This window comes from Schistocerca cancellata, chromosome 6 (genome assembly GCF_023864275.1).
Source record: "Schistocerca cancellata isolate TAMUIC-IGC-003103 chromosome 6, iqSchCanc2.1, whole genome shotgun sequence".
NCBI lineage: Eukaryota > Metazoa > Arthropoda > Insecta > Orthoptera > Acrididae > Schistocerca > Schistocerca cancellata.
Genome location: NC_064631.1, coordinates 616,121,057 through 616,193,145, shown reverse-complemented (window position 1 = coordinate 616,193,145; position 72,089 = coordinate 616,121,057).

Sequence of the window (72,089 nt, the reverse complement as noted above, 5' to 3'; positions counted from 1 at the left end):
GACTGTGGACCCAGACTTCACTAGATTTCTTACAGGGATAGTTTCTACGAAATTGTAAACGTTTGTCAGATTTAGCATCTTACAGATTAAGCTTCCAGGTCAACTATGTGAAGTATTAAGACAAAAAAATGTTAGTTTATAGATCACAGGTGTGTCGAACTTACCTATTTATTTGAAACTTCTTTGTATAGATTGCCTTCTTATAATGTGAATCATCAAAGGTCGAAGGACATAGTTTTAGTTACCGATGTTTATAATTACAAATGGTAAAGTTATTTTGTTGTAAAATCTAAATTTTAACTTATTGTGGACATGTGTTGTAACCCGAGATTCATTCGGTCTGAGAACACAAGCCGTTGCCCTAACCTCTATATATTAAAGAAAATATCGTAATTAATTCACAGACCCATCATGGCGCAGCCCAAACCACTAAGGGTAAAAACTTGAAATTTGGAGTGGATATTGATCTTACACCGTAGCCATCGTTTAAGTAGAGATTTTTCGAAATTTCATCTTTAAATGGATGAAATAGGGGTTGAAAAGTTTTTAGGAAATATATCGCTATTAACGCATATTAGAAGCTAGAATTACAAAAACTGGTATTTGGTTTCTCGGTAAGATATAAAAAGAATACATGACTCATCATCTCTTGAAATTTGACCACTAGGGGGTGAAATAGGGAATAAAAATTTTATGAAAATATTCCGTTGTATCAAAACATTCTTAAAGCTATGTCTATGAAAATTGTATTTGAGTTCTCTAGTGGAAGTAAGGAAATGTGTTAGTGGATGAAAGTTTCTATGGGAACTCGGAAAGCAGGATCAATAAAATTCTCCGAACCACTTTTTGCTCATAAGTGCATTCTGAAAATACCATACTTTTTTGTCCTTAGCGTGAAAAGTTTAGAGCGTATTGCAGTTTGTGAACTAAATCAAACAAAAGCTATTTATGCGACCACGACAAATCGGCTCTGTCAGGATTGCTTAGAAAGAGCAAGAGATGTTTCTCGGTGGAACTAATGTACGTTTATAACATTATTTTTCTTGTAATTACTATGCAAACTAATCATTACTGATGACAAAATAGATACCACGTTCAATAGCGACTGCTTGTGCAGGAATATCAGGAATATCCGTTTGAAATGACACAATTCAGCACCGTGTATGAGACTGGCGCTTATTACTTGTCACACTATAGAATCACTTATCCGATATTTCCTTCCTTTTTTGTTTTTAGTCACTGTAAGAAATGAAACAGCGGGCGCTAAGCCAGTTTAAAATAAAAATGTTTATGGCGATTAATAAAGCCACAGAGTTGTGTCTTTCCGTATATCTAAAACAAGTGACACGACAGTTTTTAAAAAATATCTGTGCTTCGTAAAAACGTGAATCTGCGAGCGACTGGTTATTCTTTCTCATGTTTATCAGCCTAAGATAATGAGAAGAGCAAAACCCATTTAGCTGCCGCACTGTTTCAAACAAGACGTAGGATACCCGTCTTGGTAAAAATTAAATTTCGTTACTTATTTGGGTTCCGCTATTTTCTTTCACTTTCTTTCCTTCTCGCTGTCTTCTTTCTTTATTTCTATTTTTCCTTTTCCTCCTTTTCCTTCCTTTTCCGTTTTCAAAATACAAGCGTCTCTTAATATTAATTTTCCTCTCCGTTAATAATCTTGCATGGTAAGCTCCGTTCTACCCTGTGGAAACTAATTGTAATATAACTTGCAGTGGCCGTGTCGGCTACAGGTAAATAAATGACTGAATGAAACCATTACCGCTCCACGCAGTAAGTTATTTTATTTGTGCTATGGGTCAATTTCAGTCGTTCTGTCTTTTTCGAGCGTATGTTTGCTAAACATTCGGCTGCACGTCATTGATTCACCATAACAAATTTACATGCTAGCCAAAATGTGGAAACCACAGGAAACCAGAAATAACTTCTCGACTGCTTGTGAGTTCATGTTTTGACGCGTTTGTAGAGACGTTGCATATGGTGCTTCAGTGACATGCAAACGTATTCTCGAAACCCACCTAACGGCGGAAACTGGCGATTAATACGAATAATTCACTCAATACATCTAGGCTGTGGAACCTCGTAAGAAAGAAGCAAGTGACTCGATTTGGTTAGAGCGGCATAAAAACCTTACAGCGAGAGAAATGTTTCCTAATTTACTTGTAGGCCTAAAATTCAGATAATTAGCACTAAAATTCAAATGTACAATAGGGGATAAATATTATGTATACCGAGCGCGGTGGCGCAGTGGTACACTGCGATCGCGTATTCCTGAGGACGACGGTTCGAACCTGTGTCTGGCCATCCTGATTTAAGTTTTCAGTGATTTCCGTAAATCGCTTCAGGCAAATGCTGGAATGATTCCTTTCAAAGGGCGCAGCCCACTTCCTTCCCCATACTTTCCTAATCTAAGGGGACCGACGAACTCACTGTTTGGTCTCCTCCCCCGAAGAACCAATCAACCTTACAATTTATGTGGGTGTTCGTAGTATTAGTCACTTTGAGACAAATGAGCAGCAACTGCGGGCTGATTATTATCTGTGTAGATATATTAAAAAATTATCCGTCGCAGTTTGTTGCTTCCTAGAAAACAACCAACGCAGAAATTGGCGTTATTCGTACTTAACCAAGTTGCGTATATTCAGCAGCAAGGTGCATCACTTTATCTTTGCTTCACTATTACGTAACTTTTAGTGATACGTTAATCGTCATCATTATTTTTTCCTGATAACAAATCTGCTCATCAGCATCTCTTATACCTGGCGGCATAGTCTGTTCGCATGAGCTACACCCTGAGTTCTTCCCTTAGATATCTTGCGCTCACAAGTGTTTCTGGCCCGTCAGTCTCAGGCGAAGCAGTTTCGGCAACCTCGCACTACCTGCGGAAATAAATGAACAAATAACCAAATACTAACGTAGCACTTATTAATTTTTACAAAAATGTTTAGCCCCCTGGAACGGAAACTGCTGAAAAGATACGGTCATGCTAGCTGTTTCTGCCCTACACAAGTACTGAATATACTGTCTCACACAGTAACAAAAACGAACAGGGAACGGATTTTTCAATTCAGTGACCTGCTAACTAAACAGACGGATAACATAATGTTTTATGTATTTACCAATGACTGTCTCTCAATGCAACAGCCACACAAAAATGAATTATGAGGCCAATCCGCCTTATTCTCGTTTCCGCCAATTCCCATCTCTGCTCTCTCTCTGTCTCTCTGTCTCTCTATCTCTCTCTCTCTCTCTCTCTCTCATCTCCCTCTCTCCTCCCTTCTCTCTTCCTACCTCACCTACTACATTGTACCTGCTCATAATCTTTCCATTTTCATAGATTAAGTAATAATATTGGGTGAATACACATTCAACTCTAGAAATTACGTACTTATCAACATTAGTACCAATATGCGACCAATAACTCGACTCATGCAGTGTACTAATAAACATAGCATACCTCGTGCTTTGCCTACAAAAATCTAAAAAGGAAAATTAACTGCCACTTCTCTGAGTAGTTTCGTTTTATTTTATTTCATATGTCTATGTAAACGAAAATAGTATGAAACATCTCACTTTAATGCAGCCTTAAACCAGAAACTAAACTGTATCCTTTGAGTCATCTAGTACAATTAGAAACAAGTCAGTTGTTTTATATGTATATAAAGAAGTTCTTCACCAACGCAGAAGATGAATATTTTGTGGCCAGTGGAGATAACCGATAATAATATTTTATTTGTTCGTTAATTTCGTCTGAGTAAAACTAAGAACTGTGTCGTTCATTTACCACTGTGTGACAAACAGGAGCAGATATAACGCCCAGAAATGTCTGCTACGAAACGTTTTGGAATACAGGAAATAAGGTATTGTGACTGAAGGTTGTCTACTAGAGGTAAAGAAATGCCCAATCTTCACACGTTAATGGCGACACTTTATGCAAAACTCGAAATATGTCTGGTGCGGATATCATAACAGTTAAGCTGTTACATCCAGTATCCATCCCTAACCCCATAAATATGGTAGGCATATATAATAATAAATAAACTTCTTACCAGATTAAACTTTGTTTTGAACTGTGACTTAAATAAGGACTAGCAGTCGTGGATGGAAAGATATAGAGGGTAAATGGCCTAACAACATGCTTGCTGTTGTTTCCAGAACAAAAGCGTTCTTGTGGCGGTATCTGTGCTGTTTTCAGAGAACCTTGTAGAGTAAAAACGTACCTGGTAAATATGGAGGAGCGTTGCCTCAAAATTTGAAGAGATAACGAGAAGTACCCATAAAAATGAAGCTATGAAGCCGGGACTTGGGTCATTCCTGGATAGCTCAACCGGTTGGGGCACAGCCCACAAAAGGCAAGATTCCGGGTTCGAGTCTCGAACTAAAAACATTTTAGTCGGCCAGGAAGTTTCTCGTATTCCAGAATATTACAGCAAAATGGAGTTTTATAGCCTGCAAGCCTGCAAACCACTCAACAGTGAAGGTGAAACTATGTGCTACGTTGGAGTACGAGACTCCCCGCACGTTACCGTATTGCACATACAAAGAAAAACTTGTACACCAAACAAAACAACTTTTTTTTACACCAAACAAAACAACTTTTTTTTCTCCCGCCGGACTCACGCAGAGCGTGTGGAGAGCCTGCTGACCATGTGCCAGTAAGTTCCATCTTCAGGTGAGCGATAGTTTTACGCTGCAAGATGAACCACCGGAAATGTAGGTAAGTCAATATATCATCACACAGTTTCCGAATGAGGCATTCTGTTTTGTTATTTGAAAAAGGCTGAGCATTTTGGCACAGTATGTTTGGATTGAGTTACAGGATCAAGTAGCTGCGATATCCTATGACATTGCTGGGAATGTTGATGCCAATTCTTATTGGTTGTCATCGGTGAAACCGGTGATGTAGTGTTGCTTAAGTAATGGCCGCTAGCACCTAAGATCTGGCACTGCTTTCTGTTGCCTGCATCGCTGTGTTTACGGAAAGTTTCAACTGTTACGAAATGTAGGGATAATCTCAAACGTGTTGTGCGGTTTGTAATTAACTCTTTGAGCAAAGTCTCTCTCTCTCTCTCTCTCTCTCTCTCTCTCTCTCTCTCAAACACACACATGAGCGCGTGCAGTTATAGTACTTCACATTCATAAAGTCTTGTGTAAAGTAGGTGTTGTCAAGCCGATATGTTTCAGTATGTTTCTTGAAGTTAATTCTGTTACACGTTCGATGCTTCACATCACTGGGACAGTGGTCAAAGATTTTCATGTCTGACTGCCGCAATCCTCTCCGTGCCACAATATGGTTAATTGTGGGTGGGACTGACGGATGACATCGAAAAAGTACAAAGAAGGGCAGCTCGTTTTGTATTATCGCGAAATAGGGGAGATAGTGTCACAGACATGATACGTGAAGTGGAGCGGCAATCATTAAAACAAAGGCGTTTTTCTTTGCGACGGGATCTTCTCATGAAATTTCAATCACCAGTTTTCTCCTCCGATTGCAAAAACATTCTGTTGGCACCCACCTACATAGGGAGAAATGATCATCACGATAAAATAAGAGAAATCAGGGCACGCACAGAAAAATTTAAGTGTTCGTTTTTCCCTTGTGCCGTTCGAGAGTGGAGCGGTAGAGAGACAGCTTGATGGTGGCTCATTGAACCCTCTGCCAGGCACTTTATTGTGAATTGCAGAGTAATCACGTAGATGTAGATGTAAATTGTGTAATTCATTTCTCCTTCTAGTAGCATATTTATGAATATTGACGTTGTTTCGAACAGTTATTGATTTTTAACGAATTTCGTAAGGGAATAAATGTATTTTATGGTTGTTGACATTTGTTTAAAGACCCGCCTACGAAAAGTTCTGTTGAAAAGAACAGTGCCGGCGTTCGCTTTAATCTATTTAGGGAAACCGTGGGAAATATAAATCTGGATGGCTAAACAGGAATTTGAAACCCACGCGTCCCCAATGCGAATCCAGCGCCTCACCCACTGCAGCACCTCGGTTGGTATGTGTAGGATTCAGGGTAAAGGAGACTCTTTAAGGAAAAAACGACAGCTTAGACCGAAGAGCGAAGTAAGAGATTGCTGTGGCTGTTCTTAACAAAAAGATTCCCACTAGTGACTTTAGACAACTACCGATAAAATAAACCGCAGTTTATGTTAGACCTAAACATTGTAAATGGTTGACACATCGAGAAGGATTTATTCTACCGTTTTACAAGTGTTCATAAGTTCCATGTTTCATAGTCTTTCACTGTTGAGGACATTGTGTCAGGGCGTTGACTACTAACCGAAATTGCTAAAACTCGACAGAGCTCCAGGGCCCGATGGAATCCCTAGGAGATTCTGTACAGCTTTTGGGGGCGAGTTAGCTTACGTTTTGCCCACAGTACAATCTAGATCCCATGTACAAAAAAACTTTGTCCAGTATTTGAAAGAAAGCACAGGTGACACGCATCTACAAGAAGGACAGCAGAAGAGATCCACAAAAATATCGTCCAGTGTCCAGGACTTCCACCTGTAGCAGAACATTAGAATATACTCTGAGCTTATACGTAATGGCGTATCTCTAACAGAATGACCTACCCCATGAAGAGTAGCATAGATTCCGAAAACATCGATCGTGTGAAACTGTGCTAGCACTTTTTTCACATGACATTCTGAAAGTCACGTATCAAGGCAGTCAGAAGTCAGGTAGATGCAGTAATCTTTGATTTTCGAAAACCATTTCACTCAATACCGTACCAAAATATAATAACGAGAGAAGTATATATAAAAGGACGCAGTGTGTTATCTTGTGCGGAGAATCGTCGACAGATGCGGAAATAACTTCAGATACGTCCCGGCGAAGTAGGATGGGACTCTCGTTGTTCATGTTGAACGTTAATGACCTGGCAAACACCATTAATATTACCCTCAGGCTTTTTCCAGATGATGCAGTTATCTATAATGAAGCCTCAAAAATATTCGCTCAGATCTTGATAGGATTTCAAAGTGGTGCAAAGACTGGTAACTTGTTTCAAGTGGTCATAAATTTAATTTGTACGCATCACAGAACGAAAAAAATGTTATGACTAAAATGCTGATGAGTCGTAATTGGAGTCAATCATCTACGTCCGCACCTACATGACAACACTGCAATTCACAGTTAAGTGCCTGGCAGAGGGTTCGTCGAACCACCTTAAAGCTATTTCTCTGTCGTTTTCCCGCGAATAGCGCGCGGGAAAAACGAGCACTTAAATCTATCAATGCGACCTCTCATTTCTTTTACTTTACTGCGATGATCATTGCTCCCTATATTGGAGGGCAATAAAAAATATTTTCGCGTTCGGAGGAGAAAACTGGTGACTGGAAACATTTCGTCGCAACGAAAAACCCCTATGTTTTATCGACTGCCATTCCAGCTCGCATATCATATCATAGAAACTTTCTCCCTGTTTCGCGGTAATACAAAGCGAGCTGTCCTTCTTTGAATTTTTACGATAAGCTCCGTCAATCCTAGCTGCTAACAATCCCGTACCAAGCAGCTGTACTCCAGAAGAGGCTGGAAAAGCTGAGTGCAGGACTCTTTGGTAGACCTGTTGCATATTTTAAGTGTTCTGTCGATAAAAAGCAGTCTTTGGTTCACTTTCCTCACGACATTATCCTTGTGATCGTTCCAATTTAGGTTATTCATAATTGTTATACCTAAGTATTTAGTTGAATTGACAGCCTTTACATTTGTGTAATTAGTCGTGTAATCGAAATTTAACTGAGTCCTTTTTGTACTCATGTAGATGATTCCACACCTTTCATTATATATAGTCAATTGCCACTTTTCGCACTAACAGGAGACTGCCTGTAACACTTCCAAGAGGAATGCCAGATATCTCTTCTGTTTTCTCGATGACTTTCCGTTAGTTTCTACGAACTGTGCCTTGTTTGACAGTAAATCACGAATCCGATCCGTAGGAACACAGCTTGATTAAAAATCGTCTTTGAGAGTGTCAATGGGCTTTTGGAAATCTAGAAATAGGGAATCAATCTGAGATTCCCCTTCGATAAGACTCATTACTTGGTGTGAATGAAAGTTAGTTGTGTTTAACAAGAACGAGCTTTGCAGAATCCGTGATGACTATTAGTCAATAGTTCGTTTTCTTCAAGTTAATTCATAATTAAAGAACCCTCAACATCGCAGCGCTTCAGCAATCGTTGGTTAATACATTAGAAAACTAGAAACCCGCCTCAATTGCGAAAAAAGCACCTAGTGTTAACCTAGGTTTCGGCGTAAATAACTACACCTTCTTCAGAACAATAAAACCCACAAGTGCCTAAGAAGACCTTTGTCAATTATTGAAGAAGGTGTAGTTATCTACGCCGAAACCTAGGTTAACACTAGTGTTTTTTTCGCAATCGAGGCGGGTTTCTAGTTTTTTAATTAATTCATAATATTCGAACACAATATATGTTCCAAAATCTTACCGCAGATGGGTGTCAGTGATACGAGTCTTCAATTGAGTGGCTTACACCTGCTTTCTTTCTTGAGTATTGTTGTGACCTGTGCAGCTGTCCAGTCTTTAGGTACGGATTGTTCGTCGAGTGACCGGTTGTATATGATTACTGAGTGAGTAATTTGGACAGGAGCACTTTCCTTTATTGATTTAAGCTGCCTCGCTACAGCGAGGATATCTACGTCCAAGTTACTCATATTGGCAGCTGTCATTGTTTCTAATTGTGGAATGTGTACTTCGTCTTCTTTGGCGAAGAAATTTTGGAAAACAGTTTCTAGTAACTCCGCTTTAGAGACGCCGTCATTATTAACATTGCTATCGCAAAGCGTCGGTATTGATTGTGTCTTGCCAGTGTTGTGTACTTTATATAAGATGAAGATCTCGTTGGGTTTCCTGCCAGATTTCGAGACAGAATTTCATGGCGGAAGCTATTGAAAGCATCTAGCAATGAAGTCCACGTTAAATTTCGAGCTTCAATAGAAATCACCCATCGTGGACATTTTGATTCTTTTAGACTTGGCATGTTCGTATGTTTCTTGTGCTACAGTGTACTGACCTGTTTTGTGTGCTGGCCGGGGTGGCCGAGCGGCTCTAGGCGCTATAGTCTGGAACCGCGCGACCGCTACGGTCGCAGGTTCGAATCCTGCCTCGGGCATGGATGTGTGTGATGTCCTTAGGTTAGTTAGGTTTAATTAGTTCTAAGTTCTAGGGGACTGATGACCTTAGAAGTTAAGTCCCATAGTGCTCAGAGCCATTTGAACCATTTTTTGTTTTGTGTACGTTGGGGGATCAGTATCATCTCCTATTAATTTATTTGGTATATATAGGGTGTTTCCGTTAAAGCGTGCAAAAATTTAACAGGACGTAGAGGTTGCTCCGCAGAACCATTTGAGATAGGGAACCTGGGGTCGGAGAAGCCAGCTTAAACAGCTAACAGGATTAAAATCACATTACAGTGTACTTTTTTACATGCATTAGTTATGGTTAACTGCAAATACCACCACTGACACAATGGACGTACCGTTTGTACTATATTTCACAAAATGTGCTGAAACTGACGGCAATCAATCTCAATGCATGACACCGACGAACAAGATTCTGATGCACCCTGACAAATATCCTTGGTGTGTTTCGAATCTCACCACAGGCAGCTACAATTCTGGCAACTAATCTCATCTTAGTAACCACTGAAGTCCCATACACAAGTGACTTTAGACACCACACTTATTAGGTGGTAGCCTTTAAATCGGCCGCGGTCCGTTAGTATACGTCGGACCCGCATGTCGCCACTATCAGTGATTGCAGACCGAGCACCGCCACACGGCAGGTCTAGAGAGACTTCCTAGCACTCGCCCCAGTTGTACAACCGACTTTGCTAGCGATGGTTCACTGACAAAATACGCTCTCATTTGCCGAGACGATAGTTAGCATAGCCTTCAGCTACGTCATTTGCTACGACCTAGCAAGGCGCCATTACCAGTTACTATTGATATTGAATCATGTACAGTCAAGAGGGACGCTCATCATTAATTGATTAAAGTTAAGTATTTCACCAGCTACGTCCGTTTCTCTAAATTCTAATTTTCTTGTCCTGTTCCAGACCTCACGCCAGCCTGCGTGAGCTAAAACGCGTGCCTTTCGGCTTCCTCTAGTCACACGGTGTTGGCTCTCCTGCCAACCCACAACAGATAATAATGAAGGGGATTCAGGTCAGGTGGCCTCTCAGGCCATGGAGCAGGACCGCTCCTGTCAGTCCAGCGACCAGGAAATACAGCAATGAGACGACTGCGGACATCCAGACTGAAGTAAAGCGGCGCACCTTCATGTACAGGGCGTCCAGAAAAGGGCTCCCTCATTTCAAAATTAAATATCTCGAAAACAAAGATCGAGAGAGGAATGCAGTAAACGGTATGTTTATTGTGAAACCTGTAAGAAGTTTATACAGCAGTTTGAATTAATAGTTACAAAAGCTGCCAACAGATGGCGCTGTACGCTGTACAGCTCATATCAGCATACATAAGTGAAATAATCGTATGAAAACAATCTTTGCAAACAATCACATCACAATGTTTTCAAAATGTTCACCATTGTCACTACAGAGGTGGTGCAAACGAAGAATGAAATTCACCATCACATTTCGTAGTGTCTCAACAGAAATGGATGCACATGCCACAGAGATCGCCGATTAAAGCTCGTCTAGCGTGGCGGGATGCTTCGGGTAGACCATGTCTTTCACTGTGCCCCACAAAAAAAAGTCACAGGGAGTCAGATCCGGCGAATATGGAGCCCAATCCATGCCTGCACCAGTAAATTTGGGATATTCCAAAGCAATGACTCGATTTCCGAAGTATTCCTCAAGAAAGCGAAACACTTGTTCGGTCCGATGTGGTCGAGCTCCATCTTGCATAAACCATTCAGTACCTGGTCGATCCTCTAACGCTTGCTGTGTGGCGACAAATTGTTCCAAAATTGCAACGTAACGTGCACCAGTGACCGTTTCTCGAATGAAAAAAGGGCCAATAATGCCTCTACTGCATACTGCAGCCCACATAGTAACTTCAGGAGAATACAGGGGTTTCGCTTCACACCAATATGGCTTTTCGGAACCCCAAAATCGCCAGTTCTGCTTATGCACGTATCCATTCAGGTCGAAGTGTGCTTCATCTGTAAACCAGATGCAGCCAACATCAAATCCTTCACTATTAATCATTGTGAGCATCTGATTAGCAAAGGCAACCCTTTGTAGCACATCTCGTACGGGTATGGCCTGGTGCGTTTGAATTTTGAACGGAAACATGTGTAGGCTCTTTCTCAGTATTTTCTGCGTGCTGCAACGCTTCAAACCAGTCTCAGATGCAATTCTACGGACGGATGACATTGGATTTCGCTGAATAATTCCAGAAACTGTGGCGATATTTTCAGGCGTAACTGAGGTTTGCTTGCGGCCAACATGCCCCACTACTGTAGATCATCAGTTACGCTGCCTGTTCGTTGAAATTTTGCGAAGAGCGTACGAATGGTTTTCGCATCGGGTCCTTATGGAACATTAAATCGTGGTTGAAAACTTCACCTTGTTGCCGTAGGACTCTCTTCTAACCTGTGGTACTCTAGCACCAGAAAAACGCGTTGCTCAATGGAGTACATGGTTTTAATTCCTTCCTTTGGTACGCTAACCACCTTTCACGTTTCAATAGTGGAACTGATCGCTCTGGGCTTCGGATCACTATTTATATTAGGCATTACGTATGGCGAGTACAGCGCCATCTGTTAACAGCTTTTGCAACTATTATTTCAAACTGCTGTATAAACTTCTTACAGCTTTCACAATAAACATATCGTTTACTGCATTCCTTTATCGATCTTTGTTTTCGAGATATTTAATTTTGAAATCAGGGAGTCCTTTTCTGGACACCCTGTACTTTTCACTTCGTCTCACGAACAGCCAAGGGTATGTTCTCCAACAACTCAGGTAGAACTCTTTGCACAAACTTCAAGTGCAGGTGGCCGTTCAGATGGCCAGGTAGAAGACATGACCCAATGAGATTGTCACCTAGAATGCCGGCCTAGATATTCACAAGAAAACGTATTTGATGAGACTCTACTACAGCGCGAGGGTATCCCTCATTCCACATATGGCTGTTTCTGCTGTTCGAAATACCATCACGATTAAATGAGACCTTGTCAGTAAACAGCACGATGTGGAGGAAATCTGGCAGATGAATCTATTGTTGGAGCAACCACTGACACAATGCGACCCTTTTTTGCAAAGTCAGTCGCAAGCAATGGACGGACTCTTTGTGGGTTATGTGGGTGTAATTGTTATTCGTGGAGTACTCGACACACGCTATGTGTGCAGCGCAGTGTAATGGGGTCCGCTGCAACACATTCCAACATCATCTTTTCAAAACCTGGTGTGCGAGTGGTCCTCATGTTGCCGGGTCCCTCGTTTCTTCTTTCCAATGGACCAGTCTCCCGCATTCGCTTGATCGAGAGAAATATTCACTCTTCGTCACGGATGATGCCTGTTAGGAAATCGTTCCCCGTACAGCCTTTCGGCAGCGAGAGCACTGCAACGTACTTCCCCCTACACAAGGTGCATGTCAGTGAGTTCTGCGTAACTGCACCGGTACAGTTCCATCCTATTGTGCTTTACGTCTCTGAATACCACTGAGTAATGAATGAATATATCGTTGATTTATAGTATGTTTTGTCATGGGACAATGTCAGTACGATACAACAGAGCCACCTTATGGACAAGTAAAGTAAACAAAGCCTGCATCATGACTTCCGAGTAATCAAACTCGCCTTCTTGTTTCATTGCAGGAAATAAAGAATGTACATGTAAATGAACAGCACGGTACGTGTAAACTTGTACACATTTTATTTGTAAATAACCCGGAAAACAGCAATGCTAGACAAAGCGGTAGACTTCCATATCTTCTTAAGCTGGCTTCTCCGACATCAGGTTTCCTACCTCAAATTGTTCAGAGGAGCATTCTCTGTGTCTTGTTACATTTTTTCGCGCCATTACAGAAACGCCCTGTATATCTCAGTCGCCGTCGATACTATTTATTCGAATTTAAGCCACATCCGAACTAAGCTTACACAGTTTGGAACGAATGGAGACTGTCTATAAGCAACGCACCAAGCGAATTTTTATGCGCTTTTTTAAACAGACATGATTTGCGTATATTTGTGGTGGATTTGAATGTTACGGTATTCACTTTCGCTACAGTGACCTTGTGCCCACTAATCCCTGTATCCGTCATGATTGTCCCTATTTTTTCAGGCTTATTTGTTGCTAAAAGGCCAAACGTGTTTTCACAGCCATTTACACTTCGAGTGGGTTCCTGAACTAATTGTCCAACTGTCCCCGTTGATATTTATCAACGCCTGTAAGCAGCTAAAGGTCTAGATTTCATTATAATTCCATTCTTCGAGAGCTGCAAGATCACAAATGATATCTGTACAGATACCAGCTTCATATATTTACACTTCAAGAGGGTTCCTCAACTAATTGTCCAAAATAATTTTCGGAGAAAGCATTCAGTACGATTTCGGACGACGTTTCATGCCAACGCCGACTTTAAACATCTATTTTCACCAGCATTTCGGGGATATAAGAACGTAGGCTTCCGCGGCCGGTGCCATAGTCATTAAAATTCTTCTGGGTATTATACCGCGTCATTGCAAAAACTAACAACAATAATAAACAAAAACCGACGTTTCGGCCGAATTGTAACGGCCTTCCTCAGGGCACGACTGCTTTTGCAGGGTGATAGGTGCTTCTATTTACTATTATGCCGCGTCATTGCAAAAACTAACAACAATAATAAACAAAAACCGATGTTTCGGCCGAATTGTAACGGCCTTCCTCAGGGCACGACTGCTTTTGCAGGGTGATAGGTGCTTCTATTTACTATTATGCCGCGTCATTGCAAAAACTAACAACAATAATAAACAAAAACCGACGTTTCGGCCGAATTGTAACGGCCTTCCTCAGGGCACGACTGCTTTTGCAGGGTGATAGGTGCTTCTATTTACTGCAGACTATCGATGTATGAAGTCACTGTTGTAAAACGTTTAATTGGCACTCTGACATGATTGGCTAGTCATGAAGTAAGGGAAGATGGAAGGAAAGAGGCTATTCCTGGATGTCCATGTCGTCAACGATTGGTAGCTGTCCGCCAATCAGCGTTCGGCTTCTTTCTGCGCCGGCTGGTGTGGCCGAGAGGTTCTAGGCGCTACAGTCTGGAACCGGGGGACCGCTACGGTCGCAGGTTCGAATCCTGCCTCGGCCATCGATGTGTGTGATGTCCTTAGGTTAGTTAGGTTTAAGTAGTTCTAAGTTCTGGGGGACTGATGACCTCAGAAGTTAAGTCCCATAGTGCTCAGAGCCACTTGAACGACTAGCCACTTCTGGTCTGCAAGTTTTCCTCCTGGTGTGCGCGGAGGTGGACTGACAGTTGCTCTACAGCTGTTTGTGCAGATACGTCTGCGTCCCGTGCAGCTTCTGCCCCGCGACCGCTCGCGGCCCGTTGGACTGGGATGGCCGGCAGCCAGGACGCCGGGGGTTTGTATACATCTTCTCTGTTGATGTTGTCAGGCTGCTTAATAATTTCGATCGCCTCCCGTATTTTGCGTTCTCACATCCACGATTCTTTCGCCAGTACTCGGGCTTCCTGGACCCTGATAGGTTGTCCACAATCACGGTGGTTTTCCGCTATCGTCGATTTATTATGTTGTTGTAATCGTACATAGCGTTCGTGTTCTGCTACTCGTAAGCTGACGGGTCTCCCTGTTTCTCCTATGTAGGCAGCTCCGCACTCACACCGTATTTCGTAAACAGCTGCAGTGTTAAGATTGTTGACTACATCCTTGGTGGAACGTATCATTTCGTGGATCCTGTGACTGTTCGAAAAATCGGTTTGAAACCTCGTCGGCGGAGGACGTTGCCTAGCCGTTCACTGACGCCTTTTACATATGGTAAGTGTACCAGTGGAAGCTTCTCTTCTTTGCCTTCTTCTCGTGTTCTGCTCCCTTTGGTTTTAGCTACCTTTCTTATGATGTTGTCATCATATCCGTTGGCACGAAACGTGTGTTGTAGCTCCTTTAATTCTTCTTTGATGTTATTTTCATCGCTTATCCGGTAGGCTCGGGCAGTTAACGCATGCAGAACAGAATACTTTTGAGCTGGGTGGTGGTGGCTCTCCGCGTGCAGGTACCGATTAGTGTGCGTTGGTTTCCGGTACACTTTGTGTCCCAGTTTACCTTCGGCAGCTCTGTATACTTCCACATCCAGAAATGGCAAGGTACCATTGTTTTCAGTCTCATGTGTGAACTTTATATTTTAGTGCAGGCTATATAAGGGCTGGAGGAAGTTTCCCAATTCCTCTTCCCCGTGAGGCCAGATAACGAATGTGTCGTCAACATATCGTAGCCAACAACTCGGACGGAACGGAGCAGAAGCTAGGCCCGTTTGCTCAAAGGCTTCCATGAAGATGTCCGCATGGCGATAGTTTCCCTTCATCTACCTGCTCCAATATCACTGTTGGCCACCTGCACATTGCGAATTCCATTATCTGATTATTTGTGATATGAGTTCAAAACTGATGCCTCTTTCCTGGGCGAAATTTAAATGAAATTCGACTTTTGAGGAGCGACTTCCAATGGATAAGTGAAGGGTATCAAAGAAAACGTGGAAGGAGGGTAAATCGGCTTGGATTTGGAAAGGTTTATTGCATACAATAAAAAATATGAACATTTCAAATTAATTAATATGTGTAAATAAGTTAACCGGAGCCAGTGGTAAGACGAATTTCATAATATTACTGATTTACTAGGCATTACTAAACGACTTGGCTGCGTATAATTCGGCTCAGAGCGCATTTGGGGTGTGTGGCATTGCAGTGTATTGTTAACCGGTTATGCACATTAATCAGCGTGTGGAAAACTTAACAAACAGAATGAAAGGCCTAATTTAATCTGCGCGGGGAAACAGCTTTAGGATTAACACATATAACTCAGCAAATGTGGGGGTGTTTCTAATACTACAACTGAAATTCAACTCAGTATCAAATGAACTTTTTTTGTGAGACAAGTTGACGAGATGCAAAAACATTAACATGCAATTAGACTCAGCTGCTGGTGCCTGCTTCATTGTACACGAGTAAGAGAATTAACACAAAATATCTAACGTTATAGGTCGTGGACAGTAAATAGTTGGCGAAATGAGGATAGCGGAATGATTAGGAACACACGCACTTCGACATTCACACTAGGACAATGTAGATAGGGTAAAAGAACGAGAAGAATAGAAGCCTACACCATAAGCACTCACAGTAGGCAAACAGGACTTGCTCCCTCAGCCAGATGCGTCAATAGTGGAATATATAAAATTCACAGATTAAAACTATGTAGACACAGCGTCAGATAGAATTTAGATTAGAATAGTGACTGAAACGGGCCACACAGGAACCACGTAGCAGAAGAGGTTGGCACGCAGAAGGAAGCGAAAATTCGACAGTTACAAAAACGGTAGAAGTACCGTTAATTATTGAGCGCTCCTCGTATGCTGCACTAATTTCACTTCTTCCAACTTCATGCACAATGTTCTAACCCAACAACTAATATCGTATACGCTATTAGACAAGATCCTATCCTCACCCCGAACCCGAGATTAGTAAATGCGAACTAATTCATACATGAGTATTTTGGAAGATATTCCTTAAAAATCAGTCCTCCTAACTGTTTGAAGTACTCCTCCTGTTGGATTATCTGACAAATCTTATCCTGCAATGTTTCTTTTGCTAATGGACACAGCAGTTTTAGCACGTCAGTATTACCTGCATTATATATTTTGCTCACTTCCAAAAGACATCTTAATATATTTTTCAAATGCGGAGGCGGCTCTAACGCCATAGGTCCCATTTTTTGTAATACTGGCCCAAATGGATTCGGAAGGTTTGCAAACTGATATGAAGGAAAACAATTCAACGTTTTCATCTCTTCTTCCTTTCAGGACCGCAAATTGATTTCCTCTACTTCACCATTTACTTCCAATAGTCTAGCCACTTCAGTAACAACCACTCACTTTATACCCACTTTCAGAAAATATTGTAATCTAGTCATTTAGTTTATATTTTAGAACTTTGAAAAAATATTAATCGTTTTTGATCAGTCCTTTCACGACATTCCAAAAATGTCTTAAATTTTTAAGTTAAGCTGAACCCAAAAACTTAAATCAAAGTAGTAGATGTCACTTTCCCCACTGAATGCTATTTTCAGGTTCGAGACCTTACTTACGCACTGAAAAGTATGTTGTGCGTAAAAGTCAACAAAAACGAAAGAAATTTTCCTTTTTAAAATGTTTATCTGGTGGTCATCAAGCACCTCCAGCTTGGTAAGCCCGTTATTGAAAATGCACTGATGTTGCTAAGAGTGTGGTAAAATATACTTTCAGATCCTGGATCCTACATACACATCGGTACTTCCTTATGTTTATGCTTATCCATTACGGATATTTTAGAACCGTGACTGCATACTGAATGTAAATAAGTTATACAAAACTGCAACCAGTCACTTTTTTGAATAGTTATGTTTTATTCCATGAACTGGTTTTCGAACCTATAAGAACTGGACATCAGAATGGAGGCAGACAGATGGACACTAACCGAAGAAAGCCGCCTATTCTGTCGCAGTAAGTAAAAAACTAAATTTACGTCCATATCGACAGACAAGCTATAGCCATGGCGATACATTAAAGTGTGTTCCATCTTTTTGTCATAGAGCCAGCACCCAGCATTATGCTACCAATAATGATGCAACTTCCTGAAACCATCTGAAGATGAAACTGAAAACATTCGAAAACCGGTTCATGGAATAAAAAATAATTATTCAAAAAAGTGACTGGTTGCAATTTTGTATACCTTATTTACTTCCTTATGTTGTTAATATAAGTTAACAACAGTTAGCAGATTTTGTAATTTTTTTCAATTTTTAAGATGGGCATAGAGTGCTTCCCTTTGGTAATGCGCGTAATGGAAAAGGCTTTGGTATTGCTAGGATTAATAGTAAACATCTTCGCAATCCCCAACGCCTGTTCCACAGCGTCTATTACAGAGTTTGCATAGTATCTCCGAAGCGCTTCCCAGTTTATTAAACGAGCCTGTGACGAAACGAATCACTCACTATTCTTTGGACCTTTTACGCGTAATGCTAGTTGGTAGGGGTCCCAGACTGACGAGCGATTATCGTGAATCGATCAAACCAGTATGATGCAAGGCACTTCTTTAGTGGATGAATTACATTTCTTTTTGCAACTGACAGTTTTTTCGTCCCAGTAGGAACGACGAGTTGGGTTTTCTAGGAAGTACAGATCCAACCACGAAGCTATTCCCGAATGCCGTAAAATCGTATTTTGCTCACTAAGCGACAGCGCAAAACTGTATCAGACCAGCTCCGTAAGTTAAGAAACAAGAAATCAACCTGGGTGCCGGTGTGGACGAACGGTGTTGGGTTGCATGAGACTCTTGTTTGCGGTGTCCATGTTGACTGTGACCGAGGTTTCCGCTCTCCAAAATAGCCAGACTCTTCCTTATTTCTGTCCTTTGACACTGGAAACTGTGAAAACCGCATGTGTCTGGGGACTGTAGTCGTAAACTCTTAACAACACGCACATCAAATTTATTAAACAGTATAACAACTCAAAGTGCTTACGTAAGAAGGAACAAACAAGGAAACAGACCTGAGTTTATGAAATGATCCTAGAGTCATAGTACAATACGCTATGAAATACTTGATCCAGTGGAATTAATCACTTTATAATAAAGTCTCATAATAAAAAAGCAGTCACCTAAGACAATAGCATAAAGTATCAGTATCTAGACCCAGTGGGATCAGAAACTTTACAGTAAGTGGCGCGAATTAAAATCCCGATATAACAACACGGCAACAGGAGAACACAAGGAAACCGAACAAAGGGTCTTAGTCCACTATTTACTCATGCAATGCACCCAACCAAGGCTGACTCCTTAATGTAAGACTAGACAGACAACGCAGATGGACTGCTACAATCCACATAATGGCGTAAACGTATACAGTTGAAAGTACCCGATATTCTTAGTAAATATGGGCTCTAAAATGCATACCTTAAGAGCTAAGAGCAATTCTTCGTATTCGAGGCTCAAAATGGCTCTGAGCACTATGGGACTCAACTTCTAAGGTCATCAGTCTTCGTATTCGATACTGTGAACCACATCTTTTCTACTGCAAGCTCCTCGCTACTCATATTCTGGGAGGATATAGTATGTCCCAAAACAAGACAAAGTGGCCAGTAAATATGGGCTCTGAACTGCGTACTTTAAAAGCAATGAGCGCTTTTTTCATTAGAACAGATGTGTTTCACAGCAGTGAAGATGAACAAGTGCTCAGAATTCTTACGATATGCCGTTATAAGGTCCATGTATACGGAAATATATTTGTTTCTACGTACTTGCTTCTGTGTACTTACAATTGTATGCGTTTACGACGTTAATTATGACACACACTGCAAAATTCTCCTCTACAGATTCCAAGCGAAACAGAGGCCTCTTAGTGTCTCACGAACGTAATCTCTTTGTAACTTAAGTAGGGCCCAACCGTTTGCATGACAATATAGCACTAGAGTCTCTTCTAAGAGTCCTGGCAGTAAACATCTTACAGCAAGAACTTCCTCCCAGCTGCTCCGTCTCCCCAGGATGCGCGAGGGCCAAATCCGTATGTTCCTCCTGCTGGAACGGTGTCCGCTGTGGACGAAAAGCCAGATTCTCCCTCGGCAGTCAAACCATCCAGATGTCTCGCTGCTCCGCCAAGCTTTCTGCTTCATCTCCAGGCTCCAATTTGGTAGAAGGGTCAGCTTTCGCTGGCCAGTTTCAACGGCCTCCTGGTTTTCATGACGGCTGCAGCCATCGAGTTTTCCATCAACACAGGGCAACTGTTATCAGACAATTCCCGGGTCAGCCACGCCAGAAACTTCAGTAGGCTCTGCCGGCGCACCGTGCCAAGCACTGTGCCGAACCAGAAGTCTCCCTCGCAGCTGCCGATGGGAGTCCAACGTTGGCTCCAAGTAGATCTGGTCGTCAACCTGGAAACCACTCTCACTTCACGCTGTATGTCGCCTCACCGCGGCGCTGCACTCGCAGAAAGTCACACCCCGTAGCTCGACTGGGGCGCATGAGCGACGCTTGACGAACAGCTGCATTGAACTGTGCTGGGAATTGCTAATTCAAGGCACAGTAATATCTAATACCAGATTTCATTGAGAAAAATCTTTGTTCGCATTTATCACTATACTCTTGCCTCGGCAAGACAAGACCATATCAGGACAATTCTTTTCCTTCCACTAGAGTGTCGTTCGCAGTTTCGATGTTGAGCAAGTCGCTATTATCTATTCAACTACCCTTCATCATCATCGCTTTTGTTTTGTTTACCCTCAAGCAGCCCATTTGTTTATTCACGTCTTATAAATCTTCTTTACATCCGGTGCGAATGGCTATGTTACCTATGAACATCAGCACTGTTGTCAGTTTCCACTGCTACCAGATGACTCATCGGATGTTTTCTTCCACTTTCTATATATTGCTTTCTCGACGCCAAGCTAAACGAGAAGTGATAAGTAGCAAAAAAAAAAAAAAAAAAAAAAGTCCAACGATTTTTTAAAAGTCAGCCACCTTCCTCTCCTAATGCCCTGGGCCTTTCCCTGGCAGAGAGAAGAACCAGAGAAATCGCATTCACCAGTGCAAGGTCACATTTTTATGCGATTTACCTTTTCACAAAGTTTCACCTCAGCCACTACTGAGCGGCTGCCGAAATAAGAAAAATAAAATTTCGTTGTGTAAAGATTCCTCTTCTGTTTAGAATAATAACTCGGTCCGAGACCTTTTGACTGTCCAAGGTTATTTATAGTGCAAACGAAAGTTGAGGCGTTTTGTGTACTTAAAAATGGAAATCTCCTTGTGCTAAAAAAGAAAGTGCAGATGAGATGATTCAGCGGTCAGAAAGAAGCGACTATGACTCTACGTTAAACCAACGAAAAGAAAGAGAAGAAAATCAAATTCTCTGGACCAGAGTCGAACCCACAGGAATTCATATAGGAGATAAGGTGAGTTTCAGACAGCGTTGAAACACTCTATGATACTTGCAGTGCAGCTTATCTCAGATTTTCTAGTCTTCTACATCGGTTCCTGCGAGAGTCACGATACAATGAATTGTGTGCCCCATCTTCGATACAGGTTGTAAGTGGGCTGCTTCTGAGTTGGCAGCACTGTGTAGCACTTTGCATTGGATCTGTGACTGCGCTTTCTTTGTAAGAGACTCTGTGGCAGGTTGGACTCGTTGCTGGAAGTTAATCGCCAATAGTGTTGAGCAGTTGGAAGTTAGTCGCCAGCAGTGATGGAAGTACTGTTGGGCAGTTGGAGGTGAACAGCCAGCAGTGATGGATGTTAGATGTGAGAAGTTAGCAATGATGGAGGGTAGAGGTCTGAAGTGTTAGCGTAGGCTAACGATCTGGAAGTACCAGACATGGAGACTGAAAATTATTCATGATTATATATCTTTGTATTGGATGTCAATGACGACTTATATTCGTTTTTGAACTGGATGTCACATTATTAAGGTAAAAAATACATTATTTGGTTTGCAACAAAATCTTTCCATTGCTAACAACATGCTATTAGTAGTTAGTGGCTTTAGTATTTAGAATCTTTTATTTAGCTGGCAGTATTGACGCTCGCTGTATTGCAGTAGTTCACGTAATGAAGATTTTTGTGAGGTAAGTGCTTAATGAAATGCATAGGTTATTGACAGGATTGCTTCTTATTCAGGGCCATTTTTTTGTATTAATTATTTGAAGGTCGATTGTAATTTTTTTTGGGCAATCAGATTGCGTAGCGCCAGAATATTGTGGGTCAGTGTTGACATGACAAAGAAAAGTAAAGAGAAAGTAGGCTCAGTACGTTCAGTTTTACTCAGCTGTTTCATAATCAAATAACGTAGAAGTTTCATCTTCTAGGTCATTCAGAAATTTAAGTACAGACACACACATTTAAATAAAGAAGTTTCAAGGTGAATGGGATCAGTGGGGCAATGAACAGTCTTTTAAGCTTATGTGTGTCTGCAGCACTATTAGAATGATGGAGGCACGCCTACTTTAGTACTATTGTTTGGTTCAGCTGCCTGGTAATTACCACAAAGTAGGATGAGTGAGTCATCGGTCTTTCGATGTACCACTTTTCTGATAAACTGGAGGAACTTGTTTGAAGACTGACCCCCCTTAGTTGGTGGCGAAAGTTGAATATACATCTCAGGCTCTTCGCTGATCATCATTGCTGTAGTTCTTCCATAATTATTTGCAACGATAATTCGCTGCAGTGGGAATCCATGTTCTATTTATGTTACACAATCCTCACAGTAGCTTAAAAATAGTACGAGTAAAGTTCAATTTACATTACTGGAATACCTGACTCGGAATCTCCTCCTTGCGTCAGAATTACACTCAAGTACGGATTTCACTACGCTAACAATCAAACAGTGAGCCTCGCCAGTGGCTTTAAGCTGTGAAGAGTCCTGTTCTCCTAACTTCTCCTCAACTCGCAAGTAAATCAACAAATTTATAAATGATCATGTTAAGTGTTTGTGCAAAATAAACACCTTAGTCCGGTTAAGTAGGCGCCAGAGTGTCGCAGTGTCGCACCGACATCCTGAACTCGTAAATGTTCAAATGTGTGTGAAATCTTATGGGACTTAACTGCTAAGGTCATCAGTCCCTAAGCTTACACACTACTTAACCTAAATTATCCTAAGGACAAACACACACACCCATGCCCGAGGGAGGACTCGAACCACCGCCGGGATCAGCCGCACAGTCCATGACTGCAGCGCCTTAGAGCGCACGGCTAATCGCGCGCGGCGATTCGTAAATGGCCAGCGCCGTCCACGCCGGACACGTCACATAGCTTACTTAACCACAGGCAAAGATATGTTAGTCTGTAGCTTAACGTAAAATTCAGGACGATGCCCTGCGGTCTGCTGGTCGCTCACCTGACCTTCCAAGGTACCAGGCGGGTAAACATGGAAAGCGGCGGACGCCGCCCGTATTTACAGTGCGGTGTGGTCCCTGGTTTTGCAACTCCCAGGGCGAGCCGGATGTGCCTTCCGAGAGATTACTAATTGCGGGCCTCCTGAGGCTGCACGTCAGCCGTGCGTCCCTTCATGCAGAGCCATAGAAGCATGTCCCAGGCGTCCTCGCTCCCAACTGTCTGTCCCAGAGGCAAAAGAACTCTGTCATTACATGTTGCAAATTTATTTAACTGTTGATGAATGACAGCCAGCCACAAATATTTTTTAAACGTTGTATTTTAGTGCGATAACCGGTATCGGGCTACCATGCCCATCTTCAGATGGCTAATATTTTCAGTTACATAGCTATTTTGACCAAGACCAAGTTGTCTGCTCCTACACTACACAACAATATATATGAATATTTAGTGCCACATTATAAGTTGTTTCATTAGAAAAAAAGGTGCTGAAGTGGTTGCATTTGTGTACATATAACGTGAAACAGATGTTTTCACTTCGTAAGTTCCAGTAGGTGGCGATTAGTCTTGTTATGGTCCATGTGATGTTCCAGGTCGATGTATATGTTGAATTGCGAGCAGCACACATATTGTAAATAAATCATTGTAGCACACGTCATAATACTCTTAACGTCGGCGTTGAGCGTCACACATGTGCTATACACTTCATGTTTTTGATTACAATGCAAAGATTATCATTAAGCAAAGATATAATGATATAATTCAGTTCTTACAGAAAAGGATGTCCACAGAGCAGAGACGATGTGTGCGATCTGCGAAATGCAATATGTTAACAACAGAAAAATATCCGCACTCTGAGAGTAAATGACTTATTAAAAGACAAAAGGAGAAATTGTTTTCAGTACGTCATCTTTTTTTTTCAATGTAACTGCCAGCGGAAATTTTGACGACCTGCTTTTAAGCCAACTGATTGCATGCAATGAATCACACATTTATGTACAGACATTTATTTATTGAGACATTATTTAACATTTCAGATTATAAGTTAGTTGCAAGAAATACAAAATTATAACGTTGGAGGTTGGGATGGGAGCAACACGCTGCAATTTCAAAGTCAGTACAGTTTAGAGTGTTAGGGGTCTAACCCTTGTTTAGCTTCTGTTTACAGCCAAAGAAAATTATTAAGAAAATCATTATTGACTAGCTCCAGCTGCTCATTTGGCATGCTTTGTGGTGAGCTGATGGAGTGAATTTGTCTTTCTAGTTCCTCTAACATTATTGCCCCGGTGGAGACTTTGAAAACCTTATTGAAACTATTCGCACACTTGTAAATTTCAATGGTTTCCTTGAAAATATGGGCGCTGTACTTCATCTCCACTGCAAGAATCTGCACGTACGACTGTACTGCATACCGTGTACACGTGGAAAAGTCTGTGTTTGAATGACGGAACGTTCCATCAATAGCAGTCTCATCTCACATACGAGGTGCGACAACAAAGTAATGAGACTGATTTGAAGAAAAAAATGTTGCTTACCGTTTTAGTCACGTTTAGCGTTGTCTCCTTTAAAGTAGTTCCCTTCTGATTGCACACACTTTTTCCAGCGCTTCTGCCACTGATGGTAACATTTCTGGAATTCATCTTCTGTAATATCCTCCAAGACCCTCGTCACAGCTTTTTCGGCATCTTGTGTTGTTTGAAAATGGTGTCCCTTAACCGCCGTTTTGACTCTTGGAAATAGAAAAAAGTCGCACAGAGCGATATCTGGTGAATAAGGTGGCTGCGGTAGTACTGAAATTAGTTTTGAGGTTAAAAATTGCTGTACTGACAGACCAGTATGGGATGGCGCATTATCATGATGCAGAATCCAACTATCAGCAATGTTGGCGCGGACACGAAGAACTCTTTTACGAAGTCTTTCTAAAATTTCTTTGTAGTAATATTGGTTAACTGTTTGTCCAGGAGGCACCCACTCTTTATGAACAATTTCCTTGTAACCAAAGAAGCACATAAGCATTCATTTCACTTTTGACTTTGACATTCGAGGTTTTTTTTTTTTTGTCTGGGTGATGCCTTTGAGCACCACTGCGAACTTTGGTGTTTTGTCTCTGGATCTTACTGAAAAAAAAAAAAACAACTTTCATCACCAGTGATAACAGGGCTCAACAATTCTGGATTTATTTCCGTTTGCTCTAACAGATTGGCTGCCACATTTTTCCGTGTTTCTCGCTGTTGTGGTGTGAGATTTTTGGGGACCATTTTTGCACAAATCTTTCTCATACCAAGATCTTCAGTTATTTTAAGATGAACCATTTCTCGATTGATGTTCAGTTCTTCTGTAATAATTTTAACGGATAATCTTCGATCAGATCGTACGAGTTCACGCATTCTCTCCAAGTTGACATCTGTCCGTGAGGCTGATGGTCGTCCACTGTGGTCTTCATCTTCAACATTCGTTCTATCTTCACTAAACATTTTATACCAACGAAAAACTTGAGCTCTTGACATAACCTCCTCTCCAAAAGCCTTCTGAAGCTTACTGTAAGTCGTCGTCGCGTTTTCACCCAATTTAACGCAAAAAATGGCATACCATTGCGCAATATTATGCGGTTCCATTTCCGTGACGAGAGACACAAACGAGTGTTAACTTATTACAGCACAACTCACGACTGAGCAGTTGCATCGATGTGCCACTTGGACTAGAAGCAGCTTATAGACCAAGGTCAAAGATATTGTGCCTACACAAGCCTGCAGGGTTGTTACATCTTGCAGAGAAAATCAGTCTCATTACTTTATTGTCGCACCTCTTAAACGGAATTGCGGGGTGTGACAGATACAGAAACCATAATGGTGGAACATGCACTGTGGGAGGCCTACCAAGTAATAAACTTCGCCGACACGCAGGTTCTCGCTGTGCAGAAGAACTACCATGCTGGTTTATTCATGGAAGCCATGCGAAATTTACAAGGGCGATAATAGTTTCAAATAGAATTTTTTTTAAAAAATAGATGGAGCCTGTATTATTCACAATAGTGAACGACCGCTGCATGTAATATGGGGAAAGCCACAGCTACACTGAGCTGACAGAAGTCGTTTGACACCTCCTAATCTCGTGTCGGACCTCCTTTTGCCCTGCATAGTGCAGCAACTCGGCGTGTCGTGGACTCAACAGGTCGTTGAAGTCCGCCACACAGCTACTGAACGGTGCTGCCTCAGTACCTGTCCATAACAGCGGAAGTGACGCCTGTTGCAAATTTTGTGCGCGAACTGAGTTCTCGACTGTGTCCCATAAATGATCGATGGAACTCACATCGGGCAACCCGGATGACCAAATCATTCTCCCGAATTGTCCAGAATTTTCTTCAAACCAATAGCGAACAGTTATCGCCCGGTGACAAGACGTATTTTCATGGGAACATGAAATCCAAGAATGGGTGCAAATGGTCTCCAGGTAGCCGAACACAACAATTTCCAGTCAATGATCGGTTCAGTTGGACCAGAGGTCCCAGTCCACTCTATGTAAACACAGCCCACACCACTATCGAGCCACCACCAGGTTGTACAGTGCCTTGATGGCAACTCGGGTCCATGGCTTCAGGGCGTCTACGCCATACTCGATCCCTGTCAGCAGCCCTTACCAACTGAAATCGGGACTCATCTGACCAGGCCACGGTTTCCAGTGGTGGTGCAACCGAGGAGGTCACAAGCCCAGGAGAGTCGCTGTAGGCGATGTCGTGCTTTTAGCAGACATTCTCGCGTCAGTCGACTGCACACACTCACGCCAAATTTCGACGCTCTGTCGTAACGGATATGTTCGTCGTACGTCCCATATCGATTCCTGCGGTTATTGCATGCACACTGTTGCTGGTCTCTTAGCACTGTAACTCTGTGCAGACGACGCTGTTCTCGGTGGTTAAGTAAGTGCCGTCGGCCATTCTGTTGTCCGTGGTGAGAAGTACTGGCATCCTCGCCACATTCTTCACACAGTGGATCTCGTATTACTGAATTCCCATGCATCTAGTTCCAACGACCACTCCGCATTCAAACTCTGTTAATTCCCGTCGTTCGAGCATAAGCATGTCGAAACCTTTTTCATCTGAATTACTTGAGTACAAATGACAATTTCGAAAATTCACTGCCCTTTTATACCTTGTGCATGCGATACTACCGTCATTTATACAGGGTGGTCAGAAATTCCCGTTACAAACTTCTAGGACATGTAGAGGGTAGTGAGTACAGAATATTATGAATAGGAACCCATGTCCGGAATCATATCGTTTCCGTTCTACGACAGTTTCAATTCAGATGTGTACCTCGTCAACGTCTGCTTAGGGCAAGAGAAACGTCGGACTTCCCTGTCCTGGTATGCAACAGGATAGACACGATGACGTGTACTAAGTCAAACGATCCCCAGGTGTCACTTACTGTCAGCTTTGCTGTGAGACCGAGTCAATACCTGTGCATCACCGATAGAGGAAACACGGTGCAGCACACGTTTGCGGAATACACAGACATGCTCCTTGTGTATGGCGAAGCTGGAGGTATGAGAAGAGCTGCTACTCGACTGTATCACGAACGTTTACCACACCGTCACACTCCATCGCACAAACTTTTTGCTCAAGTTATGCAACGGCTATTAGAAACGGGTACCTTCATCGAGAGAAGGTAGGACTGTGGTGCTCCACGGCGACGCCGCACTCCCGAATTTGAAGAAGGTGTACTGCGTTCCACTGAAGACAGCCCATCAACGAGTTCGCTAACAATTGCGCGTGCAATGGCTGTTAGTCAGAGTGCCGTCTCGGACGTCCTGCATGAGCAACTATTACATCCGTACCACTTACAAAGGGTACACGTTACGGGTCCAGCAGACTTTCCACGACGCGTCGCCTTCTGCACATGGTTCCTGCACCGTTGTATCGACCCGCCCCTGTTTCCACGTCGAGTTCTCTTCACAGATGAATGTAGGTTCACAAGGGATTGTGTTCTGAATGCTCGAAATAGCCATGTCTGAGCGGACGAAAACCCTCATGCCACGCATGTTCAGGTATTTCAAGACAGGTTTGGAATTAACGTGTGGGCAGGGTCATGTGATTGGAACATACTTCCTTCCATCCAAGCTCACGGATCCCGCATACTTAGTCTTCCTACGACACGTAATGGACTCGTTCTTGGAAGCTGTGCCTTTGAATGTCCGTCAGAAAATGTTGTTTCAGCATGATGGAGCACCACCTCACTTTTCACTGGCTGTCCGGAGACATCTCAACAGACGGTATGGTGAAAGATGGATAGGCCGTGGTGGTCCAACCACGTGGCCGCCACGATCGCCGGATTTAACCCCTACGGACTACTTCTTGTGGGGTCGTATGAAGAGCCTAATTTATGAGATACCTGTAGAGTCAGAGGAAGATCTGACGGCACGAGTTCTGGCCGCTGCACAAGACACTGAAGAGACACCAGGTGGGATGGAGAGAGTGTACCAGAACAAGCTTCGGAGGTACAATGTGTGTAACAACGTTGGTGGTCGCCACATCGAGCCGCTGTTGTAATGCATCGGTACGTTGCGGCTGGTGCCGTAGATGCTGGGATCTTGTTGTTGTCGACTTGTGTAAACCATAAGGTGTAAGTTGTTATGCAAATGCGTAAGTAATAACGGAACGAGTCAGTATTCTTTTCAAATGGATTGCAACAATTGTACTGGGTCACGCCTAAGTACATTCCTCACGTGGGTGTAGATGAGACAATCATCTGCGTTCAAACTGTCGTAGAACGAAAACGGTACGTTTCCGGACATGGGTTCCTATCCAAAATGTTATGTACTCACTACCCTCTACATGTCCTAGAAGTTTTTAACGGGAATTTCTGACCACCCGGTGTGTGTGCATATGGCTATCCCATAACTTTTTTCGCCTCTGTGCGTAACGACGGGAGGAAGGCCTTGGACATTGATGCACAATGTAGATATTCTCTTGGGTTCGACTTCAGCCGGCCACCAGCACTGGAGGGTGAATCCGTGACAACGCGATGTAATATTTCTGGCTTATTCAGCCATCATATTAGGCTCCAGGAAGCTATTCCCAGGGCAGTGGAGATGCAAGAAGTATATAGATGGCGAAATGTGGTGTGAGGTATCTGTGACAGATGTTAGATTCGGTACCATTCCCGTGAGAAAGACCGCCTGCATGATGCTGCTGCTCTGTGATTGGCTGCTGTGTTCGGCGGTAGGGCGCCAAAACGTTAAACTTTAGTTGCTATTATTAATTAAACCTGTCATCCAAATTACTTCATTTTTTTAAATAAACATCTCTCAACAGCCAGCTATCAATCAGTCATTTCAAAATAATTAAAATCAAAGTATTACTAAAACAAAAGACTGACGATATCACTGCCGATGCACTTCGGTGGCCTTCGGGGCCCGCCTTGCTGGTTTGGCGCGCGAAGTGTCTCGGGCAGTCCGGCTCTTCAGTTCTGACCGTTCCAGTAGACAGACAAGTTGTCTGTTACAGCAGTGTTTGTTTCATGCAACTTTATTTACTACAGTTCCGACCGTCGCTGTAGCAGGATGTATTCCATGTTATTTTAGGGAGATATAATGACTGTGGAAAGATATGTTCAATACGTTGTGATCAAGAATAGTTTCTCGTGTCTATATCAATAAAAACGCGAGTGGCATCCCAAATGAGTTATAGTTTATTCGTAGCAGCAGTTCCTTACGAAGTTAATTTCAGCCTCAAGAAAAAGAATCCACGAACTGCGTGCTGTTTTATGCGCTAGGGACATCATCATCATGAAGACAGCAGGTTAGTAAAGTGTACAAGAACTTCTCTATTCCACACAGGGCAGTGGAAACAACTAGGCACTTCACGTGTACTGCATGCACAGTACAAATGTGCTCAGTGACACATCATCTGCAGTAATGCAGAGGAGGTAAAGAAGGATGAAAGTATTAACACTATCTCACTTTAATTCCTTTTTTTTTCCTTGCCGTAGCGAGTCACTCATGCTGGAGAAACGTCAGAAAACAACACTAAAGCCGTCGGCACACGGACCGTGCTGTCGAACGTTAACGCTGAGCGTGCCAAGTTCAACGTGCTGCTGAACGCTCAGGAACGATGCGACTTGTGCATACGGTACATGGGCCCCTACGTGGTATACGCGATCGCAACGCACTCCAGCGGCAGTTGAGGGATGTTTCTACTTCGTAAATCACACTGTTTACTCAATGAGCGTGCGTAAAATTCCCACGTTAGCTCTATTAAAACGCATATTTCCTCCATCGTCCACGAAAAGGAAAGTACCATGTCCAATCAATAAGGACACAGACTTATAGAAGTTCCATTACAAACAGTGAGGTACAAATTTGGAATACTTCTCCTCATAAGATAAATATTAATTCATCATTCCCACATTTTAGTAAAATCCCAAAATTAGTCTTACTTGATCACTATTCCTACCCAGTAGCAGAATCTTTGCAGCATGTGAATTACGAAGCGTAAGAGAAAAAGGGGCAAAATATATTTATACAAGTAGCGCAAGCTATCCTGTACATTAAGCCAATCGAACAAAGTCACGCCTCAATAAAAAGTGAACTTATATTTACATAACATCAAATATTATAGCATATACTTATATTAAACTAATAATTAAGTATCAGAACCCACTAAAACGCGAATGTTAGGAAAAAAAGGAAGTGTTTAGACGCGAACCACCGCCCCAACAAAACCTCATGAGTAGACAGAGACGCTGCTCATTACGCTAAACCAACACGTATTTCCTACATAATAAAATTGTATTACGCCTTGCTAAAAACGTTAATTGTAGATAATTATGTTACTAATTGAAATTTAATTGTAGCAAATTGTACCAAGAACAATGCGTTTTTGGTGGATCTTCAGCGTGTCGCTGCCTTCAAGTAGCCTACTCTGATAAAACGCAAGTTACTATGATTCTTTTGCCACGGATACGATGTTTCTCATTATTTTATTGGTACGATTCACACAACTAACAACGGTTTTCCAGTGATTTTCAATTTGCTGGTGCTCAGAAACGGCATATATACATATAGGCTTGAAATGAATGCCAATATGGCGTCTCACAACTTTGTACTGAAGGGAGACGGCGTGCGTGTGACGTAGGTGGCGTTGTGCCATCTCATTGGTCAACGCTCAGACGCACGCTCAGAATATCTGACATGCCAGATATTGCTCTGCACGTTCGGAAAGACTCCCGAACGTGCTATTCCACGCTATGACGTCAGAAACTCGGCACGATCAACGCTCAACGTTCGGATGCACGGTCCGTGTACCGACGGCTTAAGCGACCGTCGGTCGAGGATCGCGAGACGGGCACCAACAGACAAGAAACGAAAAAGTGGTCGCGAAAGCCTCAGCAATTTTAAAGTAGAATTTTCCTGGCAAAAATGAGAATTGACGCGACTCCCAACTCATACTGTGGACGGAGGGGGACAGCGGAAGGGGGAGGGGGGCGGGGGGAGAGCTAAGCGACCTTTCGGCGGCTCTGAAATAAATGTATTCGGCAGAGCGCGAAATTTAACGGAGCTTAAAAAAAAGTTTCCCGTGGGCGCGGGGCGGCGTTAGTGGCGCCAGTGTGGGGGCGCAGGTGGCGTGCCCCGGCGCCCCGGGCCGCTTAATTGCCTCATTTGCGTGGGCGGCGGCCAGCCGGCGGTGCGGCTCTTCACACGCAGCGCTGCGGCGCGCCCGAGTTGCGCGCGGTCGCCGCTTCAGCAGCCTCGGCCCGCATCTCCCCGCCGAGTTGGCCCGACGCGCCGCGTTATTTCAACACCATTAATCTCTCTGGCCGCGCTGTGTAGCGGGCTTTATCATCGCTGGAGGCTCCGCCGTGCTCGCCGTTATTGATTGCCGGGGAGATCACCGCCGGAGCAATTGCTACTTCTTCGGGCTGGCGCGGAGCCTTCGTTCCTCGTGTAACTGCCTTCCCCAGTGTTAGGGATCTTGTTTTGCCGGGAGACGCTACCGGTCCATTAAATGGCTCTTGCTATACGATACGCATTTCGTAGAAGGAACATGAAGCGTAAACGTTAATTTGTGCAGAGATTAGCATCATTAAACTAAACGATGTATAATTTACAGAATTCTGACGTTTAATCACACCTATTACGTACAAACTAAAGTCTTCGTACACTTCGGTGGGGCACGATTCTTACCACTCCACCAAATAGTAAAATATCCCTAATTATTTCCCTGTATATGCAAATGCAAAAGTTAAAGTGTTGAATAAAGTCGGAACTACGAGGGGCGTTCAATAAGTAGTGAAACATCTTTTCTTTCTCAGCCCGTTTCGGTTGAAAAAAATGCGGGGTTTGCTGCGGGACAGAGTGTAATATTCACGCTTCAGCCCCTATAGTTTCATGAAGTTCGACAGGTGGTGGCGCTATGTTCAGCCTTCAAACTGGCAGCCTGAAACGGAAGTACAAGGTGAGCATAAAGTCTTGCCCTGATTATAATAATAACCGTTTGACATAAGTTACACTTGATGCCGCTACATACCATAGTGTTACTACACTTCTGGCCATTAAAATTGCTACACCACGTAGAGGACGTGTTACAGACGCGAAATTTAACCGACAGAAAGAAGATGCTGTGATATGGCAATGATTAGCTTTTCAGAGCATTCACACAAGGTTGGCGTCGGTGACGACACCTACAACGTCCTGACATGAGGAAAGTTTCCAATCGATTTCTCATACACAAACAGCAGTTGACCGGCGTTGCCTGGTGAAACGTTGTAGTGATGCCTCGTGTAAGGAGGAGAAATGCATACCATCACGTTTCCGACTTCGATAAAGCTCAGAGTGTAGCCTATCGCGATTGCGGTTTATCGTATCGCGACATTGCTGCTCGCGTTGGTCGAGATCCAATGACTGTGAGCAGAATATGGAATCGGTGGGTTCAGGAGGGTAATACGGAACGCCGTGCTGGATCCCAACGGCCTTGTATCACTAGCAGTCGAGATGACAGGCATCTTATCCGCATGGCTGTAACGGATCGTGCAGCCACGACTTGATCCCTGAGTCAACAGAGGGGGACGTTTGCAAGACAACAACAATCTGCACGAACAGTTCGACGCCGTTTGCAGCAGCATGGACTATCAGCTCGGAGATCATGGCTGCGGTTACCCTTGACGCTGTGTCACAGGTAGGTGCACCTACGATGGTGGACTCAACGACGAACCTGGGTGCACGAATGGCAAAAGTCATTTTTTCGGATGAATCCAGGTTCTGTTTACAGAAGCATCGTGGTGGCATCCATGTTTGGCGACATCGCGGTGGACGCACATTGGAAGCGTGTATTCGTCATCGCCATACTGGCGTATCACCCGGCGTGATGGTATGGGGTACCAATGGTTACACGTCTCGGTCACTTATTGTTCGCATTGACGGCACTTTAAACAGTGGACGTTACATTTCAGATGTGTTACGACCCGTGGCTCTACCCTTCTTTCGATCCCTGCGAAACCCTACATTTCAGCAGGATAATGCACGACCGCATGTTGCAGGTCCTGTACGGGCCTTTCTGGATACAGAAAATGTTCGACTGCTCCCCCGGCCAGCACATTCTCCAGATCTCTCACCAATTGAAAACGTCTGGTCAATGCTGGCCGAGCAACTGGCTCGTCACAATACGCCATTCACTACTCTTGATGAACTGTGGTATCGTGTTGATGGGCAGCTGTACCTTACACACCATCCGAGCTCTGTTTGACTCAGTGCCCAGGCGTATCAAGGCCGTTATTACGGCCAGAGGTGATTGTTCTGGGTACTGATTTCTCAGGATCTATGCACCCAAATTGCGTGAAAATGTAATCACATGTCAGTTCTAGTATAATATATTTGTCCAATGAATAACCGTTTATCATCTGCATTTCTTCTTGGTGTAGCAATTTTAATGGCCAGCAGTGTAGTTTTTTTAAGACCACTTACGTTACTAAACTTCAATATGCACTCGCTTGGTAGCTCGGAGAATGTCGAGGCGGTATTCCAGTTCGCGCCAGGTGTTTCGTAACGTGTTTTGCCACAGTACCCACAGCAGCTTGTATCCTAGCCTTCAAAAAATTGTTCAAATGTGTGTGAAATCTTATGAGACTTAACTGCTAAGGTCATCAGCCCCTAAGATTACATACTACTTAACCTAAGTATCCTAAGGACAAACACACAAACCCATGCCCGAGGGAGAACTCGAACCTCCGCCGGGATCAGCCGCCTAGCCTTCAGTTCGTCGACGTCAACAATTGGTATGGCGAATGCTCTGTCCTTGATATAGCCCCAGAAAAAAATTCAAGGGGCGTAATGTACGGAGAGCGGGGTGGTCATGGTGTTGGACCGTTCCTTCCAAACCACCGATCCGGACATTACTCCCCTCTCCAGACATTACACCCCTTGACTTTTTTTTCTGGGGCTATATCAAGGACAGAGTCATCGTCACACCAGTTGCTGACGTCGACGAACTGAAGGCTAGGATACAAGCTGCTGTGGGTACTCTGACAGAACACATGTTACGAAACACCTGGCATGAACTGGAATACCACCTCGACATTCTCCGAGCTACCGAGGGAGCACAGATTTTCCACCAAAAGAAACTCAGTGACAGCCCTCTGCTTGGAACGCACCTCATGTACATCTACATGGCTACTCAGAAAATCACACATAAGTGCCGAACATCGTCACAGGCGATGAAACATTGCCTCAGCAATTCGAACCGGAAACAAAACGGCAATCCATGTACTGGCGCCACACCACTACTCCTCCGAAGAAAAAGTTCAAAGCAGCACCCTTCGCCGGTAAAGTCATGGCGACGGTCAAAAGTGTTTGAAAGGGTTATGTACAACAGACTTTATAAACATTTAGTACAGAAAAATATTCTCATTCGCAATCAGTTTGGATTTCGTAAAGGATTGTCAACTGATCAAGCTATATTCACTTTTACAGATGATATATTCGAATCTGTAAATCAAAAGTTATTACCACTTGGAATATTCTGGGATCTGGCTAAAGCTTTTGATTGTGTTAAGCATGATATCCTTATACAAAAGTTAAAATATTATGGGATAACAGGAGTAGCAGGCTCATGGTTCTCATCGTATCTTTTTAATAGAAATCTGTCTGTATCAGGCTTACCACATAACAATAGTCACTAAGAATATGAAACTATCAGACAAGGGGTGCCCCAGGGCTCTATTTTAGGTCCCTTGTTGTTCCTATTATATATTACTCACCTTCCATATGCAGTGTCACAAAATGCAAACTTTATCTTATTTGCAGATGATACAAGTATTGGTACAAAAAACAGTACCCGTGATCTCACTGAGCAATCAGCTAATGTAATATTTGTATCAATGGGTGGTTCACAGCAAATGGATTGCTACTGATTTTTGACAAGACCCACTACATACAGTTTAGTACCTCACAAAGAATACCTGACCCTATAAGTATAATGTATTCAAACAATGAAATTAAAGCTGTAGACACTGTCAAATTTTTAGGGCTACAAATTTACCACACATAAACTGGAAAACTCACACTCTAGACTTAATGATACGCCTTAGTTCAGCTACATTTTCAGTACGCATGATAGCAGAAATAGGTGATTTAAAAATGAAGAAGTTAGTTTATTCGGCCTACTTCCATTCACTAATGACTTATGGAATCATGTTTTAGGGAAACTCCTTTCACAAAGAGAACATTTTCAAAATTCAGAAACGAGTCATTAGAATTATATCTGGTGTCAGTCCTAGATCATCATGCAGAGATCTCTTTAAGAAACTTGGTATTCTAACTACGATTTCTCAGTACGTATACCCATTGATGTCCTTAGTCATTTCCAACATGTCTCTTTTTACACAAAATAGAGCGAAACATAATTGTAATACCAGTACCAAAAACAATCTGTATAAGGACTATAAAAACTTAACATTAGTACAAAAAGGAGTCAAATACATGGGTACTCATATATTCAATAACTTACCAGATCATATCAAAGGTCTTGTAAATGATAAAGGTCGGTTTCAGAGTGAATTAAAGAACTTCCTGTTGGCCAACTCCTTCTACTCCATCGATGAATGTCTTCACAAGGCTTATCGCTCATAATAATTGTACAGTATCCATGTATCTGAGAAAAGAAAAAGGAACCTCTGACTCTTTCCATATCCCATTCTCCTCTCCAAGGGATCCTTGGAAAACGATAAATGTAATGTAATGTAATGGGACTATGAAGGGGCTATTCTTTTGATGTCCTTCCTCAAGGTGTAACGATCAACTCTGAAGTGTATTGTACTACCCTCAGGAAATTGAAACAGCAACTTTCTCGTGTCGTCGCCAAAAAATGCAAACGAAGTTCTCCTTCTCCGTCACAACGCAAGATGTCACACAAGTTTTTGCACCCGAGAAGAGCTCACAGATCTTCATTGAACTGTTCTTCCTGATCCATTCTACGGCTCGAATCTCGCACTTTCCGAGTTTCATCTGCTGCCACAATGAAGGACGCACTCCACGAGAGGCAGTGCGTGGATGATGGGGTGGTACCAAAATGTCGGCTGTGACGCCCACCAGTAGACTTGTATCATGCGGGCAGACAGGCCTTTACAGTAAGATTGAACAAGGCTATCGCACTGAACGGAGAGTATGTTGAAAAATAGGGTTTAGCAGCCAAAAGACTGGGGAACAGTATAGTGAACTGGAATCTTGATAAAATCAACCTGCTTTCAGAAAAAAATGTGTTGCATTACTTATTGAATGCCAGTCGCATTAAGTAGCGAGTTATTTTATTAATTTTTTGCACACGTGAAATAAAGTTACTGCGTCCTTTCATTTTATTTCGTTTCTGGTCAATCATTTGCAGCTATACTTTAAATTTTCTGGAGTTGCCGCAGAGCTTTTTTGAAGAAGCCTATTAGTAATCTCTACGAGGGTTCTGCAACTTTGTTCAGAAGCTGCAAGCTAAAAGAATGCATTAATGGATTTTGATAGATCACCCGGAAGTCGTCCGTGCGCTAGTATGGCATTTCGGATGGAAAGTGGATGATAGACTTCTAGCTGTCGTAGACAATAAAAAGTTTGTAAACATCAAAATATTTCCCAAAGGAAATGTGCCCGTGGCTGGAGGTTCCAATTATGCATCCATATTTAGCGATCCGCCCGATCTACAGATTGCGAAAAGGATGTCATGGCCATCAGTTAGTGCCATCTTCAATTAAAAAACCGATATATCTTTTGCGTATTATGAAAATTATAGCCGGCCGCTGTGGCCGAGCGGTTCTAGGCGCTTCAGTCTGGAACCACGCGACCTCTACTGTCGCAGGCTCGAATCCTGCCTCGCACATGGATGTGTGAAAATTTGAAAATTATATTTCCGAATGAGCAGTACACTTTTTCCATATATGTGCGTCATAATTGCTTTGATAAATGACTCGCTGCACTTACTTCAACGCAACATGAAGTGGAAATTTCTGTAATTCTTAGAATTCCACACAGGATTGAGTGATAAAGTAGTCTAAAATAGCAGTCGGGACAATCCGTCTCGTTTTTGTTAAGCACAGCGATAGCCGCACCCCAAGCGGCCAGTAAGCGACACATCTGAATACAATATTGCTGAGTGCGAATATTAACGTTTATATTGACTTTTAACATAGTTTTTACTGTATGGAGTGTATCAAGTGCCATAAAAATCAACAATAACTAAAAAATGACGCCACATTTATTATTATATACTTTCCTAAGGATCCTGATGGCTAAGAAACGGTGCATTACAGGACCGTTTATTTATCTTCTCCTGTAACATACAGACATTTACTGTCATAATGTCGTCTTCATTTAATAACAAAAAATTGCTAATAAACAACAGAAGACCTGACCTCCGATAAATGCATCATTTATAACCAACAAAGTAGAGCTTTGTCGCTAAGCTTTCAGTAAAATCAGATACTGTGGACCGTAGAAAATCTATATGGAATGTAATACCTCCATTATTTAACGTATCAAATAAGCCTCCACAACTGTACTTTAAAGAAAAACCACACAGACGTGATAACAGAACCTCAAAAGCAATAGAACTGTTTTCAAACATAGAAGAAATCAGTTCCATTATTGACGCGAAATCTAAGTCACAAACGTCAAGAATCTTCAACATATTCGCTTATGAAGCGAACATTTTCAAAAATATTTATGTATTAGAAATTCGAGTGAAGTGTAAGAAAGGGCAAATCATTAAACTCCATTGGAATTTTTTAAGTGCCATTGAATGTGCCTATGATAATAACAACAGACAACAAAAATGTATGCTTCTCATTCATGACATGTGTGATTATATTCTCTTGCTTTCAGCACAATAATCTGCAAATATATACATGTTGTTGTTATTGTTGTGGTCTTCAGTCCTGAGACTGGTTTGATGCAGCTCCCCATGCTACTCTATCCTGAGCAAGCTCCTTCATCTCCCAGTACCTACTGCAGGGTACATCCTTCTGAATCTGCTTAGGGTATTCATCTCTTGGTCTCCCTCTACGATTTTTACCTTCCACACTGCCCTCCAATACTAAATTTGTGATCCCTTGATGCCTCAGAACATGTCCTACCAACCGATCCCATCTTCTAGTCAAGTTGTGCCACAAACTTCTCTTCTCCCCAATCCTATTCAATACCTCATTAGCTATATGATCTACCCATCCAATCTTCAACATTCTTTTGTAGCACCACATTTCGAAAACTTCTATTCTCTTCTTGTCCAAACTAGTTATCGTCCATCTTACACTTCCGTACATGGCTACACTCCATACAAATACTTTCAGAAATGACTTCCTGACACTTAAATCTATACTAGATGTTAACAGATTTCTCTTCTTCAGAAACGCTTTCCTTGCCATTGCCAGTCTACATTTTACATCCTCTCTACTTCGACCATCATCAGTTATTTTGCTCCCCAAATAGAAAAATCCTTTACTACTTTAAGTATCTCATTCCCTAATCTAATTCCCTCAGTATCACCAAACTTAATTCGACTACATTCCATGATCGTCGTTTTGCTTTTGTTGATGTTCATCTTATATCCTCCTTTCAAGACACTGTCCATTCCGTTCAGCTGCTCTTCCAAGTCCTTTGCTGTCTCTGACAGAATTACAATGTCATCTGCGAACCTCAAAGTTTTTATTTCTTCTCCATGGATTTTAATGCCTACTCCTAATTTTTCTTTTGTTTCCTTCACTGCTTGCTCAATATACAGATTGAATAACATCGGGGAGAGGCTACAACCCTGTCTCCCTACCTTCCAAACCACTGCTTCCCTTTCATGTCCCTCGACTCTTATCACTGCCATCTGGTTTCTGTACAAATAGTAAATCGCCTTTCGCTCCCTGTATTTTACCCCTGCCACCTTCAGAATTTGAAAGAGATTATTCCAGTCAACATTGTCAAAAGCTTTCTCTAAGTCTACGAATGCTAGAAACGTAGGTTTTCCTTTCCTTAATCTATTTTCTAAGGTAAGTCGTAGGGTCAGTATTGCCTCATGTGTTCCAGTATTTCTACAGAATCCAAACTCATCTTCCCCAAGGTCGGCTTCTACCAGTTTTTCCATTCGTCTGTAAAGAGTTCGCGTTAGTATTTTGCAGCTGCGACTTATTAAAATGATTGTTCGGTAATTTTCACATCTGTCAGCACCTGCTTTCTTTGGGATTGGAATTATTATATTCTTCTTGAACTCTGAGGGTATTTGGCCTCTCTCATACATCTTGCTCACCAGATGGTAGAGTTTTGTCATGTCTGGCTCTCCCAAGGCTGTCAGTAGTTCTAATGGAATGTTGTCTACTCCAAGGGCCTTGTTTCGACTCAGCTCTTACAGTGCTCTGTCAAACTCTTCACCCAGTATCGTATTTCCCATTTGATCTTCATCTACATCCTCTTCCATTTCCATAATATTGTCCTCAAGTACATCGCCCTTGTATAGACCCTCTATATCCTCCTTCCACCTTTCTGCTTTCCCTTCTTTGCTTAGAACTGGGTTTCCATCTGAGCTCTTGATGTTCATACAAGTTGTTCTCTTTTCTCCAAAGGTCTCTTTAATTTTCCTGTAGGCTGTATCTATCTTAGCCCTAATGAGATAAACCTCTACATCCTTACATTTATCCTCTAGCCATCCCTGCTTAGCCATTTTGCACTTCCTGTCGATCTCATTTTTGAGACGTTTGTATTCCTTTTTGCCTGCTTCATTTACTGCATTTTTATATTTTCTCCTTTCATCAATTAAATTCAATATTTCTTCTGTTACCCAAGGATTTCTACTAGCCCTCGTCTTTTTACCTATTTGATCCTCTGCTGACTTCACTACTTCATCTCTCAAAGCTACTCATCCTTCTTCTACTGTATTTGTTTCCCCCATTCCTGTCAATTGTTCCCTTATGCTCTCACTGAAACTCTGTACAACCTCTGGTTTAGTCAGTCTAGCCATGTCCCATCTCCTTAATTTCCCACCTTTTTGCAGTTTCTTCAGTCTTAATCTACAGTTCATAACCAATAGATTGTGGTCACAGTCCACATCTGCCCCTGGAAGTGTCTTACAATTTAAAACCTGGTTCCTAAATCATTGTCTTACCATTATATAATCTATCTGAAACCGTCCAGTATCTCCAGGCCTCTTCCATGTATACAACCCTCTTTCATTATTCTTGAAACAAGTGTTAGCTATGATTAAGCTATGCTCTGTGCAAAATTCTACCAGGCGGCTTCCTCCTTCGTTTCTTACCCCCATTCCATATTCACCTACAACGTTTCCTTCTCTTCCTTTTCCTACTGTCGAATTCCAGTCTCTCATGACTATTAAATTTTCAACTCCCTTCACTATCTGAATAATTTCTTTTATCTCATAACACATTTCATGAATCTTTTCGTCATTTGCGGAGCTAGTGGACATATAAACTTGTAATACTGTGGTAGGCGTGTCTTCGTATCTACCTTGGCAACAATAATGCGTTTACTATGCTGTTTGTATTAGCTTACCCGCACTCCTATTTTCTTTATTTATTATTAAACCTACTCCTGCATTACTTTTATTTGATTTGTATTCACCTGACCAGATGTCTTGTTCCTCCTGCCAACGAATCTCTCTAATACCTACTATATCTAACTTTAACCTATCCATATCCCTTTTTAAATTTTCAAACCTATCTACCCGATTAAAGGATCTGACATTCCACGCTCCGATCCATAGAGCGCCAGTTTTCTTTCTCCCGATAACGTCGTCCTCCTGAGTAGTCCCCGCCCGGAGATCAGAATGGCGGACTACGGTTTTATGCGCAAGGAAACGGTTGTTTGTGGGATCTGAAGCTCGCGACTTGATCGACATGTTGATTTCTGTCGGCTTCGGGTTAATTCTGTTCGAACACAACCATTTTGTTTCGACACAGAGGACGACCAGTACTTTCGCCTTTGCAAATGCAGCCCTTCTGTTCAAACTGGGCATACGACGCATTACTGGAAACTCTACCTTGTGGCTCCTGACGAAAATGTGCGAAAAGCTTGTTGAACAGCAGTTCCAATCTCTCTTTTTATTAACGGAGGAAAACGCCAGCTCGTCAGTTCCGCTTTTGTTGCCATTTTCTACACTAGCACTATCTGGCGGTGGCAGCCTTCAACAAAAGAAATGCGTCCTAACGTAAAACAAACTTGTACGGATACTCTGTTAACAGGTTAAGGTTTGAAGCAGAGAAGTTATACTTTTTCGTTTGGATGAATTTTTGAAAGTGCAAAGTTCTTTTACACTCACTCTATATGTTCAATGAAGTTATCGTTATGGCAGACAAACAAATAGCTTTGCAATCGATGGTACGATCAACTTTTTTATTAGTTTTGACTTTTGATAGTAATTTGACAGATTACCATGATGTATTACACCTTTTGTTCACTATCCTTGACGTAATAGTTAACTAAGTAAATTGGATAGGAATCATATTGGAGAATGGCTGCCTTCTCATGGAACACCTGAACTAATAATGGTATTTGATCACCTAGAATCTCCAAATAGTAGTCGTTAGTGCTCGTATGGAAATTTAACTGCAACCTTTACTATGAGAGATCCATATTCAGTACAGTCTTGCTCAAAAGTATTCGAATGACCTGAATTGCATTTCGCCTGATTCCCATGTAACCCGCATAACTCAGCTAGCAGGTCCTCTAATCGCTCCTCGGTACAGTCCTTTGACTATTGAAAATGGTTCCAACAAGTCACCACTAGGAAACACTGCTCTGTATCGCAATAATTCAAGATGTAAAGTAATACCACGATACTACAGATGTCAGGGAACACATTATCACGGATAAGACTGTCCTTAAGGCATGGAAACTCACATTTATTACAATAAATGACATACCTGGAATGTTACCTCTCTCATTATTACGTCAGATAGGTAATGCATGTAGTAAGTTCGTGATATCATTGATTTCCTCTTTAAAGTAACATACCGTGCTTATTATTTAATGCAAAATTACATTAAAAATTTAAATTACTCACGATCAGCTAGTTCAGAATATGTATGAACTTCAAATGACACGACGAACCTTCTCGTTCTCATATGGATTCAAACCCAGCTCATGCAGACTAAGCAAAGATTTCAGGACTGACGGAAACTGTCATTCCTGACTAGGCTACAGAGAGTGATATACCTCGATTTTAGACAGTATCAGTTAGCAAATATCAACTTTAAATCACATAACGTAAACATTTTTAATGGACGCGACTTCCTACCCAGCACCTATTGTCCCTGTTCACTATCTACGAGAAATGTTAAATATTGCTTCTTCACAAGTCACTTACTTGAAATGCCGTGAGGTAAAGCTTTGTGTTGGACAGCGATTCGAACCCAGAACCTAATCCGATCGACATCGAAGCTCAATCAACTGTGACATATCGGGTTATCTCGGCAGTAGCTAGATGTTTTAGCTGAAATGACGAGACGAAATATTAACTTTTTCCTTCCCAAGACTCCAACCCGGCACCTATCGCTATTATATTCTAGAGAAAACGAACGTTAAATATGGGTTTGTTACACCAGCAGCGACATGTGAGCATTTTTGAACTAGAAATGATATGACGAAGACTTCAGTACTGACTGGGAATCGAACCCCATTCATATCGTTGTTGACTACACGTAGAGACGTCAGCTACCGAATTTTTCTCCACCAGCAGCTCGGAATAACATCCTTGAACTTACAATGATCTCGCAAATAGTTCATTGTCTCACTGGGAGTCAAAAACTTCAGATATCGTTAGTGTCGACAATGAATGAAAATACACAAAAAATCTAAATTATTGTCCACCAGCAGGTAGGTGTTCTCAGGCTAGAGCTTGATAATACATAATGAAAACTTTAGTGCTGGGCCAGTATTCGAACCCATTCACACGCAATATGTTGATGTTGAGGAATCTGCAGTTTTGAGCAAACAACAAATTATAATCAAGCTGTATTGTCACGAAGGGATCAAATTGCAGTTGCTTTCCTAGTTCAGAACCAGTTTTATAGATATACATAAGCTCAAATAAAATATGGAATAAGTGTCCTGTGACGCAACATAGCGTTTGTTTCGTCACTAGAAATAAATAACTAGTATAAGAAAGGTTACTGGTGATCCAGTTTCTACATGTCGCCACTACTGACTTTGTTGTGGTTAAAACTAACGTCTACTTGGTAGACAAGAAATATCATTTTTAATGTGAATTTCAGACCACAACGCCATTTTACCTTCGTCACTTGGCATAGCTAGAAGAGAATAGAATCTGTCTCTCCCTATCAAAAACCATCAGGAGAAGTTGGAATCGAACCCACATCATAAGTATATGAACCTATCATCAATCCAACAGACCACCAAATCCTCTTCTCTGTGACTTATTTTTCTATCATAACGCCGTTGCGCCACACTGGATGAGAATTCTGACACACAGGCTCCCTGTAGCAGTTTGCAGCATGTTCAGTACAATCGTTTTCTTGGTTGACTGAATCGCCATGAACTAGCTTCCTCGGCTACCCAGTGCATACATGCGGCTCTCTTTTGTAATCACAGAAATAAAATCACGTAACTTCCACCTACACAGAACTGCCAACAGTGTAGAATGCAGAAATTTAAATAGGAAGTGTTCCTTTCCACTTGAGTTCCTCTATTGCAGTATCTGTTTGTGAAAACGTCATGCAGTGCATCCAGCCAGATGCATTATCTCTCAGCACTGTGGAATGCGGTAGTTCTGGAGGAATTGTTGTTGGCTTCTGGATCTGTTGCAGCTACACGACAGTTATTAGTGGAACGGTAAGCGTCGCGCACAGTAGTTAACACCAAGCGAGTTCGAGTATATTAACTGCCACATTTTTTTAAAACGCTCTTCTGCTGTCAGCTGATGTTATCAATGTAATGGAACTTTGAACATAATTCCCTTCACTTCTCAACCCAAAACAGTCGCATGTGGAAAAAGGGCTAACTTCTGTGACATTTTGTTCTTTTCAGGTTTAATAGATGGCCAGGCAGCAAATGCATCTCAAAACTTTTGTATTATGTATGGGGAGAATGCATCGTGCCAAAATAGGTCAGAAAAGTATTTTCTACATTATCTGTCGTGTGGTAGTGGCATTTTATTCTTCTTCTAACCTTCTTTGACAGCTTTAACTCAGAACAAGTTTTCTACATGCATGTAAGTGCATTGTCAGACTGTTATAGATAACATCAGTGAATTCGCCTATATCGTTGATAATTAATTTCTCTCTCATGTTAACAATTGTTTTAACAACACTAAAAGATACCTTTCGAAAATTGTGTACTGTATTATAAGAAATGAAATAAAACTACGCACGACAACTTCACAACGAAAGTCTGTTTTAATAAAACTGAGTATCTGTACACAAGCGTGCCTCTGTCAGCACGAATTAGTAAAATACTAATCACTTAGATTTCGATTGGGTATGTGTTTAATTGGCATGCTGTGGCATACTCAAGAGGTATGCAAGCGTGGCATTTCATAAATAAAGCTATGTATTCCTAGAAACCCAAAATTTGCTTGTCAGCAGCGGAAACAGGCGTTACCTGTTATGTAGCATTGTAAGGTTTCATCATCGCACTATGAGCCAAAAGTATTTTCCTGCAATTTCCCTATCGATGTTTGATCTGATTGCTTTCAGCTCTTTCACAGAAGGGATAGAAACGTTGCAGTCAGTAACTGTTGAACCGCAAACCAGAACAGACGCTTTATGCAGGTCAGCACGTGACCACAGAGTTAGTAAAGAGGTATGTTTCTTGGCTTCCTCTTACGAGGACAATAGTGGCTAGAACTCATAAACCGCTATTTAAAGGACAAGATTAGTTGCGATTTCCACGTGCAACGACTTCCCTGGGCTGAAAACCATAAATTTACAATTTTTTTTTACACCACATGCGATAATAAGTCAGATTATGCAATGGAAATAACAGTAAAAATCAGGTGAACTTTGAGGCTTAACTCCGTACCCACCAGGAAGTAACTCGTCGATCACACAGTTGTCAACACATACCTTGCCTTGTTGCTAAATCTCAGTTACAGTATCAGCAGGAAGAAGATGAACCAATGTGATCCTACAGCGGGCTGGGAAGTGACCACAGGTAGTGTCCCAAAGAATTGCTGCCATGCCCTGGAATATGTAATGTGTATGAGTCGCATTTCTGTAACAAGGTTTAGGGACTGACTGCAAACTAAGCATCATAAATCATCAACTCTCATAGTTGTTTTTATATTTCTTTCATAAGTGCACTCAAAATTAAGAAACACATTCACTGACGTTTTCGTGCCTCACCGATAGTCGATCACAACAGACAAATAAAAATAAAAAAAGAGTGTGTGTGTGTGAGAGAGATAGAGAGAGATGAGGGAGAGAGAGAGAGAGAGATAAAAATAAAAAAATTAGAGAGAGAGAGAGTGAGTAAAAAATTGCTGTAAATAAATGGAATCATGTAAAGAAATCTTTCATGAATGTGACATGTTCCACATGATTATGAAATGTCGTATCGATTATCTGTGGAACAAGTATTAATCTAATCAAATCATATTGCTGACTAGCCATGAAGAGTCACAAATTACAGAAATTTTCGCCAATATCAGTAACGAAATCTAAACTTGAAAATAAAAGACGACAGTATTTTTAGTAAACTGGGACTCCTATCAAGATCCTTTCGTCCCTGTTAACTATCCACGAAAGATGTCTGATATACCTCCATTCAGAAGTAGCAAAGTGTGCATGCATTTAAAGATGAAGTGCATGATGTGAAGTTCTGTGACGGAGATACGAAACCAACAAACACATAATCGGATTGTTTACTAAGTAAAATCAGATGTTACGTATCGGTTCTTCTTACCAGCTGCTAGGTGTTTGAATCTAAAATAAGGATACAAATTTTTGTGCCTGAGCGACAAACGAACCCCACACCTATCGTCGTTCTTTGCCATCCACGAATATAGCTTAAGTATCAATTGCTTACTCACCAACAGTAAGATGTGTGCGCGTTTGACCAGAAATAAGGACACATATTGCGGTTGTTGGCAACACATAAAATACATTAAAAATGAACATTAATTTTCACTAGCAGGCCAGTGTGAACGTGATAGGGCTTGAAATGAAATTATGAATATTTTTGTACTGAATCAGGATTCGGACCCACATACTTACCCATGAGGGAGACGTAGAGAAGATTGCATCTTCTGAAAAGGAACTAAATGATTGAACTATACTGTTCCGAGAGATTCAGGCTCTCGAAAGAGTGGATACGAATTCGAATCACAGTCCAGCACCAAATTATTCAACGTCTTTTGTTGAATCAAGTTTCTAATGTAAGTAAGTTTACTGCCGACGGTATTTCTGTTTACCATGATTTCCGCCTATGTCATTTCCCAACGTAAACTGGCTGTGCCCAATTGGTAATGAAGGAGTGTGATGTTTCATGCGGGTTTTGGATTATAACGTCTTTCTCTTAAGATTACCAGAGGTAAAGTAAATCTGTTCATGGCTCTTAAAAGTAAATGCCTGTGCCCACCCATTGCACCTGTGATAGTTCGTTCCACCAGACCATTGTGGCTACATTTCCCAGTCCCAGGAGTGTGCTGTAACGGATGATGTGCTTAGCTTACAAAATTAGTCACGGTGGAAAAAATGCGAGTCTATTAAATGGTTAAGTAGAAGCTAGCCTCTGACGCGGAGATTATGTTGTTCTCATGTCAGCAGGATGTAAAGACTCTTCTAGGCATCATACACTCCGCTGCTCGACTCGCTGCGGCTCACTTCATTACCGTCGCTCGCGCACGCCAACGCCACTAGCCCAACACCATGTCGGGACGCGGAAAGGGAGGCAAAGTCAAGGGCAAGTCAAATTCCCGCTCAAGCAGGGCTGGGCTCCAGTTCCCGGTCGGCAGAATCCACCGCCTCCTGCGCAAGGGAAACTACGCCGAGCGCGTCGGCGCCCGGGCGCCCGTCTACCTCGCCGTCTACTTCGCGGCTGAGGTGCTCCAGCTGGCCGGAAACGCGGCCCGCGACAACAAGAAGACGCGCATCATCCCGCGCCACCTGTAACTCGCCATCCGCAACGACGAGGAGTTCAACAAGCTCTTGTCGGGCGTCGCCATCGCACAGGGTGGTGTCCTGCCCAACAAGGATAAAAAGAAATAATCAGACTCATGGGTGTGGAGCTACTTCATCATTAGAAGACTAAAAAAGAGGGAAACAATACGAAAGCGCTGAATACGCTCGTTAGTATACATTATTTGTATAGATCTGAAGATGAAAAAGCACAGATATGCGCAGTGCCCGCATCTGCACTTTATTTTCTGTCTTAATGGGCATAATTTTTCGTTTCCTCTTTTCTGAATTTTCAAATGAATTGATTATTACGTGGCACAGAATATTTAGTTAACTGTGTTTCTTATAGCTTCCATTCGCACTAACATTTTTCTACATTCTCGTGCAACTCATGAAATTTTATTTGTATGATCACAAGACTGCACATAGATGCAGTTGATTTCGAGGTGCAAAGTGTTTGTTATCTTACTTTTCGTGACAGGTGGACAAAGCTGATTTCCAAAAACTTTTTATTGTACTGAAATAATCATTTGTCACAAAGCAACAAGGTAAGTGTTTTATTCATATATATTTTGTGGGAAAGTGTAATCATGATGGAAGACTATACATCTGAATATTTGACACAACTGATAGGAGAAAACGCTGCATATTAACCAAATCCCGCACCTCCTCTCTGTATCCTCCTATGACATGAGCACAGGATTCTCCTTACATTCTCCTGAGAATTGGCAGCATCGTCACAAACATTTGGCAACACTGTGACAGTGAAATCACTTCCGCGTATGGTACTGAATTGACTTGCTAAAGTCACTTGATATTCCCTTTCCATTTGAATGACTCGTGCTATATAATCCTCAAGTAAACTAAGACAATGAGACAGAAAATTCAAATTTTTGTCTAAAGAAGAGCTATTCTTCACGTAAGTGACAACTTTTTATTATCTTTCACAATGCATTATGAGGCTGACCGACCAATACCATGACGAGAGTGGCTTGCTGGCAGCAGTGTGTCCGTATCCCCGTGGTACCGCCTGTGTCTCGTTTCACAACGGCTCAATGAGGAATCAGTTCTAACGGTGGTAGGGGCCAGCATGCGCGACCTTTTTTTCTGATTTATTTTATGGATCGGCGAATTTCCAGAAAAAGTTCTGTAACGAAATCGAAAGAAAACCTTTAGACATCAACTCCTCTTGGTAGATCGACTCAGTAAGTTGTGTTACTGGTCATAGATCACAGCTTTCTGACCGCCAAGCTGCTTCACAATACCAGCGTCTCTGAAGAAATTCGAGTCAGCTGTCAACGATACGAATTTCAGTATTGTTCTTCACCTAAGACTCAAATGCCAGGGTGATAAGCATGAAGGAATTGAGCCTTTTGATTACTATAGGGCTTCTATGCTAAATTACCACAACAGCAATCAGGAATTCTTTGCAGACATTTGCTAACACTGGCTCTATCAATTTACTTTTTCTTTGGGTAGCTTCAAATATGGGGAATTTTGTTGCCTTAAATACAACTGAATATTTTAAATATCACTTTAACAGCTTTCACTTCTCTATTAATTAATGGATGGACCTCAAAACAAGCAATTTGCCTGAGTAGCTATAGAGCAGGTTCGGAAAGGTATTGACACAATGTTTTGCAACCATTTACCATAGGGAATCAATGAAAGAAACCAAACACATTACACTGCATTTACTCTCTCTGCCTTGACTAACACATACGAATCTATGACAATAATAAATTATTTGAAGAATCTCCTGTGAAAGGAAAAACAACAGGATGTGACACTGGATCAGAAACAATGATATTAATTCTGTGCCACACAGATGTATTGCATACTAGTTTAATAAAATACCTGTCAAATAAAATCAGTTTTGTCCATCTGTGCTACAGATTGAGAAACATAATTAGTAAGCAGATTTTATGGGTCACCGCTCACCAACATGAAAGCATTTTACACGGTCGAGAGTGAGGAGTGAAGCAGACGTCAGCAGAAGGCGAGGCAGCGCAGGGCCTCAGCCACTGCTGGTAGGCAGCAGACAGGTCACAGAGAACTCAGACGCATGCAGTGTACAGAGTCAGATGGTCGGCCAAGAAATCTCTTGCTAAAATATTGTTGAATCCGAATGTTATTACCAATGTGACAGAAAGCGAAATATCTTTTAAATTCACTTGAATTACAGTCATAGCTTCAGCACGGAGTGGAAAGGGGCGGTAAAAATTTTGGCGACGTTTGCCTTCGGTTGCCAGACATCGTATTAACTAGTTTCGCGTTTTACCTCAGAACTATGGTCATTGTCAAGAGTGATGTACTCAGACTACAGTCAAGACTTCCTCCAGGAAGTGCTGCAGTCTACAATGTTGCCAGATCGAGCATATTGCCGCGCATAAAATTCTGAGGGGAGCACGACTGTATTGTCCACCTTACGTGAACGACTCGGCGGTTAATTTTCTTTTGTCTAAAGCTCTATCTACAACACATATTGCACGCTAAAGGCCCAGAAGAATTTAAAAAAATTAGTTTATGAGAGCAATGTTAACTATAGCATTCGAAATATTCATAGTATTGTATACATGTGTGTAAACGCCTTCCAAGGAAGACAAGGATACGTAGTCTAGTTTCAGTATTATAAATACGCCTCAGTTCGTGGATGAACTCAGACATAGGTTGATAATCATTTTGAATATTTGGCAGTACTGTACCCATTGGTGTTTAACTCCTTTTCAACCAATGATTCCCACAGCTACAGGAACACTACTTGTGATTCCTCTCAGACAAAATACTTATGCAGTGCTATCAGACGAAAAGATCAACCTGACACAAACTGTGGGATGTTTGTTTTGCAACCTTCATACCTATTTGAGATATCTGTGATCATTGCTGCATAAGACGTTTAAGAGGAAACTAGATTCCTTCAACTTCGACAATGTATAAAGAAATCGTTTTAATGGCACTAAATCGAGGTTTGTGAATCGTTTACTGGCCGTACTCCGCTGCATTTCTCTGGATGGAAGCCAGAAAGCTTATTGACAAATTTCGCATAAGGAAAAGGGGGCGAAATGTCTCCCACTGGAAGGTCATGTTGTTTTATTTAAATGATTACAAAATCATGTAAAAAAACTGTGAGGTTGTCAGTATAAGCACATTACTGTTGTCAGTATGATGTTGCACTGCCCTGAGCTGTAATGATAAAGGGCCCGTTTAGATCAGGCATATTGTGTACAGAAGTAGAAGAGACAACACAACTAAATTCCACAATCCGTAAGCATTGCATACAGACAGAAATTACTGTTATAGTGTACTTAAGGAGCCCAGTGAGTGAATTGCGTATTTTCCAGTGAGAAAGATGTGACGGTATGTCACATAAATGGATATCCAGGGAAAAAGAAAAAAAGGTTTTTGCTTGTGTCACGTGTGAATTATAAATTATTTCAAGACTGCGCACGGGTGCGAAATGTATAAGAAAAATTAAAAAAGTTAAATAATTCCACCAAAAATCATTAACAGCACTGTGATATAAAAAAAAGAACATTTTTTTATCTATGTAATGAAAATGAACATGAACGGAGACTGTGGCTTTATTGAAAACTCTCTCTCCTATTTTGTTTCATCTGGCGGTAGGCCGCCATTGTAGTGCTGTCTCATAATTAACGTATGTTTTATCTGTATTTTTGAAAAATATAATAGAAATTGTTATTAGATAGTGTGTATTATTGCGTTAGTTGTCAACTCTCATGGTCCCAACAATTAATTCTCATTAACCATGTGTTTACAGAACTTCATAGTGCGGGGAGCTCTTCTTCCGTAGGAGCATTTGGTCGGCCATTACTCTGACGATTCATGTTATTAAAAGTAAATGCGAGACACTTCCCAATTTTGATCTTTCATTAATTTCAAAGTTAAAGAGAGTAGCGATGGATTTCGTTTACCAAAATTCACAGCAATTAATGAGTTCAATACGTTTCATTTTGGCCGCCTAACGGCAGATGAGATTCTCTCGAGTTTTGCCTTGCTAATAATTAACAAGAAATATTGAAAATCATTCCATTCAATAAGCTCCGCAACATCTTCGTTAATCTTTGTAACATTTGGTATGTAAGTAACCAGTAGCCCATGAGACCCGTATTAATAGTTACAGTTTGCGTACGAATACGCATATTTTCTTTTCTAAACGGCAGCGCTCACGCAAACTACTTATTAGAAGGCAGTGAGTAGCTCGTTGTGTTTAAAACATATTATATTGTACGTACTTTGGGGCAGCCAATGTCCGTACGAGTGTTATCGTGGTATAAGTTAATTAAAAGTCTCGTGCTAGCCCACAATATTTAAAGACACCATCAACCAAAATCATAAAATATAATTATAAAAATAAAAATATATAATTATCCCATGATAAGTGGTCCCACACATACATATAAAGGTTGAAAAGTATTTAAACCGATAAACTCTGGGAGGTTGCAGGGGACATCAAAACAAATATTTTTCCCTAGTGCAATTTTTTCCTATAATGAGTATTTGAGCCGGTAGAGGAAGATTTCTCTGGCGGCAAATTAATTAAACCAACGAACACTTTTCTAATTTTTCACTACCAAGAGACAACACATTAACTCAACCCAATTTCTACTACAGTATAGTTTCAAAAATGCCTCCATTGACACATAAAGAAAGGTTACACGGTCGCATCATGTTCTGTCTGACATGGGCAAAAACCCCAGGAGTATCCTGAATTGCTGCTGCTGCTAGTATCCAGGCAACCAGATCCTCTTCTGATGCAACAGGAGTTGCGTAAACAAGGTTGCTCATCTCTCCCCACACAAAAATGTCCAGAGGGTACATATCTGGGGATCGAGCGGGCCATGGTACAGGACCACCTCTGCCAATCCACGTTTCTGGGAACCGTCGGTAGAGGAATCGACGCACACGACAACTGAAATGTGCCGACGTCCTGTCACGTTGGAACCACATGCGTTGTCTTGTAGGGAGCGGGACTTCTTCCAGCAATTCTGGCAATGCTCTGGTGAGAAAATTGTAATAGTGACTGCCATTTAATGGCCTAGGTAGCAGATACGGCCCTGTTAAACAGCCCCCAACAAGACCGACCCACACATTAACGAAGAACCGCACTTGACGAGCGCTAGTAACTGTGGCATGTGGGTTATCCTCACTCCAAACATGCGAATTGTACTTGTTGAAGGCTCCATCAGGCCCGAACGTTGCTTTATCGGTAAACAACACAGAGGATGGAATTGTAGGAAGCATTTCACACCGTTCCAGGTACCACTGCGAAAACTGTGCTCTGGGTGGATAAGCAACTGGTTCCAGGTTGTGGACACGCTGTAAGTGAAATGTACCTAACAACTGATCTCGAAGCCCTGTTCTTATATTCGTCTGATTCGTCCCCATTTTATGTGTAATTGCACGAGTGCTGATTGAAGGATCCCGCTCCAAATGCTGCAAGACAGCTTCCTCAAATTGCAGCGTTCTTACCGTGCGACGGCGTCCCTGTCCAGGTAACCTGCAAAATGACCCGGTATCATGCAGACGTTGGTACACAGCAGCAAAGGTCGTACAATGCGGGATACGGCGATTAGGATACTGTTGTTGATAAACCCTCTGTGCAGCTCGTCCGTTGTGGTGCGCTACGTAGTACGCACCAACCATATCAGTGTACTCACTCCAGGTGTATCGCTGTATTAGTAAACAGAGACAATGCACTAAGACAATGCACTACTACACTGGTGGACAGCAGTTGACTACAACTCAAAAGCGTAATACGCCCTCTAACAACTGAAGATCGTAATACCACCTCTAACAACTGAAGAGCGTAATAAGAGCTCCCCCGGTTTAAATAATCCTCATAGGAGAAAATGACATTAGGTAAAAGTATTTGTTACGATGTCCCCTACAACCTCCCAGAGTTTGTCGGTTTAAATACTTTTCACCCTCTATACAGTTATATCGTGTCGTAACTGCCGTCTGCTTTTCATCTGCTGTGCAGCAAGCTACGTAAATTCAAGTATTAACTGTGTTTTTCTTACTTGTCACTTCTATTTTCCGTATGTTTTTACCTTTAGGAAGCTTTAATTTTTGAGTACTAGATCCATAGATTTCGTGTTTGTTTTGAATACAGTCAGAGAAAGTCCCTTTAGTCAGCCATAGTGCCAATAGTGCTAGTGATTGTTTTGAAAACAGTCCAGAGTCAGGTAGTGCTATTTTCATTGTTTTCTACAAGAAAGGTCTAGTAACCACAGTTTAGTCAACTATCAGCCACCTTTAGTGAATTAGCAGTCTAGCTAAAAGTTGATTAACTCTCTATAGTAAATTGATTTCTTAGGATGGATAGGATGTGTGACTGCTGTGTACGGACGCAGGAGGAACTGGCCACTGTTTGCGAACAGCTGAACGTGCTGATGGCCGCGGTCAGCCGTCTTCAGGCTGCTGCCTCCGAGTGTAGTGGCAGTGGGGTGTCTGGTGCGCCGCATGGTACACCCCCGGTGTCACAAGCTTCACCCACTGTCCCTGCTGTCGAGACATCTTCGCGGGTACCGGGCGCGGTTGGGCCACCCTCTCCCCAAGGGGAGTGGCGGGTTCAGCGGCGTTCGCGGCGCACGAGGCGAAGGGTCAATGTGGAGGCTGGCCGTGTGGCATCGCCCGCTCTGCCTGTGAGTGGACATGTGGCCGCTCGTTCAGCAAGGTCCGAGCAGGCACACGGGGGGAGGGGTTTATTAGTGATTGGGAGCTCCAACGTTAGGCGGGTGATGGAGCCCCTTAGGGAAATAGCGGAAAGGTCGGGGAGGAAGGCCAGTGTTCACTCTGTCTGCTTGCCGGGGGGTCTCATCCGAGATGTGGAGGGGGCCCTGCCGGCGGCGATAGACAACACTGCGTGCTCCCGACTGCAAATTGTTGCTCATGTCGGCACCAATGACTCCTGCCGTCTGGGTTCAGAGGTCATCCCCAGTTCGTACAGGCGGTTGACGGAGTTGGTGAAGGCGGAAAGCCTCGCTCGCGAGGCGGAATCTGAGCTAACTATTTGTAGTATTGTTCCCACAACCGATCGCGGTCCTCTGGTTTGGAGCCGAGTGGAAAGCTTAAACCAGAGGCTCAGACGATTCTGCGGAGATCTGGGGTGAAAATTTCTCGACCTCCGCTATCGGATGGAGAAATGTAGGGTCCCCCTGAATATGCCAGGCGTGCAATAGTATCGAAGGAAATTGACGGAGATCCGAAATATGAAATAATTTGTGAAGGTCACAGTGAAACCAGTCCCAAACATGGTAATTGGATGTCTCCATAGGCCCCCTGGCTCAGCGGCTGTTGTGGCAGAGCACCTGAAGGAAAATTTGGAAAATATTTCGAGTAGATTCTCGACCATGTTATAGTTCTGGGTGGAGATTTGAATCTACCAGATATAGACTGGAAGACACACGTTTATAAAGGGTGGCAGGGACAAAGAAATCTAGTGAAACTTTTTAAGTGCTTTATCTGAAAACTACCTTGACCAGTTAAACAGAGAACCGACTCGTGGCGATAACGTATTAGACCTTCTGGTGACAAACAGACCCGAACTATTTGAAACAGTTAACGCAGAACAGGGAATCAGCTATCATAAAGCGATTACTGCATTTATGATTTCAGCCATAAACAGGAATATCAAAAAACATAGGAAGATTTTTCTGTTTAGCGAAAGTGACAAAAAGCGGAAGATTTTTCTGTTTAGCAAAATTGACAAAAAGCAGATTTCAGAGTACTTGACGGCTCAACACAAAAGTTTTGTCTGAAGTACAGAAAGTGTTGAGGATCAGATGACAAAGTTCAAAACCAGCGTACAATATGCATTGGATGAGTATGTGCCAAGCAAAATTGTAAAAGAGATGGAGAAGAGCCACCGTGGTACAACTACCGAGTTAGAAAACTGCTACAGAAGCAAAGGGAACTTCACAGCAAACATAAACATATCCAAAGCCTTGCAGACAAACAAAAAATACACAAAGCGCAATGAAGTGTGAGGAGGGCTATGCGAAAGGCGTTCAATGAATTCGAAAGTAAAGTGCTATGTATTGACTTGGCAAAAAATCCTAAGAAATTTTGGTCTTATGTCAAAGCGGTAGGTGGATCAAAACAAAATGTCCAGACACTCTGCGACCAAAATGGTAGTGAAACAGAAGCTAACAGACTAAAGGCCGAAATACTAAATGTCTTTTTCCAAAGCTGTTTCACAGAGGAAGACTGCACTGTAGTTCCTTCTCTAGATTATCGAACAGATGACAAAATGGTAGGTATCTAAATAGATAACAGAGGGATAGAAAAACAATTAAAATCGCTCAAAAGAGGAAAGGCCGCTGCACCTGATGCGATACCAGTTCGATTTTACACAGAGTACGCGAAGGAACTTGTCCCCCTTCTTGCAGCGGTGTACCGTAGGTCTCTAGAAGAGCGTAGCGTTCCAAAAGATTGGAAAAGGGCACAGGTCATCCCCGTTTCCAAGAAGGGACGTCGAACAGACATGCAGAACTGTAGACCTATATCTGTAACGTCGGTCAGTTGTAAAATTTTGGAACACATATTATGTTCGAGTATAATGACTTTTCTGGAGACTAGAAATCTACTCTGTAGGAATCAGAATGGGTTTCGAAAAAGACGATCGTGTGAAACCCAGCTTGCGCTAGCTATTCGTCCTCGAGACTCAGAGGGCCATAGACACGGGTTCCCAGGTAGATGCCGTATTTCCTGACTTCCGCAAGGGGTTTGATACAGTTCCCCACAGTCGTTTAATGAACCAAACAAGACCATATGGGCTATCAGACCAATTGTGTGATTCGATTAAAGACTTCCTAGATAACAGAAAGCAGCATGTCATTCTCAATGGAGAGAAGTCTTCCGAAGTAAGAGTGATATCAGATGTGCCGCAGGGGAGTGTCGTAGGACCTTTGCTATTCACAATACATATAAATGACCTTCTGCATAACATCGGAAGTTGACTGAGGCTTTTTGGGGATGATGCTGTAGTATATCGAAAGGTTGTAACAATGGAAAATTGTACTGAAATGCAGGAGGATCTGCAACGAATTGACGCACGGTGCAGGGGATCGCAATTGAATCTCAATGTAACCAAGTGTAATGTGCTACGAATACATAGAAAGAAAGATCCTTTATCATTTAGCTACAATATAGCAAGTCACCAAATGGAAGCAGTTAATTGCATAAATTATCTGGGAGTAGGCATTAGGAGTGATTTAAAATAGAATAGCCATATAAAATTAATCGTCGGTAAAGCAGATGCCAGACTGAGATTCATTGGAAGAATCCTAAGGAAATGCAATCCGAAAACAAAGGAAGTAGAAACATTTGTTCGCCCACTGCTTGAATACTGCTCAACGGTGTTTGATCCGTACCAGATAGGGTTGATAGAAGAGATAGAGAAGATCCAACGGAGAGCAGCGCGCTTCGTTACAGGATCATATAGTGATCGCGAAAGCGATACGGAGATGATAGATAAACTCCAGTGGAAGATTCTGCAAGAGACACGCTCAGTAGCTCGGTACGGGCTTTTGTTGAAGTTTCGAGAACATACCTTCACCGAGGAGTCAAGCAATGTATTGCTCCCTCCTGCGTATACCTCGCGAAGAGACCATGAGGATAAAATCAGAGAGATTATGGCCCAGACAGAGGCATACCGACAATCTTTCTTTCCACGAACAATATGAGACTAGAATAGAAGGGAGAACCGATAGAGGTACTCAAAGTACCCTGCGCCACACACCGTCAGGTGGCTTGCAGAATATGGATGTAGATGTAGAAGCAGATAAAGAGCACTGGCATACGGGCTTCGCTACATCAGTTACTTAAACTGGTGTGACTCTGAGCTAGAATTTATAGACAGCGACTAAGTGTAAGGTCAATGAGTCGGATGTGGGTTTGGCAACTTTCCTGCATTATAGAAGGGAGTATTAAATCGGAACTAATATTTCGAAAATTTTGAACTTGGGTAGCTTAGAATGAAAATCTTTCTGTTTATTGCAAGGAGAACAATTGATTTTCTAAAACATTCTCTGTCATACACAACTTGAAACAGGTCACGTCGACCAAAACGTGTGGAAGAACTGACAGAGACGTATATCGGAAGGCAGTAAGATCCCTTGGCTTTTCGTTTGGCAGTATTCGACAGTCATTTCTAGGCGCAAGTAAATGAAGAAAGGCAGCGCGTTTTTGTTATCAAGTAACGTCTTTATCAATTACTTTAGTTTTAATGTAATCTACGAGTAATTGCTGACGTTTGATATTAACATGAAAAGGATTCCTTAGATAGGGAAAGAACCTGTTCATGGGCAACTACTTCTATAATGACCAAAAGGCATTAAATGGTCTTCAAGCACATGTGTTCCAGCAGCGGTATGAAGAAAATGATAGTAATAATGACGGTAATAATCGAATTATCCGGTAACTTCACACTTCACAGTGGATTTCCTCGAACTAAGAAATTTGCTGAATAAGTTAAAATTTCAAAATGGTTTCACATCGACGCTATGATGCCTAGAAGAGTCTTTACATCCTGCTGACATGAGAACAACATAATCTCCGCGTCAGAAGCTTGCTTCTACTTAACCATTTAACAGACTCGCATTTTTTCCACCGTGACTAATTTCGTAAGCTAAGCACATCATCTGTTACAGGACACTCCTGAGACTGGAAAATGCGGCCACAATGGTCTGGTGGAACGAACTATCACAGGTGCAATGCGTGGGTACAGGCATTTACTTTTGAGAGGTACAAACAGATTTACTTTAACTCTGGTAACCTCAAGAGAAAGACGTTATAATCCAAAACCCGCATGAAACAACACACGCCTTCATTACCAATTGGGCTCAGCCAGTTCACGTTTGGAAATGACATAGGCGGAAATCATGATAAACAGAAATACTGTCGCTAGTAAACTTACTTACATTAGAAAATTTTGGATTATTTGATGAACCAATAGCCATTTAAAGGAACAGAGCTCTTATTTTACTTGTACTTGATTGAACAAAAGACGTTGAAAAATTTGATGCTGGACTGTGATCCGAATTCGTATCTCCTCTTTCGAGGATCGGAACCGTATACTTCAATCATTTCGTTCCTTTTCCAAAGACTGCAATCTTCTCTAGGTCTCCCCCAAGTGTAAGTATGTGGGTCCGAATCCTGATTCAGTACAAAAATATTCATAATTTCATTTCAAGCCCTATCACGTGCACACTGGCCTGCTAGTGAAAATTAATGTGCATTTTTAATGTATGTTATGTGTTGCCAGCAATCGCAATCGTTATTTCTGGTCAGACACGCACACATCTTACTGTTGGCGAGTAAGCAATTGATACTTAAGCTATATTCGTGAATGATAAAGAACGACGGTAGGTGAGCGGTTCGTTTGTCGCTCAGGCACAGGCACAAAAATTTGTATCCTCATTTTAGATTCAAACACCTAGCAGCTGGAAAGAAGAACCGATACGTAACATCTGATTTTACTTAGTAAACAATCCGATTATGTGTTGGTTTCGTATCTCCGTCACAGAACTTCACATCATGCACTTCATCTTTAAATGCATGCACACTTTGCTACTTCTGAATGGAGGTATATCAGACATCTTTCGCGGATAGTTAACACGGACGAAAGGGTCTTGATAGGAATCCCAGTTTATTAAAAATACTGTCGTCTTTTATTCTCAAGTTTAGATTTCGTTACTGATATTGGCGAATATTTCTGTAATTTGTGACTCTTCATGGCTAGTCAGCAATGTGATTTGATTAGATTAATACTTGTTCCACAGATAATCAATACGACATTTCACAAAGATGTGGAACATGTCACATTCATGAAAGATTTCTATACACGATTCAATTTATTTACAGCAATTTTTTACTCACTCTCTCTCTCTCTCTCATTTTTTATTTCTATCTCTCCCTATTCTCTCTCTCTCTCTCTCTCTCTCTCTCTCTCTCTCTCTCACACACACACACACACACACACACACATTCTTTTTTTATTTTTATTTGTTTGTTGTGCTCGACTATCGGCGAGGTACGAAAACGTCCGTGAATGAGTTTCTTAGTTTTGAGTACATTTACGAAAGAAATAACAAAAACAACCATGAGAGTTACTGATTTATGATACTTAGTTCGCAGTCAGTTCTGAGTATTATTAGTAACTACGCCCCAGTCCCTAAACCTAGTTATGCGAATCAGACACATTAAGTTTTCCAGTCCGTAGCAGCTGCGTCTTTGAGACGCCAGCTAATGTCACTTGCACCCCGCTGTAGGATCACATCGGTTCGTCTTCCTGCTGGTACTGTAACTGAGATTTGGCAACAAGGCAAGGTATGTTTGGCAATTCGATGATCGCCGAGTTACTTACTGGTATGCACGGAATTAAGCCTCAAACTTCACTTGATTTTTCCTGTGATTTCCATTAAATAATCTGAGTTATTATCGCTTGAAGTGTAACAAAATATTGTACATTTACGGTTTTCAGCCCAACAAAGTAGTTGCACATGGATATCACAACTAATCTCGTCCTTTAAATAGCGGATTACGAGTTCTATCCACTATTCGCGTCGTACGAGGAAGAGTATTTGCTAGCTATGTCGTAACGTGCAATGTTTTTATCCCTTCTGTGAAAGAGCTAAAAGCAATCAGATCAAACATCGATAAGGAAATTGCAAGAAAATACTTTCGGCTCATAGTGCAATGGTGAAACCTTACAATGCTGCACAACAAGTAACGCCTCTTTCCGCTGCTGACAAGCAAATTTTGGGTTTCTAGGAATACATAGCTTTATTTATGAAATGCCACGTTTGCATACCTCTTGAGTATGACACAGCATGCCAATTAAACACAGACCCAATCGAAATCTAAGTGAGTAGTATTTACTAATTCGTGCTGACAGAGGCACACTTGTGTACAGATACTCAGTTTCATTAAAACAGAATTTCGTTGTAAGGTTATCATGGGTAGTTTTATTTCACTTCTTATAATACAGAGCACAATTTTCGTAAGATGTCTCTGAGTGATTTAAAACAATAGTAAACATGAGAGAGAAATTAATCATCAGCGATATAGGCGAATTCACTGATGTTATCTACAACAGTCTGACAATGCACTTGCAGTTTATTGATTACATCCATGTAATAAACGTGTTCTGAGTTATAGCTGTCACACAACAGATGATGTAGAAAATACTTTTCTGGCCTATTTTGGCACGATGCACTCTCCCCATACATAATTTAAAAAGTCTGAAATGCATTTGCTGCCTAGCCGTCTATTGAACACAAAAAAACAAAATGTCGCAGAAGTTAGCCCTTTTTCCACATGCGACTATTTTGGGTTGAGAAGTGAAGGGAATTATGTTCAAAGTTCCATTAGGTTGATAACTTCAGCAGACAGCAGAATTGCGTTTTAAAAAAATTTGGCAGCTAATATACACGAACTCGCGAGGTGTTATTTACAGGGCGCCCCGCTTACCATTACACTAATAACCGTCATGTAGCTACAACAACTCCAGAAATCAACAACAACTCCTCCAGGACTTACGCATTCCACAGTGCTGTGAGAGAATGCATATGGCTGGATCTAGACTTCTGACAGACAGACAATTACAGCCTTTCTTTTGCACTGCACGAAGTTCTCTACAAACAGATGGCACAATAGAGTAGCTCAAGTGGAAAGAAACACTTCCTACTTAAATTTCTGCATCCTACACTGTTAGCAGTTCTGTGTAGGTGGCAGTTACGTGATTTTATTTCTGTGATTACAAAATAGAGTCGAATGTATGCACTGGGTAGCCGAGGAAGCTAGCTCATGGCGATTTGGTCAACCAAGTAAATGAATGTACTGAACATGCTGCAAACCACTACAGGGAGCCTGTGTGTCACAATTCTCATCCAGTGTGGCGCAACGGCGTTACGATAGAAAAATGAGTCACATAGAAGACGATTTGGCGGTCTGATGGATTAATGATAGGTTCATTTACTTATGGTGTGGGTTCGTTTCCAACTTCTTCTGATGCTTTTTGATAGGCAGAGACCGATTCTATTCTCTTCTGGCTACACCAAGTGAAGAAGGTATAATGGCATTGTGGTCTGAAATTCACATTAAAAATGATATTTCTTCCCTACCAAGTAGACATTAGGTAGGACCACAATAAAGTCAGGAGTGGCGACATGTAGAAACTCTATCACCAGTAACCTTTTTTATACTAATTATTTATTTCTAGTGACGAAACAATCGTTATGTTGGGTCACAGGACACTTATTCCATGTTTTATTTGAGCTTCTGCATGTCGATAAAATTGGTTCTGAACTGGGAATTATAACGATATGTTTACGTAATGTGTATACATAAACATACAGTTATAAATGTCCCCGTTCGTCGTCGCTAATTATAACAATATGTTACTTTTGTGCTGTAACATATAGCTATAATCAGCGGTGGAAACATATTTGCGAACGCCGACCGTGTGTGGCTGTTTCTTGTTGGCTCGTCTGATCAGTCGGAAGTTGCATTGCAGAGGAGAGTAAATGCCTATTCAAAATATAATTATTTTGGATAGCTCAACATGAATTTCCTAAGGGACCGTAGTTTATCATGCATTTACCAGTAGAATATGGCGCGGAGAAAATATTTCGCCGCATGCAACTTCCGTCCGAACTCGACGAAAGAATTCGTGACTGTGAACTCTCTATTTGGCAGAAACATATAGAAAATTAAATAATTTCATGAAGAAGTGAGACATAGATTCTATAGTAAATGAATAGTCCATACACCAGTTCCATTTAACTCTGAATTTATGGCAATTAATAGAAGAACTTACACTGCAATGAAGGATTTAACATGGATGCCGTTTTGACTGGCACTTCTCTTAATGAAAACAATTCCTTTGACGTTTTCACATACACGTCGCACAATAAATCTACTGCTAGGCACTTTTAGTATTACACGTTTACTTTACACTAGAACAATATTAATTTTAACAATAATAATACGGCGGCAAGACATGCGCGTCCGACACAAGTTACAGGAGACAAGAGAATATCTCGTACCTCAAAAAAAAAAAAAAAAAAATGTGTAAAAGTGTTCTTCTTCTGTTCGTTTTTCGCGCCGCGGTTTTCAAAGTCAATAACTCACTGCATCTCTGACGGCGCTTCGACAATAAACAATTTACGTCACAGGTCGTTCACCTTTTACATTTTCGCAACATTATTTGCTAACTGTAGCTGTTGCCGAGCGACTACTCGATTAGTGAATGATTTAAAATGATAAGGCAATCACATAATGTTACAGAATGCAACTCAGACCGCCCTTAACGGGGGATTTGATCCCTTCGTGACAATACGGCTCCACTACAATATGTTGTTTGTTCAAAACTGCCGATTCCTCAACATCACCACATATTGTTCGTGAATGGGTTCGAGTCCTGGCCCGGCACTAAAGTTTTCATTGTGTATTATCAAGCTTTAGCCTGAGAACACCTATCTGCTGGTGGACAATAATTTTGATTTTCAATGTGTTTTCATTCATTGTCAACACTAACGATATCTGAAGTTTTTGACTCCCAGTGAGACAAAGAACTATTTGCGACATCACTGTAAGTTCAAGGATGTTATTCCGAGCTGCTGATTGAGAAAAATTCGGTAGTTGACGTCTCTTTGTGTGCAGTCAACAACGATATGAGTGGGGTTCGATTCCCAGTCAGCACTGGGTTTCTTCGTTATTATATTTCTAGTTCAAACATGCTCACATATTGCTGCTGATGTAGCAAACCCATATTTAACGTTCGTTTTCTCTAGAATATAACCGCGAAAGGTGCCGGGTTGGAGTCTTGGGAAGGAAAAAATTAATGTTTCGTCTCGTCATTTCAGTTAAAACATCTAGCTACTGCCGAGAAAATCCGATTAGGTTCTGGGCTCGAATCCCTGTCCAACAAAAAGCTTTACCTCACGGCATTTCAAGTAAGTTACTTGTGAGAAGCAATGTTTAACATTTCTCGTAGTTCATTAACGGGGACAATAGTTGCTGGGTAGGAATTCGCGTCCATTAAAAATGTTTACGTTACGTAATTTAAAGTTGATATTTGCTAACGGATACTGTCTAATATCGAGGTATATCACTCTCTGTATGCCTAGTCAAGCATGACAGTTTCCGTCAGTCACGAAATCTTTGGTTAGTCTGCATGACCTGGGTTTGAATCCATATGAGAACGAGACGGTTCGTCGTGTCATTTGAAGTTCATATATATTCTAAACTACCTGATCGTGAATAACTTAAATTTTAATGTAATTTTGTGTTCAATAATAAGTACGGTATGTTACTTTGAAGAGGAAATTACGAATACGACGAACTTACTAGGTTTATTACCTATCTGAGGTAACAATGATAGTGGTAAAATTTCAGATATGTCATTTATTGTAATAAATGTGAGCTTACAAGCCTTAAGTACAGTCTTACATGTGATAAGTTTTTCCCTGACATTTGCAGTATCGTGGTATTACTTTACCTCTTGAGTTATTGTGATACAGAGCAGTGTTTCCTAGTGGAGACTTGTTGGAACCATTTTCAACAGTCAAACGACTGTACCGAGCAGCGATTAGAGGACCTGTTACACAGCTGCATTATGCGGGTTGCATGCGAATCAGGCGAAATGCAATTCAAGTCGTTCGGATCGTTTTGAGCATGACAATACACACAGTGGTATAAATGGATACTCTCTGATAAATGTGTTGCAAATAGCCAATACTAAATACATAATAAATTAAAATGACGTACCTGATACTGATTTGTAATATAAAAGTTCTTCAAGTACACAAGAAGAAGGAGACGAATTATCTCGAGTACTTGTGCGTGATTTTCAACTTTTGAGGCAGTATTGAAAGACAACGAGTCTATTGGTTGAGACGTAGGACGAGTTTGCCTTCCAAGGACGATTTGCGTGTTGTAGTAAATATTTGATGCCAGTAGTGAGATGCACCGAGCGCTTAACCAATGTGGATTGTTAGTGTAAAATACACCGGTAGTATGAGGCACCAAGCTGCTGTGTAATAACTCGACACCTCAGGTAAAAGTACGTGAGATCAAGAAACTGAAGACGCAAAACTTGTTTCACTATATTGTATCTACTGTTCACAGGGCATGCAACTGTCATCCGGTGGAAGCCCGCCTATGTGATGTTAAAGGAGTTTTACAGCAATACGAATACCAACCTTGGATGCAATGATTTGGCGAGGAACACTATAATGTGAAAAATGGAGGTGACTTGAGCTCACAAATACAGGTTTGGTAACTACAATAAGGTAATAAAGCTTTAAGCATTTTCATAGTATCAACGTTCTGCACATGTACCCTTGTGTGTTTCAGAAAACTGGTGCGAGATGCCGATTTAAGAGAATACTTTTGCTCAAAGACAATAAACAAAAGAAAGCATCAGAAGAGAGAGAGAGAAGGAGAGGGAGACATAGAAAGAGGAAGGCCCATCATGATAAACAGGTAGTATGTAAATGCAAAGTACCACCTCAGTGCTTAGCTGTATAGCGCGCCAGTAGTTTACATATCTTGAATGCACGAAATACGTACACGAAATTCCGTTTAGCATTCGTGGATACCTCAGAAAGCTCCCTCAATTTGTCATCTTTCTTCCAGTGAACCTCATCGGTAATAGTTATAATAGTTTAATTGATATAGAGCCAGTATTATATTTTGCTCGTTAAATGTTTTCTTTCATTTTTTAAGAGGTCCAGAAGGCTAAGGTTAGATGTTTCAATTTTAAAAGCTCTTAATTCCACTCACGTTTGTAAAGCAATGAACACTTCATTTTTCTTATTTTCGAATATGAGGCCAAAGGGCCGTATTTGGTAGTCGCATTAAACAAGATAATCGTATGTAATGGTTTTACGTAAATTTTATTTGTCAAATGTTCTCAAGTACTGCTGCTTCAGTGTTTTACAAATAATACGAGGCACACAACATGCACGCAAACATGAGGCAGATGTTCTTAACAGAGAAACTCACACACACACACACACACACACATATATATATATATATATATATATATATATATATATATATATTACAAATGATTGAAGCGATTTCACAGCTCTACAATAACTTTATTGTTTGAGATATTTTCACAATGCTTTGCACACACATACAAAAACTCAAAAAGTTTTTTTAGGCATTCACAAATGTTCGATATGTGCCCCTTTAGTGATTCGGCAGACATCAAGCCGATAATCAAGTTCCTCCCACACTCGGCGCAGCATGTCCCCATCAATGAGTTCGAAAGCATCGTTGATGCGAGCTCGCAGTTCTGGCACGTTTCTTGGTAGAGGAGGTTTAAACACTGAATCTTTCACATAACCCCACAGAAAGAAATCGCATGGGGTTAAGTCGAGAGAGCATGGAGGCCATGACATGACATGAATTGCTGATGATCTCCACCACGACCGATCCATCGGTTTTCCAATCTCCTGTTTAAGAAATGCCGAACATCATGATGGAAGTGCGGTGGAGCACCATCCTGTTGAAAGATGAAGTCGGCGCTGTCGGTCTCCAGTTGTGGCATGAGCCAAATTTCCAGCATGTAACATTATGTGATTGTCTTATCAATTTAAATCATTCACTAATCGAGCAGTCGCTCGGCAACAGCTACAGTTAGCAAATAATGTTGCGAGAATGTAAAAGGTGAACGACCTGTGACGTAACTTGTTTATTGTCGAAGCGCCGTCAGAGATGCAGTGAGTTATTGACTTTGAAAACCGCGGCGCGAAAAACGGACAGAAGAAGAACACTTTTACACATTTTTTTTTTTATTGAGGTACGAGATATTCTCGATGAACAGTTACTCATTCTTCTCTTGTCTCCTGTAACTTGTGTCGGACGCGCATGTCTTGCCGCCGTATTATTATTGTCAAAATTAATATTGTTCTAGTGTAAAGTAAACGTGTAATACTAAAAGTGCCTAGCAGTAGATTTATTGTGCGACGTGTATGTGAAAACGTCAAAGGAATTGTTTTCATTAAGAGAAGTGCCAGTCAAAACGGCATCCATGTTAAATCCTTCATTGCAGTGTAAGTTCTTCTATTAATTGCCATAAATTCAGAGTTAAATGGAACTGGTGTATGGACTATTCATTTACTATAGAATCTATGTCTCACTTCTTCATGAAATTATTTAATTTTCTATATGTTTCTGCCAAATAGAGAGTTCACACTCACGAATTCTTTCGTCGAGTTCGGACGGAAGTTGCATGCGGCGAAATATTTTCTCCGCGCCATATTCTACTGGTAAATGCATGATAAACTACGGTCCCTTAGGAAATTCATGTTGAGCTATCCAAAATAATTATATTTTGAATAGGCATTTACTCTCCTCTGCAATACAACTTCCGACTGATCAGACGATCCAACAAGAAACAGCCGCACACGGTCGGCGTTCGCAAATATGTTTCCACCGCTGATTATAGCTATATGTTACAGCACAAAAGTAACATACTGTTATAATTAGAGACTACGAACGGGGACATTTATAACTGTATGTTTATGTATACACAATACGTAAACATATCGTTATAATGTCCAGATACACGTGTCCTGTAACGTTTTTTTCGCAGAAGAAAAAGGGGCCGTAAACTTTAAACTGTGAGATTGCACAAAACTCGTTAACTTTTAGTGAATTGCGAATTTGCTGCACAAATGCGTGAGGATTCTCTACCGCCCAGATTCGCACATTGTGTCTGTTCACTTCACCATTAAGAAAAAATGTTGCTTCATCACTGAAAACAAGTTTCGCACTGAACGCATCCTCTTCCATGGACTGTTGCAACCGCGCCGAAAATTCAAAGCGTTTGACTTTGTCATCGGGTGTCAGGGCTTGTAGCAATTGTAAACGGTAAGGCTTCTGCTTCAGCCTTTTCCGTAAGATTTTCCAAACCGTGGGCTGTGGTACGTTTAGCTCCCTGCTTGCTTTATTCGTCGACTTCCGCGGGCTACGCGTGAAACTTGCCCGCACGTGTTCAACCGTTTCTTCGCTCACTGCAGGCCGACCCGTTGATTTCCCCTTACAGAGGCATCCAGAAGCTTTAAACTGCGCATACCATCGCCGAATGGAGTTAGCAGTTGGTGGATCTTTGTTGAACTTCGTCCTGAAGTGTCGTTGCACTGTTATGACTGACTGATGTGAGTGCATTTCAAGCACGACATACGCTTTCTCGGCTCCTGTCGCCATTTTGTCTCACTGCGCTCTCGAGCGCTCTGGCGGCAGAAAAGTGAAGTGCGGCTTCAGCCGAACAAAACTTTATGAGTTTTTCTACGTATCTGTAGTGTGTCGTGACCATATGTCAATGAATGGAGCTACAGTGAATTTATGAAATCGCATCAATCATTTGTAATAGCCATATATATATATATATATATATATATATATATATATATATATATATATGTGTGTGTGTGTGTTTGTTTGTGCGCGCGCGCTCGAGACTAGTAACGTGATGCGACCTTTACAGACTGGCATACCATGGAGGCTGCACCCCACAGAGCGACTTGTGTCTAGCAAACACAGCCGTTCTCACCTCAGCTGCCTGGAGAGAGCCACGTGTCTGTCCGCTCATACCTGCTGCTACTTGAGGTAGCAGCTCACCCCTTTGTGACTGGTTCCTTGCCACGAGTGGCAGCTCACTCCACTCGACTTGAGACCCCATTGCACCGCAAATGCTTATAGCTTACTCGACCAATTTACGACAGCCTCGTGCCAACCATCTGTCAGACAACGAGGTTCTGCTTCAGAGGTCGTCCAACCTATGGCTGTGGTTATAACTGAGTGAATGATTTTCTGTTGCTATATGATGACTGTGAATGGAGTAATTAATTGTAGATGGATTTGAGTATCTGTGGATTGTGACAGCAAGCCAACCATGTGTGTGAGGCCATCAACACACAGCCTTCATTCACGAGTATTCTCAGAACGTTCAGATTCTGTGCAGTATTGGGCGCCTGGTGTTCTTCTTCTTATTATATGTATCCTGAAATAAATTTACCGGTACACCAGTACATAAAAACAAATGTGAGGAGGCTTGTAGACAAATACGCTTGTGTATTTTCTTGTAGTTTACTTTGGAACCATCTTTACCCTTATAATCCAAGGCATGATGTTCATCAGACGATGAGTACGTGAAACGGGAAGCAAAAATGATACCCATGTTCCAGTCAAAATTTCCTTGACGAACTTGTGCTACACGTGAAGCTCAACACAATTTGTACGGAGCTCATGCTGCAGTGGTTAGCATTTCTGCCTTTGCATCACGGATCCCAGATTCGATTCCCGGCCGGATTCGGGATTTTCTCTGCCTGAGGGCTGGGTGTTTGTGTTGTCCCCATCAATCCATCGTTACCATCATCATTCGTGACAGCGGCTTGCTTGGATTTTGTAGAAACTGGACTGTGTAAAAATTGTGACTTTGTAAGGGCGCTGATGACCGTGCAGCTGAGCGCCCCACAAACCAAACATCAGAATCATCAGCACAATTTCCTCAGCATCCATTTTATTCACAATGAGAAGGTGATGTTACACACCAGTTTCTACTTAAACTCTTACGAAGCGCTTAATGTCATATGCACATCCTCATGGTCAATATAGCCGACCCATTAATGCTGCCTAATAACTGCATATGATATTTAGCATTACCAGTGACTGCATAGCACAATTTAACTCTTCTCTTACATTCCTTTTATAACAGTTAAGGCAGTCATTTTCTGCCGTAATGGCGAGCTTTTGTAGGTGGCTCACAGTAAGGGAGATTACGTGAAGGATCAAGCAGAGTAATAAATTCGTTGAGTGCTGAAAACTACCCTTGAAAGCAGGTAACGAATGCAGAATTCTCTTGGTCCCAACTCCCCTCGACGGGAGACTGAGGGGCGGCTATCTTCATAGAAGACAGTGTTGCTTGAGGTACTGGGAGGATTCCTTTCAGGAAAGATTGAAACCTAAGCCAGGTCCAGCTTTCAGAGGAGGTAGACCGTTAGTACAACCGTTTGTCTCAGAGGACGTGCTAAGCAGGAATGTGAGTTTAAAGCTTTTGTAACCAATTTTCTTATTAGAGAGCACGTTCTTTCTTGTGTGTACCTACGTGTAAGTCTATCAATTCGTCAGCTTCAGAATCCTGTCATGGATTGGTTCAAAATGGCTCTGAGCACTGTGGGACTTAACATCAATGGTCATCAGTCCCCTAGAACTTAGAACTACTTAAACCTAACTAACCTAAGGACAGCACACAACACCCAGCCATCACGAGGCAGAGAATATCCCTGACCCCGCCGGGAATCGAACCCGTGAACCCGGGCGTGGGAAGCGAGAACGCTACTGCACGACCACGAGATGCGGGCACGTTCATGGATTGGGAGAAGTTTTCTGTCTTCCTCCCCACACCTTGGAATTATTGATTAATGATAATAAAATCCGCAGGAGTACGAGTTTGTGTAACTTTTTTACAAAACCATTACTGAACGGAACTCGCAGCTCTGCTGCAATTTGCCAGCGATTTTCCTACACTTGCACAAACAGCAAGTTACAAGTGGTTAAAATAGATCACACTTATTGCTAGCAGAGTGAAGTGTAAATACTTGTGAACAGGCGATTGAGAAGGAAATACTTGCTGCCAGATAACACTTGCACCCATATGGATGTTTCCATTGTCGTTCCGAGTGCAGAGGTCAAGCCAGACTCAACTAATGGCTCTGAGCACTATGCGACTTAACTTCTGAGGTCATCAGTCGCCTAGAACTTAGAACTAATTAAACCTAACTAACCTAAGGACATCACACACATCCATGCCCGAGGCAGGATTCGAACCTGCGACCGTAGCGGTCACGCGGTTCCAGACTGAAGCGCCTTTAACCGCACGGCCACACCGGCCGGCCCAGACTCAACTGCTACGACCGCTGCCTACTGCATTCTTGCTGTATGAGAGTGGTAAGAATGAGCTTCCAATAGAATCACCAAGTTGATTGTAGTTAACTTTCATGAGGACCAAACTGCACAATTTTAACATTCACACATACAGTTGTTTGTGTCACGCACTTTAAAAAAATGGTTCAAATGGCTCTGAGTGCTATGGGACTTAACATCTATGGTCAATAGTCCCCTAGAACTTAGAACTACTTAAACCTAACTAACCTAAGGACAGCACACAACACCCAGTCATCACGAGGCAGAGAAAATCGCTGACCCCGCCGGGAATCGAACCCGGGATCACGCACTTTAATGATTCTGCTGGTGTTCGTTCTTATTTTTCCGGTTTCTTGCTTTTAACCACATCCCATTCTTGCAGTATCCACGACTTATTCTCTTGATTCTACGTTTACTGTGCTCACTCACCTGACTCAAAGATAGATTTCAAGAATACAATCCTTCGTTCTTTCATTAAATGTTCACTTGCTTATCTCAGTTAAACATATGTTAATGATTCATGATCATAAACATTGAGTCTTACAGTGACTGCTCTGTCCTTTACGGATAAAAATTCCCCTTTCAGTAATATATGATGTGTAGTGAGGAACCTATAGAAGCACAACAATATTTTTTATTTACTTTCTTGATTAAACAAAATTTATTTCTATTTGGAAAAGATATGGTATGAAATATGTTATCTGGCTTTAAAACGTAAAATCATAAAAACGATACCAGTTAAAATGTAGCGGGATAGAGAGAAAAACGACGATCTTTGTCAAATTAATATTCGTGGTTTTACTGACATCCTTCACTTGTCACTTTCCTCTTCATGTTTCTTACTCATTGTAAATGTACTGGTGCAAATAATTGTCTATTTTACACCAGTAATGAGTTTACTTTTATTGTTTGTTAACGCTAATCTGTCTGTTATATTATTAACAATTTTGTGTTGTATAAACCTCAGGACACACAGTTAAGTTTTCATATATTTCTGGGGTATTATCTAATGCACAACACAGTTATATTATTTTATCCGTATTTTCAGAAAATAAGGATATTTATTTAGTGTAATTTTATTCATTTGCTCTGAGGGGCAGGGGTTGGTTGGTGGGAATATATATTCCGTTTATCGCTCAGAAGTATTTAATAATGTTACCCAAGGATACCAAGAAAATCTATGTCATGTACGCATATAACGATAAAGCTGTCATCAATCTGAAAAGTGGTTCGAACTCCACAGTAATTTTCTAGCCACCGTCCCGTTGCGTTCTGCGAGTTCTCCACTCATTTATCCAGTCTGTTGTGAGCGGCCCTGCAGTTTAACAGGGAATACTTGTTATAATTCGACTTCGCATTACTAACATTAACAAATCATTGTCGAACGTGAAAGAAAAGCTGCATGTAAAAAAAGTCTTTGGATCATTCCCGGATTGGTACTTGGACCGTCGTGAT